This window comes from Bufo bufo, chromosome 4, assembly GCF_905171765.1.
Source record: "Bufo bufo chromosome 4, aBufBuf1.1, whole genome shotgun sequence".
In the NCBI taxonomy this organism is placed as follows: domain Eukaryota; kingdom Metazoa; phylum Chordata; class Amphibia; order Anura; family Bufonidae; genus Bufo; species Bufo bufo.
In genome coordinates this window covers 581,429,144-581,490,091 of record NC_053392.1, presented here as the reverse complement: position 1 = coordinate 581,490,091, position 60,948 = coordinate 581,429,144, and the positions used below count along the sequence as shown (strand labels likewise).

General features: G+C 45.7%; 1 protein-coding gene across 3 annotated transcripts; it reads right to left on the bottom strand.

Annotated features, from left to right (window-relative positions):
• Positions 1 to 2,974: 2,974 nt before the first annotated feature.
• On the bottom strand, positions 2,975 to 46,712 carry TRAF5 (TNF receptor associated factor 5). Of its 3 annotated transcripts, none has more exons than XM_040430383.1 (11): positions 46,444 to 46,712; positions 26,274 to 26,495; positions 25,109 to 25,166; positions 18,367 to 18,468; positions 17,435 to 17,599; positions 12,996 to 13,073; positions 12,723 to 12,797; positions 11,192 to 11,284; positions 10,173 to 10,310; positions 7,777 to 7,945; positions 2,975 to 3,714 (listed from the first exon to the last, which is right to left on the bottom strand). In XM_040430383.1, exons 2-11 carry the CDS (start codon positions 26,486 to 26,488, stop codon positions 3,134 to 3,136), a joined length of 1,674 nt encoding a protein of 557 aa, XP_040286317.1. In that variant the 5' UTR covers positions 26,489 to 26,495; positions 46,444 to 46,712; the 3' UTR covers positions 2,975 to 3,133. The 3 variants fall into 3 exon arrangements, with proteins under 3 accessions (XP_040286317.1, XP_040286318.1, XP_040286319.1); XM_040430384.1 differs by lacking the exon at positions 46,444 to 46,712 and adding an exon at positions 46,343 to 46,442; XM_040430385.1 differs by lacking the exons at positions 17,435 to 17,599; positions 18,367 to 18,468.
• Positions 46,713 to 60,948: the final 14,236 nt, after the last annotated feature.

The window sequence follows — 60,948 nt, the reverse complement described above, 5'->3', positions numbered from 1 at the left end:
AAAATAATGAACTTTATCACAATATGCTAATTTTTTGAGAAGGACCTGTATTGTAGAAAGGTACACACCTGGTGAAAATGCCTCCAAGTACTTTATGTGCACCTTCATGCAATTTTACTTCAAAATGTAACAAAACAAAAAAAAAAAAGTACATGAAACTTCATTTTGGAGGATAAGGCGAGAAATAATTGCTAAAAGGCGACAAACTGCTCTGCGATCTTCTCACTCCTTGAGTAGGACCTTTCCTCTAAGGGCTCATGCACACAAACATGTGCCAGCCATGCCCGTATTGTGGCCCACAATATAAGGGCACCGGCCATGTATGCACTTGAATGGGTCTGCAATCCGGGAGGCACGGAGCGAAAGGCCACAGAAGCAATACGGAGTGTGGCAATTTGGTCCGTGCCTCCGCACTGCAAAAAAAAATAGAACATGCTCTATTTATTTGCGGTGCGGACGGATCGCGGACCCATTTAAAGTGAATGGGTCTGTATCAGTCAGCACCGGCCACATGCATTTGGACCGCAATCTGCGATCCCCTTTGCGCGGCACACATTGACCCTAAATGTGACAGTCAGAGCGTACATATAGTTTCTGATTGATAAAGGAGGTGATAACATGAAGATAAGTTTCTCCCACTCCTCCTTGGAAGGTTGTACAGTGGTGACAGAGTGGGGGGTAATTTATTATGGACCACTATGCCTAAAACTTTGCACAGCCACAGTTTGACTTTTCAAATGCCCATGCTCGTAAATTTAGGTGCACACAGCGTCTGTACGCCGCCCTAGTCACTGGGGAGTGGTGGAGGTGTACCCATTAGCCCTGGCAAATTCTCAAGCACTTTCTGCAGGACCGCAGTGGGTAGCAAAGACAGATAAATGACCCCCAATATATTCACATGAACGAAAATACACGTCTGAAAAATTTGCCATGCATTTACCCATGATTCCACGGGAGAGATCTGAGTGTGACCCTTTTATTTCTGCTGTGGATCTACAGCTGGAACTGGAAACAATGAGATGCATATCTGATGCAGTTTTCGCCACAATACGTGCTGAAATTTCAGTGAAATTTAGGCCCTGTGAACATGCCCCAACAGCTGTGATCTTTCTTTCCCTCCCCTATATAAACACAGAACCAGGAAGTAAAACTTTTCATCTTGTTCCTCGACTTGAAAAAAGCACCGCACCTGATATTTTCAGCTTCAAAGGGGTTCTTAAGGATTTTACAATTGATGACCTATCCCTACGAATTGGTGTTGGTCCAACATTTCGCTAATCAGCTGTTGGGAAGAGGCTCTGGTGCTGGAACTACATCACTCCGTCCATTGTGTAGTGGACAGAGCTGGTTACTTCTCATTGAAGTGAATGCTGCAGTAAGGCTACTTTCACACTAGCGTTGTTTTAATCCGGCGTTCAATTCCGACACCGGAACTGCCCGCCGGATCCGGAAAAACGTGTGAAAACGGATTACATTTGAATCCTGATCAGGATTTTGATCACAATGAAAAAATGCATTGGAAAAAACGGATCCGCCATATATGGACTTTAACTTTTTTTTCACATTTTTCGGGTTTAACATGCAAAAGCCGGATCCAGTTTGACTGAACACACGGCGCCGGATCCGGCGATAATGCAAGTCAATGGGAAAAAGGCCTGATCCGGCGTTCAGTCAAAGTGTTCAGGATTTTTGGCCGGAGGTAAAAATACTGCATGCTACGTTTTTCTGAAAAGCCTGATCAGTCAAAAAGACTGAACTGAAGACATCCTGAAGGACGGACTCTCCATTCAGAATGCATGGGGATAAAACTGATCAGTTCTTTTCCGGATTTGAGCCCCTAGGACGGAACTCAGCGCCGGAAAAGAAAAACGCTAGTGTGAAAGTACCCTAACCAGAACCATCCACCACACAATGGATGGAGCTGTTTAGTTCCAGTGTCTGAGCTATTCCCGAATAGCTGATCAGTGTTGGACTTGTGCTTGATCCTGAGAATAGGTCATCAGTTGTTAAATTCTGGAGATCCCCTTTAAGTCTAGCTTCTTACCTGCGGCGGAGGTTCCATTAAGGCCCCTTTCACACGGGCAAGATTTCCGCGCGGGTGCAATGCGTGAGGTGAACGCATTGCACCCGCACTGAATCTGGACCCATTTATTTCTATGGGGCTGTGCACATGAGCGGTGATTTTCACGCATAACTTGTGCGTTGCGTGAAAATCGCAGCATGCTCCTCTTTGTGCGTTTTTCACGTAACGCATGCCCCATAGAAATGAATGGGGCTGCGTGAAAATCGCAAGCATCCGCAAGCAAGTGCGGATGCAGTGCAATTTTCACGCACGGTTGCTAGGTGACGATTGGGATGAGGACCCGATCATTATTAATTTCCCTTCTAACATGGTTAAGGGAAAATAATAGCATTCTTAATACAGAATGCATAGTACAATAAGGCTGGAGGGGTTAAAAAAAATAATAGTTTAACTCGCCTTAATCCACTTGTTCGCGCAGCCGGCATCCCTTCTGTCTTCCTCTGTGAGGAAAAGGACCTATGATGACGTCACTACGCTCATCACATGATCCATCACCGACTGCAATTGGGTACCTACTTGCGCGGGTTTGCCGCAATGCACCGGGACGCATGCGGACACGCTCGTGTGAAAGAGGCCTAAGAGCTTTAGTTACAGATTCTGGCAATGGACCCTATTATAGTGAATAAGGTCCACTGAGCGCCATTGGGGTTTGTCATATGCCGGATCTGGCACTTTTCATTTTTCTTTCCGCTCAGCAGGTGTGAACCTAGCCTTATTCTGGCATCGTTTGACAGCTAATATTCTGGGCCTCAAAACGATACCAGAATCCAAGCTTGGCTACCTATGTCATTGGCAATGAAAAGGTTAAACAAATGTCCGTAAGGAACCCCCGACCAGCTTCTATGGACCCCCAGCAGGGCACTGATTTCGAGACAAGTATATCCATAGAAGCTTAGTAAAATAATTTATTTAAAAAGAAAAAAAACTATTACACTTGCTCCATATAAGACATTTACAAGCTCTTCTCGGAGATAATTTACATCACAAAAAAGGGGAAAAAAAACCTATAAAACAACAAAACAAAAAAAGAACCCAAAAGTTCAGGATTCTTCAAAGCTCCTCAAGGTCTGTAAGGTCGACCGCTACTTTAATAAATATTGTGTCGTCTTTAATGTAGCAGGCATTCCTTGGGTTCTCCAGCTGTGTGTGCGAGACAAAGCGTGGACACCCGGAGGCGATATTCATCTCCCCTTCGGGTCTCTTAAAGCTGCTACTGTGAGGGTCGGCCTTGAAGACGTCTATGATATGGTTCTTTTTTCCGCTTTGGTCAATCAACATTAAGGTGACCTTTTGCTTGAACGGCCAAGACAGTAGTGAGTCAAACTCTCCTCTCATGACCACGAAATACAAGGATAAAAAGGACCCCTTCCCCGAGCCGTCACCGTTCAGGTAGGCCCGAGCGCAGAGGCGGTAACCACAGCGGCTGGTGTAGAAGTGTTGGCTGTAGATGGAGACCACACGACCTTCCACTGCCTCCTTCTTCTTTCGTTCATAGTCTGTGATTTTCCAGATGAGTTTTCCATTGTAACAGGTACCTTCCAGGAGCCTAAAGCGTTCCTCATTGCTGCTCAGCTGTGCCTTGTGGATATTTATCTGGACGTCATGTTTGCTGAATTGTCCTTCAAGGATATCTGAAGAAAAGGTAAGGATGTAAGAGGCAGAGGATTGTGAGGACCTTCTGTAAGTAGAAAATTGACTTCAAAATACCCAATAGAAAAGCTTTCCAACCAAACCAATATATACTATACGTATTATGGTCTCAACACCCGGACCTCTTGTGGTTATGTGGGATCAAACGTGGATTCACAAAGGGTGTAGTGGGCATAATGCAGATGCAAAATTCGGCCACATTTGGGCTCATGCACACGAGCGTGTGTGCCCCATGCCGTATTGCAGACCGCACACATGGGTCCGCAATATATGGGCTCCGGCCCCGTGCACTTTGTATCATGGATGTGGACCCACTGACTTGAATAGGTCCACAATCCGCAAGATACGGAGCGGTGGCTCGGTTCTGAAGCCCACGGAAGGACTCCGAAGTGTTCTGTGGGATTTCAGTCCATGCCTCAGCACCGCAAGAAAATAGAACATATCCTATATTTATTTTTGGACCACCTGCAAACAGCATGCACGCGGACTGTGCCCGCGCATTGCGGACCACTATTTGCAGGCATGGGGCACACGCTTGTGTGCATGAGCCCTAGAATGAACATTAGGCCTCATTGTGATGGCTGTAATGCAGCTGCCTTTTAGCATCTGTGCTTCAGATATAAGAGCCGGACTTTGTACACCACAGATGAACTGAATTTAGAATATCATAGAAGTCCCAGACCTTGATGGTCCAAGTGAGTCAAACTTAGAATATCATAGAAGAACAGAGCCCCATGGTCCAAGTGAACTGAACTTAGAATATCACAGAAGACCCAGACCCCCCCCCCCCCCATTTATTAGATCACTATAGAACCCTGCAGTGATCTATAGTCCGTTTATTGGAACCACGGGTGGTCCGGGGCTTGTGGCTGTAATTTGGATGCTAAAATGAGCCATCTGAATAATGCCCTGAAGTTAGGCCAGAAGCCAAAGTTTAATTGAAGTGGCATTCCGGTTAGAGAAAGTTGTCCCCTATCCACAGAATAGAGGAGAACTATTTAATCGGTGGGGGTCATACTGCTGGCAATGGCTCGGCTATGTCCGGCAGCCCCATAGAAGTGAATGGAGCAGTGGCCGTGCTTGCGAAACGTTTTTGGCTGCCATTTTGAAATCCAATGAATTCAGCTCAGATTTTTCTAATGGGAAAGGGGTCACGTGATATATATCAGTCTTGGCTATAATTTACTCGGAAACACACCTGAGGTGTCAGTTTTTGACGCGAGGTCAAAGTTTTCTAAAGTGCTTTACATGATGTGTTTGAGGTGTGCACCATTCTGCCGGATGGACATGGTTAAACAATTACTCCAGTCTAGGATTCGCCATTTCAGGTGAGCCATACGCTGGTGGACACATTGAACGCGTCATGTAAAGGAAATGACACCAGATAAAAGGGTGTGTCCAGACTTTCTCCTCACTCTGTATATGGGAAGCTTAAAATGCGTATGTTGAAGAAGTGGAAACACGGGGAGAATGTCTCTTCACAGCTTCCCCTCTAACATATCTGTATATGGAACCCATAAGGCTACCTGCACATGTTGTATATTACGCATTGAGGGTCATTTACTAACGGATATACGCCCCTTTTTGGAGTATATCTGTTGCAGATTGCGGCACAAAAGTTATTTGCGCTGCAATCTGCGACTTTTCTCCACCTAGGCCAGGTCTAAAAATGGAGGTGTGGGTAAGGGCGGGCCGGCAGGCCTGTCTCATTTATCATTTTCTATGCCGGTTTTAGAATGGAAAACTGAGATCTGCGGCAAAAAGGCATCAAAACCGCTGATAAATAGTGTGGATTTCTTGCAGATTTTCTGCACACAAATCTGCTCTGTGTGCAGGCACCCTAAGGCTAGAGTCGACGTGCAGAAATTCCACATGTGTTACTGGCAGTTTAGGTGCGGATTTGATGCGGTTTTGCTGCAGATCTCACCCTTGCATTGAAAAAGGTGAAATCACCACAAATCACATAAACAGTTGACATGCTGTGGATTTCAAAACCTGCACAGAAGAAAAAAGCAAAGTGTAGATGAGCCATGTCTAATCTCATTCACTTTGCTGATACTTTATTACGCTCAGAAAAAACATGTGTAATGCGCAACAGGTGCAGGTAGCCTTAGGGCTGTTTCACACGAGGGAGTCCATTGCGGGAATCGTGCACCGTGTGTGAGCATTATCCGTTCTGGACTTGCAGGAGCGCATTATCATGATTAAGGCTCCATTCACACGTCAGTATTTTTACCTTTCCAGATAAACGTTCCTTTTTTTTGCGGATCCGTTTTTCAGTACAACCGTTTTTTCACTAAAGTGCTTCCGAATCCGTTCCGTGTTTCCATAATCCGTTTTTTTTTCCATCCATTTTCCTGTCAACGGATGACATTCGGATGGTTTTGTGCATGTCATCCGCATTTATGCGGATCCATTGACTTGAATGGACAACGGACCCGAAAAACGGACAGAAAGTAGGACAAGCTTAATTATTTTTTAGGATCCGCATACTCTAAAATAGGAAAACGCAACGGATTCTGTGATTCGGACAGCAGTATGATTGGTGTCCACATTTTTGCAGAGGCTATTGAAATTAATGGATCCGAAAAAACGTTCCGATTTAAATCGGAACGGAAAGTTATAACGGACCCTTATAATGCTGTGTGCCTCTGCTTTACCTTACACTTAGCCCTCCTTCACACGGGCGAGTTTTCCGCGCAGGTGCAATGCATGAGGTGAACGCATTGCACCCGCACTGAATCCGGACCCATTCACTTCTATGGGGCTGTGCACATGAGCATTGATTTTCACGCATCACTTGTGCGTTGCATGAAAATCGCAGCATGCTCTATTTTGTGCGTTTTTCACGCAAAGCATTCCCCATAGAAATGAATCGGGCTGCGTGAAAATCGCAAGCATCCGCAAGCAAGTGCGGATGCGGTGCAATTTTCACGCACGGTTGCTAGGTGACGATTGGGATGAGGACCCGATCATTATTATTTTCCCTTATAACATGGTTCTAAGGGAAAATAATAGCATTCTTAATACAGAATGCTTAGTACAATAGGGCTGGAGGGATTTAAAAAAAATAATATATATCATTTTTTTAACTCACCTTAATCCACTTGTTCGCGCAGCCCGTCTTCTCTTCTTTCTTCAGGACCTGGGTAAAGGACATGTGGTAACGTCACTGCGCTCATCACATGGTCCATCACCATGGTGATGGACCATGTGATGAGCGCAGTGACGTCATCAAAGGTCCTTTTCTCCCAGGTCATCAAAGAAGAAGAGAAGCCGGGCAGTGCGAACAAGTGGCGAGGTGAGTTTAATTTTAATTTTATTTTTTTAACCCCTCTATACCTTATTTACTTAGCATTCTGTATTAAGAATGCTATTATTTTCCCTTATAACCATGTTATAAGGGAAAATAATAAAATCTACAGAACACCTAACCCAAACACGAACTTCAGTGAAGAAGTCTGGGTTGGGTCTGGGTACCACATGACGATTTTTCCCGCAACGCACCCGCATCTTTTTCTGCACGTCACCCGCAACGCCCGTGTAAAAGGAGCCTTACAGAATTATACTGACAACTTTACGTCACTATGATTCTGTAGCAGTAAGGTCAAGCAGAGACGCACAGCATTATAAATCATGCGCTCCTGCAAGTCCAAACCAGAAGATCACGCTCACACACGGAGCGTAACTCCTGCCATGGACTCGCTTGTGTGAAACAGCCCTTAGAGTATATTCACACAATGGATTTAGAAACCAGGCTGAAAATAATCAGTGCAGAATCTGCGCAGTTTTAGTGCATTTTTTTCAGCTTACCATTCATTTAAATGGGAGAATCTGTGCGGATGCAGCCCAAGATGGAGCACGCTGCTTCTTTTTGCAGTTTTTTTTCAGTGGGGAAAAAAAGAAGCAAGTTTCTGTCTCCCATTGAAATGAATGGGAGGCTTTTTAGAGGCATTTTTTGGTGTGGAAAAGCGTGAAAAACGACTCCAATTTTTTTTTGGTGTGAACGGGCCCTAACAGTGTAGATACCACATGGAACATACCTAATTGGTCTTTAAAGCATTCCATAGAGGACACCTTTTGCTTGATGCCCTCAATAACCTCCATAAGTGGCCTAAGGTCCTGTCGGCTCTGTTCTTCACTGATCAATTGCACCAGCTGCATGACCTGCTCCTCCAGCCAGGACACCTTCTCCATATAACTGGCCAAAGACTAAGGAAGGATACGATTAGTCATGCACAATATAAAAATGTATGATTTTTGTCTTACCTGTAAAATCCTTTTCTCGCTGAGTTCATTGGGGGACACAGAAGACCATTGGTATATCTGCTGCCACTAGGAGGCGACACTAGGCAAAAAAGATGGGTCCGAACCAAGAACCGGAGGGACCCATCAAGGAGAGTCAGCAATGTACTTACGGGGTGGGAGCTGTGTCCCCCAATGAACTCAGGTAAGCACAAAAAATCCTATTTTCTCGCTCGTATCACTAGGGGACACAGAAGACCATGGGACGTTAAAGAGCAGTACCATGGGGAGGGAACAAGACCAGAACGAATCCAAGGCAGGTCATAAGGCCCCGCACAGAAATGCAGGGGAAGGACACCCCAAGAACCCTGAAAAGGGACAGGAACAACCATGCCCAGGAAGGCCAGCCAGAGAGCGGCTGAATACGCAGAGGCTACGGCTGGGCAGAAGTAACAGCCCAGGGAAGATAAGTCACGGCTTAGGAGACTTCAGAAGAAGTGGAGAGCACACAGCATATCCACAAGAATGAAAACAAGTCAGTCACCAGAACAAACAGAGTGACTGCGGAAGGTACCGGAGAGAGAAACATAGCCCGGATCCAGAAGACTTCTGAGGAGGTGATACCCAAGGATCAGAACCCCAGGGGAAAAAAAATCATCCTAGAGTCATCAACAGTCACAACATGGCCTGAGAAGAAAAAATGGGCGACTTTTACGAAAGCTGGTAATAGGCAGCGTGCGAAGGAGCGGTGTAAAAAAAGAACCCACTCAGAGGAATACTGATTGGAAGAAGACAAACTGAAAATAACGTCTGGATATCAAGGGCCAGAGAACTACAGATGTGACAAAGCTTGCCCCCCTCCATGGAGGAAGAATTAGGGGTGCTAGAAGGCAAACAAAAAAAAATACTATACCAGGCTGCCAGAAGAGAAGAAAACTCCAGCGGGACCATGACAATGGCCCACAAGAAAAGAATTATTGAGGGAGTAAAGAAACGCAATGGGAGCAAGGCAGCGGAACTGACCCAACCCCCCCCCAAAAAAAAGGAGTGTAACTACTCCACCTATTAAAGGAGGGTAATGCTACAGGACGTATGCATCCAGCTGTAATGGCAAAGAAACTCTGCCTACAGAATGGCGGTGGGAACTAGGCCCAAAATAGGACTAGATAGAGCCGAAGGATAATAATATATAGATTTTTCACGCTCTGAAAGAACAGTTCCTGCCCCCCAATCCTCTGGAAGATGCGGCCCAATAGGCCGCAGACCCGGGGCATTGAGTACAGGCAGGGCCGACCAGGACTTCCGGTTGGGACGGCAATGCAGGGAGGGAGCCGGAGTGCCATTGGGAAACAAAGGAGGCCGGGAACAAGCGTACTGATGCGCAGAGGAAAAAAGCTGCGGCAGCCCAAGGAGACATGCGACCGCCAGGAATGCTCGCAGGGCAGACGGTGACGGGGCTGGGCACCGAAGGTGGGACCGAGGGCCGGAGAGTCACCAGGGACAGGGAAAAGGCCATGGTATGGAAGCAGAAACTGATATTCCTGTGTTCACTTAGAGAACACAGGAGAAGGGGGGCCAGCAGGGAGAGGTAGGTAATATACTTACCTAGACCGTTTCTACCAACCCCGATTCCAGCAGTGTCACCTTCCTCAGTGTGCTGCTCCTTGGGGAGGGCGGCTACACCGGTAACAGGGGGAACTTCTAGAAGAAGTAGATAAGGCGACACTGTAGCTGGCGGGTAACAGTGGATTTGAGATCCGCTGTTCCTCCTTGTCTTCCAGAGGTGGGGAACGAGCAGCAGGCTTGAGGACCCGCTGGTCTCCCCCCTCAAGTGTGGGGAAAACAGGTGGTTAGAGCCCACCTGTAGCCCAAACCTGAAAAATAAAAAGATCTTTGGCAGACCTGCAGAAAAAAATGTCTGCCTCCTACGGACACTAAGCTAAAACTGATTAGCTCAGTGTCTGCAGGAGGGGTATAGCTGAGAGGAGGAGCTAACACTTTTTTGCTTAGTGTCGCCTCCTATTGGCAGCAGCTATACCCATGGTCTTCTGTGTCCCCCAATGATACGAGCGAGAAATGACAGATTAGATAGACAGACAGACTATGATAGGTAGGTGATAGATAGATAGATAGATAGATAGATAGATAGATAGATAGATAGATACTAGGGCAAATGCTAATCTCAGTCTCTCACCTGGGCACTGGTAAGAGGACTCCCATTGCCAGCAAGTTGCACAAACTGGCGACATTCCTTTTCACACCATTTCACAGTGTTTGTCAGCTGCTGAATTTTGTTTTCTTTTTGTTCCAAATTTTGCTTTAAATCTAACATCTAAAAAATACAGAGCAGTTAGGGCTAATGCACTGAAACGTATTTTTTGTCCACATCCGATCTGCATTTATTTACGGGTCGGATGCGGACCCATTCACTGCAATGGGGCTGCAAATTATGTGGACGGCACACCGTGCAACATTCGTTGTTCCGTGGCACCCGCAAAAATATAGAACATGTCCTAGTCTTGTCCATATCCTTTTGTTCTCAGGGAAGATAAGCCACGGCCAGAGGAGTCTAGCAGTAGCTGACCACCCACTCCCTACTGAAAACATACACACACTCGGCTGAGTTGAGTGTGCGTGTGTATGGGAGGTGGGGAAGAACAGATATTGGACAAATGAACATTTGGCTGAAGGCGTATGGCCAGCTTAGTCTTCTTTCACACTCACGTTTTGACTTTCCGTTTCTGAGATCCGTCATGGGCTCTCACAAGCGGTCCAAAACAGATCAGTTTGCATTCTAAATGGAAAAGGATCCGCTCAGTTTGCATCAGTTCAGTCTCCATTCCGATTTGGAGACGGACACCAAAATGCTGCTTGCAGCGTTTTGGTGTCTGTCTGATAAAACTGAGCCAAACGGATCCGTCCTGGCACACAATGTGAGTCAATGGGGACGGATCAGTTTTCTCTGGCACAATAGAAAACTGATCCGTCCTCTATTGACTTTCAATGGTGTTCAAGACGGATCTGTTTTGGCTATGTTAAAAGATAATACAAACGGATCCGTTCTGAATGGATGCAGATGGCCGTATTATCTGAACGGATCCGTCCATGACGGATCCGCACAAAACGCAAGTGTGAAAGTAGCCTTAGGATGTTTCATGGGGGTGAGGTGAGAATAATTTCTCTGGATGGGGTGCACAAACATATGACCTTTACCTGTTTCTCGAGCTTTGTATTCCGGTTCAGTACATAAAGCATATGGTCTCTCAGAAAGGTCTCTTCATGCACTTTGAGTTTCCCTCTTTTCACCTGAAAATAATAAGACCAGGATGAGACTGGTAAGGTGGACGCACCATGGAGGACATAGGGGAAAACTATAAATCCTGGCAGGGCAGGGATGGAGAAAAAGTCAGCTGATCTCTGCATTGGTCGACGACCCCATCTTTATGGGCACTTTAGGGTGCCTTCACACGTGGCAGATAATAATCTGGTACAACACTTTTAAAGGGGTTCTCTGGGCTACAGATATGATGACCTGTCCTCAGGATAGGTCATCTATATCAGATCGGTGGCGGTCTGACACCGACAACAGACTATGCATGTTGCAATGTCTATGTCCCCGCAGGTAGGTATCTATGCTACAAACTAAGGTTTCTGGAGGTGTAGCTGAGCACAGGGGTTAAAAGGAATGATGTACATGGTGGTGCCCACCATCTATAATGCCCTCATTATGAGGTCTGTAGATTTGCTGACATTCTTGGTAGACTAAAAATCCCCACCAGTGGTCCCATCGCTCCGTCTAAACGTAACTTCAGCAGCTAAAACCCTTGGGATAAATGCACACGATCAGGATTGCGTGTGGATTTTCCGCGCAAAAATCCGCACCGTAGGTCAGGTATATTGTATTCTATGAGAATTTGAAATTCTCATGCACACAATGTGGATTTTTTCCGCTCGGATTTTGACCTACGGTGTGGCTTTTAAAATCCGCAGCATGTCAATTTATTTTATTTTTCCTGACCGGATTTTCTCCATTCTCTTCAAGGGGGGGGGGGGGGGGGGAGGGAACCACATGCGGAAAATCTGCATCAGATCCCTATGCAAATCCACACCAATTTATGTGGATTGACCTGCGGATTGTCCACACAAAAATCCAGAATTACTGGAGAAATGTCGAATTACATGACGCTCATCCAAATTAATGGGTAATCACGTAATAGATGGTTACTTCTGAGCGAGAGTCACTTTTTGCAACAGCCCGATTCCAGGGGCCTCAGGGCATACAAACCAGTGGCCCTAAAGGGACAACCCATTTTCTACAACTGTCAGGCCTCCTGCACACGTGTGCGCACTGTGGTCGTGCTGTGGCCCGCAAATTGCGGTCCGCAATGCACGAACACCGACCGTGGGGCAGCCGCAGCGGATCGCGGACCCATTCACTTCCATAAAAAGATAGGACATGTTCTATCTTTTTGCGGAACGGAAGTACGGGACGAAACCCCACGAAAGCACTCCGTAGTGCTCCCGTAGGGTTCCGTTCCATGCTTCCGTCCCACACCATTCCGCATCTCCGGATTTGCGGACCCAATGAAGTGAATGGGTCCGCATCTGTGATGTGGAATGCCCACGGAACGGCACCCGTGTATTGTGGATCCGCAAATGCGGTCCGCAATACGGCAACGGGGTGCACACGTTCGTGTGCAGGAGGCCTCAAGGGATGTAGTGGATGACTGACTGGCAGGATTACCTTCACGTAGCAGCCATAACTTGTATACGGACATTCCACTTCAGCTTCTGGACATACAGCCAGGTGGTCATCTGCCTGGAAAATGATATACGTATCATTATATTATTATTATTATTTATACATTATTTTCCTTTGTGGCTAAAAGCATAAATGGTGAGTCCCAAAGCACCATACTAATACCCCCCACACATCATTTTATGGAGGCCTGTGTACACATGAGGTCACTGGAGGCCTCGCCATGATGTCCCTGTGGACAGTATGGCCAGTGCTTACCTCCTCCCTTGGACAGGTATTGCCGCAGTTGTTGAGACATGACACTGGATATAATGGACAATACTTCAGTGTGTGAATCTGAAAGAGTTTAATGGGGTTATCCCATGATCAGACATCATTCAGTACATGACAATCTCTTTCTAACAAAGCTATAACCAGCCCTGTACCTCACATGGCTCCAGAGATCTCCCCAATCATTGCTCCAATTAGGGCTCAGTCACACAAATGTATTTTCTTTCTGTGTCCATTCCTGTTTTTTTACAGAACCATTCACTTCAATGGGTCCGCAAAAAAAACTGAAGTGCATCCCGTTTCCGTATGTCCCTTCTGCAAAAAAATAGAGCATGTCCTATTATTGTCCGCGTTACGGACAAGGATAGAACTGTTCTATTAGGGGTCGGCTGTTCCGTTCCACAAAATACAGAACGCACACAGACATCAGCCGTATTTTTTGCGGACTGCAAAATACATACGGTCGTGTGCATGAGCCAGGTGCTAGCTTGAAAAATGTAGACTTTTTTACGTGGGACAACCCCTTTAATACTGACTTATAATGCACACATTTTTTTTTATTTTAATGAAAGCTCAAGGTGCTTTCATGTTTTCTACATCCGTGCATACATATAATGTGCTAATCTTACATATGGTCAGCATGTGATGCGCAATATCGCAATACTTCATATACTGTTCTGAGGTTTACTGGTTCCCATTGAGGAGAGCCAGCTGATGTAAGGAGTCTCGTAGGAAATGGGAAACAGAATGCAAATTAGCTGTTACCTTGTAGGACAGGGATCAGCAACCTCCGGCACTCGAGATGTTCTGAAACTACAACTCCCACAATGCTCTATTCACTTCTATGCGAGTTTTGAGAACAGCCGAGCATGTTTGCATGCTGGGAGTTGTAGTTTCACAGCAGCTGGAGTGCCGAAGGTTGCTGATCCCTGTTGTAGGAGCTGGTTACTGCAGCCCATTGAAGTGAATACTGCAGTAACCAGTTCCATCCACTATACAATGGATGGCGCTGTGTAGTTCCAGCACTGACTTTTGGTGCCGGAGCTACAAGTTAACCAGCTAATCGGCGGGGGAGCGGGGTGTTGGACCCCTTTAATCTCTGCCCCAACCCGATGCACGATGGGAGTGCTATTTCAATATCAGCAAATCCTATGCTATAAAATCATGCCAATAAAAAATTCATGCGTTGCATCAGCCACTCTGATAAATAATGCAGGGCAGCAATAGGCTTACAAAGGCTCATGGGCGCTGTAATATAATGGACGTGATAATGCAGCGGGAGGGCTTGTCACAGTCGTTTCGTGCAGCAAGGATTTTTAAGGATCATACAGTACATGACAATCTCTTTCTAACAAAGCTAGAACCAGCCCTGGACCTCACAATGGATGCAGAGATCTCCCCATTCATTGTTTCCACTGCAAATGGCAGCAGTTGAAGGATGCAACTGAGCGTGTGCGTCCACCTCAGTGAGGCGGACAGAGAAATAAAATAAAGAGTAAACAGCAGGTGACGCTATACAGATAATCTCAGTGGCTAGTTTTTTTTTTAACCCAATAAAGCTTTGCTATAATTTAGATATAACTATCAGACTAGCAGGTAGAGCATCTGCTATGGTGTCCAGAAACTATGGGGGCCCCTAGCCCACTGCATATAGAATAGCACAGTGTCACGGCCTCGGTGTTGTGCGCCATGACATATAAGCCGTGCATGCTGGTTGCCATGGGCAACGCATTGTTGTCTCAGCATGTATGTGCTGTAACTTCCTGGCTGGGTGTGGCCACTTGGTTACAACTAGGCCTGAAGCCGGGATAAGGGAGCGGGCCTAGTTGTATTCTTGTATACCCACCCTATCGTACGGTGGGGAGTTTCCCCCACTCCCCATCCTGACAGTATGTCCCACTAGGTGGCCCTCAAGGACTGGGCAGATAAAACACCCAGGACAGGAGCAAGCTCCAGCACCAACAAAGGCTGGAGTACAACAGACTCCAGCCTGGCAGCCACAGGTGAATAAAACCAAGTGGCCACACCCAGCCAGGAAGTTAACCCCTCCAGCACCAGACAGGGGGGGAACCAGGAGAAGGGGAGCAAAGCACATTCATGCTGAGATAACAAACGCGTTGCCCATGGCAACCAGCATGCACGGCTAATCTGTCATGGCGCACAACACCGAGGCCGTGACACACAGGGATCAGCAACCTTCAGCATTGCAGCTGCTGCGAAACAACAACTCCCAGCATGCACACTTACTCAGCTGTTTTTGTAACTCCCAGAGAAGTGAAAGTAGGTTTGTGGGAGTTGTAGTTTCAGAGCAACAGGAGTGTCCCGGAGGTTGTTGATCCCTGAAATAACAGATTTGTGGTCGTCACCCAATGCATTCTTGGACTGGTTCTATGCATCGATCTCGGCACATTCAGTCTAGGGCTGGGCGATAGGGCCTAAAATCTATATCGCGATATAATTTGAAGCATGTGCGATATAACGATATATTGCGATATATTATTTTCTTCTCTATGTATACAAATTACATGGCCATCATCATCCATGTCCCCCAGCCAGCGCCATCAGCCCCATGCCACTGCCACCATCATCATCCATGTCCCCCAGCCAGCGCCATCAGCCCCATGCCACTGCCACCATCATCATCCATGTCCCCCAGCCAGCGCCATCAGCCCCATGCCACTGCCACCATCATCATCCATGTCCCCCAGCCAGCGCCATCAGCCCCATGCCACTGCCACCATCATCATCCATGTCCCCCAGACAGCGCCATCAGCCCCATGCCATTGCCACCATTATCCATTTCCCCCAGCCAGCGCCATCAGCCCCATGCCACTGCCACCATCATCATCCATGTCCCCCAGACAGCGCCATCAGCCCCATGCCATTGCCACCATTATCCATTTCCCCCAGCCAGCGCCATCAGCCCCATGCCATTGCCACCATCATCCATGTCCCCCAGCCAGCGCCATCAGCCCCATGCCATTGCAATTTGCAATCATCCATGTCCCCCAGCCAGCGCAATCAGCCCCATGCCATTGCCACCATCATCCATTTCCCCCAGTCAGCAGCGTCAGCCCCATGCCATTGCAATCATCCATTTCTCCCAGGCAGCAGCATCAGCCCCATGCCATTGCCACCATCATCATGTCCTCCAGCCAGCACCATCAGCCCAATGCCATTGCCAACATCATTCATTTTCCCCAGCCAGCAGCATCAGCCCCATGCCATTGCCATTTTGCCACCATCCTCATGTCCCCCAGCCAGCGCTATCAGCCCCACGCCATAGCCATCCACCTCCCCCGCCCGCCGGTAGATTCGGGCCCCTGCTAATATACTTACCTTTCCTGCAGGGTGCGCGGCTGGCTGATGGAGTCCGCAGGAGACGGACCTCGTCTTCTTCCTAGCATGTACTGGGAAGGACCTGACGTCACACACAGCGTCAGCCAGCGCGCTGACGATGTGTGTACGCAAGGCCCTGGCCAGTACAGCGCGGTGCAGAGTAGGGAGGCCACGGAGCGGTGAGTGAGAAGTTTCTTCAATTCACTACCGCTCCGTGGTTATCTATCGCGATCTGGTGATATAGAGAAAAATCTATATCGTTGCCCAAATTTATATCGTTCATATCGCCCACCCCTAATTCAGCCTGGTATTTTATTGCTCAGAACAATACAAGAAATGTGCAGTGGCATCAATCATGAGTGCCATGTGGATTCAAACCCATAGTTTATGCTTTTCACTGGAGCTTCTCTATAATAAGCATGCAGAGATCTGTCTACAGTTTGCTCCCCCTAGTGGTGGCCTTGTTCTGCGGAAATTCAGCAAATGCGCATCTCAGAGCTGAAAACCCTAGTACAATATAATGTATTATAATCAGTGAAAACTGGGACGATGGTTTGTATCCTACAGAGATACAGTAACAACACTTTATATATGCAGTTTCACAGTGGCTTTTCCTTAAAGGGGTTGTCTTGCTAAGATATGCCACCAATGTCAGATATAACGAGCCTGAAAATGAAGGAGTGCATCCCGCGCAAGCGTGGCCATCCTCCATTTACTTTGATGGGAGTTCCAAAAGTAGCCAAGCACTGGCTCAGCTATTTCCGGCAGTCCAATAAAAGTGAATGAAGAGGTGGTCATGCATGTGCGGTGCACTCTCTATTCACTTCTATGGAACGGCTATATTCAGAACTACCATAGAAGTGAGCGGAGAGCATGTTGTGTCGGTGTGCTCTCCTTCGCTTCGGGGCGCCATTCTGGAGATAGATGTGGGTCCCACCTTTAAGACCAGCACCTATCTGACACTGGTGCCAGATGTCACACCCCCTTTGAAGGAGAAGTTCTAGATCAAATTTATACATCACAATTTTTACGAAAAAGCAGTGGAGTGCGGTGGAACCTATACGGGACTGTGTCCGGTGTCATCGTACCTGCAGATCGATAGAGGTCATGCTTTTCTTGCAGTAGGTGCAGGTCTCGTCTCTCAGCTCACACTGTGTCGTCAGGTGACTCTCCAAGTCTTTGCGGATCACCTTGTCGTGGCAGCCGGGGTTGCTGCACATGATCTCTTCATACAGACACTGCCCGAGATGATCCTGTCAGGGAAGGAGCATTCATTTATAACTCTTATGTGGACAGATGACCTGAACTTTCATATAACCCTGAGAGGCAAAGAGAGCAGCGCCCAATCAGATAGGATTTGTGTGCCCAATACCCCTAGTGATGGCGCATTTAAAGAAGACCCTTCACCTCTCCGGATGTGTCCGTTTTAGTAATTACTGGCTTCCCCCATGTCATAAGAATCTATTATTAGAACTATGTTGTGCCAACCCTCCAGCAGTCTGCAATAATGGTCCAACTGGGTGTTACCAGTTGGGCATATTTTCCTGCACATTCTGACACTATCTAATCAGTGCTGCCAGTGTCAGACTGTGCAGGGACACCCCCCCTAACTGGTAACATTGGTGAGTGCTCCAGAACAGGCACAGCTCAGTACACGGTACATCCATTCACTTAAAGGAGTTGTATCATCTCAAGTATTGGTGGCATATCTCTAGGATACGCCACCAATGTCTGAGAGGTGGCACCTGCAGCTACCTCTAAAATGGGGTCTGGCAAAGTGAAGGAGAGCGGACTACGCATGCGTGGCTGCCCTCCATTCATTTCCAGAGGTGGGATCTGCACCTATGAGACATTGGTGGCATGTCCTAGCGATATGCCCCCAGTGCTTGAGATGACACAACCCCTTTAAAAATAGGCATTCTCAGCCACTAGCCAGTGCGCAGCACCCCATCCAAACAGCGGATCGTTGAGTAGGCCTGGATATTACAGTCCTGGAAATACCCTTTAAGTAACCATGTACCTGGAACCTCCCCAGGGCTACCTTCACGTCACAGTCGGGGGCATTTCGGCAATATACTAGTAGATTCAGGACTTCCCTTTTACAGCAATTGTCTTTAAAGATCTAGAAAAGAAGATAAACAATGTACAGTGACGTCGAGGTCCAGAGAAAAATCACTCAACAGCGTAATGGACAATGGAAACAAGGAGAATGGAAAATGCACACAGATTATTATCTCAGCTATAGAGATTTTATCATTGCTGTCTGCATTAAAGGGGTTGTCTCATAAGAAAAATCTTCAGCAAGCTACAATACACGAGAACACAGCATGGAAATGTAGCAGAAAAGGGCTGCTCGGAAAATGGGCATGCTTCCGACTTTCAAATGCTCATTATCCACAGTGAAAAAAATGTGGATAAAGACTAAAAAGGCTCCTTAAAAGTATATCAAGCCCCCCCCCCCTTCCGACAATGATATGTACTGTATTTTTCAACTCATAAGACACACTTTCCCCTGCGTCTTATGGGGTGAATACTAATAAGCGCTCATTAGTACAGGATAACCGGGAAGCGGTGAATGCAGTGCTCCCCTGGGCTCTGTACTCACTGCTTTCTGGTCCTCTGCCGTCGGCTGTGCTGGCTCTGTGACCTCATGCTGTGCGCGTTGGGTTACAGCACAGCCGACGGCAGAAAGAAGAGAGAGCGCTGGAGGGGAGGAGCGGCGGTGTCCGGAGCAAGAGACGTAAGGGGATTTTTTATTTTATGTGATCTGGGGCTGGGGGCTGATGAAATGAGGCTGGGGGTTGATGAAATAAGGCTGGGGGCCGATATGAGGTCTGAATGTGGGGTCTTTTTTACATTGGGGCTCTTATCTGAGGTCTGATTGGGGGTCATTCACATTGGGGTCTGAGCTGAGGTATGATTAAAGGGGTTGTCCTTATTTTTTGTTCTTTGTATGTTTCTAACTAGGAAAATGTAAGGACTTTACAATTCACTTACTTTATCTCCAGTGGCTGGTTTCTCAGATCTCACTGAGGGTCACATGACCTGTGATGTCAGCCTCTCTCCCTGCTCTGATGATGTTTTGTGCACAAGCCTGAGAGAGCAGAGATGTGTCTGTACACCAGACTACCGTGCTGGCCATGCCCCCCTGCACTGCCGCTGCTGCTGTCTGCTCTCTCCCTGGATTCTTGAGGAAAAACATTAACCCCTTCAGCTGCACAGATTCAGGGCTGAAGGCTTTACTGAGTAGCTGCAGGCAGTGAGGAGACAAATGGTGGGCACAGGAGCTGACAGAGAAGTTCTGCAGAGCATTGCACAAGAACAGGTAGGGGGAAGATCCTGTGTGTATCAGCAGTGTCATTGTACAGCTGGGACTTGTAGTCCTACACATACAACATGCTGCTGAGTATCCCAGAAGGCAGACATGTCACTCAGGGCAGACTTATTCAGTCCCTTAGCAGAGCAGGGGGAGGGGCAGAGATTGTTGTTATTGCAGGTAAACAAAGGGACAGAAGAGAACTAGGGAAATGAGGAAATATATAGTTTTTTGCCTAAAACTTGCTTAGTTTAGTTATATATTGCTGCCCATCAGATTTACAGTGCTATATATTTTTTTTCATAACTCGGACAACCCCTTTAAGGGTCTTATTAACATTGGGAGTCTCATTGGGGCTGTGAGCGGAGGTCTAATGAATTTTTTTTTTATTATCCTCCTGCGCCGCGGCCGTACCTATCTTCAATCGGCGCAGGCGCACTGAGAGGCGGCCAGTCACTCGGCCGCTTCATCCTCAATGCGCCTGCGCCGGGTGTAGATGTGACGTCATCGGCGCAGGCGCATTGAGGATGAAGCGGCCGAGTGAGTGGCCGCCTCTCAGTGCGCCTGCGCCGATTGAAGATAGGTACGGCCGCGGCGCAGGCGCCAGATATTGAATCAAAACAGGCAGGGCCAGCGGAGAAAGATCCCGTCCGCTGGCCCTGTCAATCAACAAGCAGAGGGGGCGTCATTACCATCGGAGGATGCGGCTGCTACCAGCAAGTAGCCGCCCTACTTGCTGGTAGCAAGGTAATTTACATATTATAAAAATAGGGTTTTAGCAAATTCTACTGAACCAAAATTCTTATTTTACTTATGTATGGATAAATCGCAGTGTAGGGGTTATTATTAAGCAAAAAAAATGGTTTAGTGGGCTGACAGAAGCCCTTTAATTCTAGTAGAAGGAATGAACGGGGAGATCTCTGGACCATGTGAGGTACAGGGCAGGTTCTAGCTTTGTTAGAAAGAGATTGTCACGTGCTACATGATGACTGATTTTCATTTTTTAGATCAATCATGGAAAAAACCCCTTTAGGCAATTTTGTAAATACCCACTTCTTGCCTTACCAACTGTTAGAGCCTATATGACACTCCAGAGTAGCATTCCCAATTCTGCAAGTCATTGGAAACAGTCAACAATATTGTTGACAGACACACCGGCCAACATTTAACTCAGGATCAGTACAGGATAAGTAATGTTATGTATGTACACAGTGACTGCACCAGCAGAATAGTGAGTGCAGCTCTGGTGTATAATACAGGATGTAACTCAGGATCAGTACAGGATAAGTAATGTAATGTATGTACACAGTGACTCCACCATCAGAATAGTGAGTGCAGCTCTGAAGTATAATACAGGATGTAATTAAGGATCAGTAGAGGATAAGTAATGTAATGTATGTACACAGTGACTGCACCAGCAGAATAGTGAGTGCAGCTCTGAAGTATAATACAGGATGTAACTTAGGATCAGTACAGGATAAGTAATGTAATGTATATACACAGTGACTGCACCAGCAGAATAGTGAGTGCAGCTCTGGAGGAGAATACAGGAGGTAACTCGGGATCAGTACAGGATAAGTAATGTAATGTATGTACACAGTGACTGCACCAGCAGAATAGTGAGTGCAGCTCTGGAGTATAATGCAGGATGTAACTCAGGATCAGTACAGGATAAGTAATGTATGTACACAGTGGCTCCACCAGCAGAATAGTGAGTGCAGCTCTGGAGGAGAATACAGGAGGTAACTCGGGATCAGTACAGGATAAGTAATGTAATGTATGTACATAGTGACTCCACCAGCAGAATAGTGAGTGCAGCTCTGGTGTATAATACAGGATTTAACTCAGGATCAGTACAGGATAAGTAATGTATGTACACAGTGACTTCACCAGCAGAGTCAACTCCTGAGGGTTAGACGTATTGTAGCAGATGAAGAGAAATTGCAAATTAGAGTTGAGGAGATGTGTGCCAGATTTTTGCAGCGAGGATTTCCGGATGGCCTCCTGCGTAGACTTGGCACACAAATATTGTCAAGTAAGAAGGAAAGTAGAGAAAAAGAAAAAAAAAAGAAGAAAGATAAAGGCATGCGCATATCTTTTGTTTCCACATTTGGTGGATTGAGCCCCAAGTTAACACAAATTTTGAGACAGGATTGGGTTATGTTGGAGAAGGGTTGTCTGGAGTCAAGGAGTTTAAAGAGAAGCCCCTAATGTCCTATAGGATGAATAGAAACTTGAAAGATAGACTAATAAAATCAGATATTGGGCCTCTAAGGAAAGATGGACAGACATTCCTTAGGACACCTAAAAAAGGAAATTTTCCATTGTGTGGGATGTTGTAACTGGAAATATGTTGAAAGCCGACACATTCGCCCATCCGTACAATGGGGAGATCTATAAAATTAAAGAAAGATATACTTGCAGATCAGACTGTGTGGTGTATAGGATACCATGTCCTTGTAGTTTGTTCTATGTAGGAGAGATAACTATGGAGATTAGAGAGAGAATTAACACAAGAGTACGATTAAGAAGGAGGTGATGGAGCTACCAATTCCGAAACATTTTAAAGAAAAGGGACATTCTATTAACCAGTTTAGATTTAGGATCATTGATTCTGTGCCTCCACTTCAGAGAGGTGGAGACAGAGAAGGTCTTTTGCGGAAAAAAGAGTTGAGATGGATACATACTTTGGAAACATTACAGCCGAGGCCGGGGGTGTAATATAGATTTTAAAGGGAACCTGTCACCGGGATTTTGGATATAGAGCTGAGGACATAGGCTGCTAGATGGCCACTAGCACATCCGCAATACCCAGTCCCCATAGCCCTGTGTGCTTTTATTATGTCAAAAAAACTATTTTATATATATGTAAATAAGGCTGCTAACGTTTCCGGAGCCCAGCCACGCCCACTGTGAAGGAGCCCAGCACCGCCCCGCATCCTCCGAATCTCCTCCTTGCTCCCCAACGTCACAAAGCTAGAGCGACGTAATCTCGCGATGCACGAGCTAGCGCATGCGCAGTGTCGGTACAGTGTTCATTCCCTGTGCTGGCATCAGCCTCAGAGAACAAACTGCGCATTGCGACATTATGGCGCTCTAGCTTTGTGACGTCGGGGAGCAAGGAGGAGATTCGGAGGACGCGGGGCGGTGCTGGGCTCCTTCACAGTGGCCGTGGATGGGCTCAGAGTGTGAGAGTGCGCTGGACTCATCTCTCAAGCATGGAGGAGACAGGACTCATCTCTGGTAATTTACATATCGATAAAATCTTTTTTTGACACAATAAAAGCACACAGAGCTATGGGGACTGGACATTGCGGATGTGCTAGCGGCGATCTAGCAGCCCATGTCTTCAGCTCTATACCCAAAATCCAGGTGACAGGTCCCCTTTAATATAAGTCACCTTTAGGGCCCTATGAGTTCTTGTCTTACCCTTAGTATATGTGGTTTTATGGGGGGGGGGTCTTTCTATATATATAGTAATGAATATGTTTTAATCACTATAGGTGTTATAATGTGAACATTCACTAATTATCGGTTTTCTTTTCTTTTCTTCTTTTTTCCCTGATTACAGTGAGTTGCAGATTGGCGATACTCGGCGCACGTCTCCACAGCGAGGAAAAGTCGGATGTAATGGAGATAATAGATGATATCCACGGTCCCCTAGGGATTTGCTAAAACAGCACACGAATTGAGGGCCATGTTATGGACACGATTCAGTGGTGCTGTGGTGTGTTATGGGACATTTATGAAGAGAAGAATATATATTGTGATGGATACATGGAGTAAGAACGGAGGATAAAGTATCCTGTTGTCCCTGTCAACAAAGTTGCGTGCGGAGGGACGCGACGTGACATGTGCAGTCCGATAAGTATAACGTAAGAACGTACGATAATGACATGCGCAGTAGATTATTGAACGCGCGGAGGAGACATGCGGCGGCCATACTGCAGCTCACGCATATGTGTATGACGTTGGGAGAAGATGTAAGAAGGGGTTCCGTGTATGGGGAGGACAAAATGCTAATTTATATAAACACAGATGATTGGTTTTAATATGTTGTAATTTATGTACAAGTAATTTATTGGTGGAAAATTGGTGCCACCCCTTATGTAGGAGGTATATAGGTTCACACTGTGGGATATTTATTATGGCTTGAGAAAGGCTTGTGTTAAGCCGAAACGTTGCCAGTTTGCTGTGTTGATCAGGAATAAACTTGCACAAGAGAAGACGCCGGTCATAATCTCGTTTTTGTTTCTATTAATTCCAGCGGGAAAGAGTCTAAGCGCTGGTGACCGTGACACTTCCAGAAGGTGGGATATTGGTGCTGTCCTTGAAAACAGAATTTTCCTTTACCAGCAGAATAGTGAGTGCAGCTCTGGAGTATAATACAGGATGTAACTCAGGATCAGTACAGGATAAGTAATGTAATGTATGTACACAGTGACTGCACCAGCAGAATAGTGAGTGCAGCTCTGGAGTATAATGCAGGATGTAACTCAGGATCAGTACAGGATAAGTAATGTATGTACACAGTGACTGCACCAGCAGAATAGTGAGTGCAGCTCTGGAGTATAATGCAGGATGTAACTCAGGATCAGTACAGGATAAGTAATGTATGTACATAGTGACTCCACCAGCAGAATAGTGAGTGCAGCTCTGGAGTATAATACAGGATGCAACTCGGAATCAGTACAGGATACATAATGTGATGTAGTTACAAAGTTATTAGACTGTAGCCTTATAGTGTAACAAGTTCAAAGGTGAAGCCATGCTCTGATAATTATATTTATCATGGTCTGTATGTCAATGTAAAGAGAGGACGTATCGGTTACATCAAAGCCTGTCCATTGTGTTGAAAATTTCCCATTTCTCTAGCTGGACTCCTCCTTTCTTCCCCCGCCCTTTACTGGATGATACACACGTGTTATATCTAATATACATTTATCATAAAACAAATTTCTAGATATACATTAGTAAACCCACGAACACAGATTACTCTGAAAGGCAAAAACCACAGGCCAAAGTATCGGCCTACATCCAGGAAGCTGATGCTCACTGCTGAGAAATGCGACGACTCTAACACTTTTTTTTTTATAGTAAGTTCGGTAATATACGTCCCAACTTGTAAGAAGCCCAAGGAATGACAATATCAGCGGTAAGATTTTACTTTAAGCCGCACCTCTCACCCCACCCAATGGCTTTCTATACACGTCCAATCCCGCTCAATCCCCTTGGTGCCCCCACACCGTGTAATAGTGCCACCTTGGTGTGCCAGCACTGTATGAATGTCCCCTTAGTGCCAGTGATGGGGGAGAAAAGCACGCCCAAGTGCGATAACTTTTAATGGCATTGCCATTGTTGAATTCTGGACAGTTGGGTGGCGGATTAATGGACAGTTATGGCAGCAATATCCTGGTGTTCAGCGCACTATAGACTGATTTCTTACCTCTTGTTGTTTAATATTTTCTTTGTCTATTGGACATTGAGGGATTTCATACAATTCTCTGCAAAGAAAATATATAAGTCACATTCGTATTAAATTTGATGATATTGAGAGATATAAGACAACAGACCTCAAGCTAAAACCTGTCCCAACCATTCAGATCAGGGACGATCAGGCACCGGTCAGATCAGGGACGATCAGGCACCGGTCAGATCAGGCACCGGTCAGATCAGGGACGATCAGGCACCGGTCAGATCAGGGACGATCAGGCACCGGTCAGATCAGGGACGATCAGGCACCGGTCAGATCAGGGACGATCAGATATTTAGGTCAATGCAACCTACAGTATATACACTACTGGTAATATACTAATAATGTACATGTGTGTCATTATGAAGATAATTACAACTTTGAAATGTTTGTATTTTCTACTTCCATGTGTGAATTATTTGCATTTTTTGTAGACTTTAGAGTAATCGGGCCTAATAAACAGGAGCAGTTATTTAGTATATACTAAGAGTACGGCGACACGTGGCTACAACCATAGTGACAAGAGGGCTGAAACTACAGGGGAAAGTGAGTATGAAGCAGGCAGGACTATAGGGTGTAGTTATCATTAGTGGCCCTGAACCATTGGGTGCAGTGGTCATGGGTCGGCCTGAATCATAGGGTGCAGTAATGAGGAGTGGGATTGAACCATAGTGTGAAGTGATCATAAGTCAGACTGAACCATAGGGTGCAGGGCTCATGGGTGGTACTGAACCATAGGGTGCAGTGATCATAAGTGGGCCTAAGCCATGGGATGCATAGATCAGGAGTGGTCCTGAACCATAAGGTGCAGTGATCATGAGTGGGCCTGAACTACAGGGTGCAGTGATCATGAGTGGGCCTAAAAGAATCTAATCTATAAGGCCCACTCGATGATAACCCTCTTCATCTTGAGCTTCCTGGTTCTTTTTCTGAAGTAATGTAACACAGAGCAGAGCCGTAAGACAGAATTATCATTGGGAGGATGGGGGCGATAGTGTACCTAAGAATAACAGTATAAAGCTATATACTAGTCAGTCTGGGGAAAGCTGGTCGTCACTCAGGTCAGTGCCTGGGTCTCCAGAGAGCTATGACTATTGTGCATACTGTACTCAGACATGTCAGTGACACAGACACTCACTTCAGGCGCAGAACGCATTTCTCACAGAACCGGTGACCACATCCTGTCTGATGAGGATTGTGAAGAACCAGATGGCAGCTTGCACACTTGTAACGCTCCTGCAATGTTTCCACAAACACGTACTCCTGCTTCGGCTCAAAGTCAAGGGACGTTCCAGTGCTGGAGTTCTGTCTGCAGAATTTGTCAGGATGCAGATTGTTGTCAGGACAGTCCATGGTGCAGCTGGAAGACAGACATGACAGAATGAGACATAACTAGGAGCCCTGATGTGTTATCGCTCCATATAGGCGTTACCCGTCAGTGTAATCCTGCTTGTGATGATAATGAGATGACTGCTGAAAAGTGATGTCTACAGAACAGTACGTGTCAGCCTACTACGAGGCTCAGTGGCTGGTGTAAAAAGTGCAGGATTCAGTTCAACTGAACTATAAAAAAGCATCCTTAGGACCTACGATGTTGGAAATTGGCGTGATCCGACCCGGGGTGGGAAAGAGTTTGCATAAAAATACACTTATTTACATTTGGTAGTGTTTTTGTAGCAAAATACCTCTTTATGAGGGAGGGGGATCAGGAAACCCCATTCGCGACATAGATGCGGGTCCCAGAGGTGGGACGCCCCTTATCCAAGGGGACTGAGAATATGCTGTAGATGTTTGTGATAGAATACCCCTTTACAGCAGATGTCCCCAGTGTGATTATGTAAAGGCTTTGTGTAGTTCTGCAGCTAATTTCATTGTTAAGTAGGGTTGTGTATACAATTGTGTGTGTCTCCATGGTAACAGACTACAAAGAAACCCTGTGTGTAGTCTGATACCACATTCCCTTTGCTTTTTGTTCTTGATAATCTACTGATATCAGAAGTAGGGATATTAGTGATAAATACAAGGCGACAGGATCACAATACTCAGGGTTTGTTGTCGTCTGTATCCATGGAGACACATAGGTCTGCACAGGAGCTGTTTACACAAAATGGTTTCATCTACTATTTGCAAAGTTGCTTCATTTTTTTTTTTTTATATATATCTCATCTTTATTTAGTTTAATCTATATCAGCTCACAGCACACATCTCAGAGTGTAAAGTGTTATGAAGGTTCGATAAGATCTGTGGTTTATCTTCTTATCTCCTCAGGTTTAGGAAGATCAAATGCTAACTACCGTATATGTCAGCTGTGGTTCATGAGGTGGAGGTGCAAGACGAGTTTAAAAGTGGCACTGTCCCCCACCAATCGCTCACCTAGGGGACACTCTATCCCCCTCAATACCTGCAAGACCGTAGCACTGAGCATGTGCACTGCCACTCCATACTAATCTATGGGAAGCACCGCCAGAGATAATGGAGCAGCAGTGTGCAATCGACTCATGCTGGTGGGGTGGGGCCGTATCGGGCGACTGGGGTCTCCTGTTCTAGTAATTAAAACCCTCTCTCTCTCTATCCGGAGTTCCACTCCTGACCTTTTCTGCATTACACAAATGGCACTGTGTAATGCTTGGAATCTCCTGTGGTGGCGCTGCAGGGAAATAAACACTTACTGCCGGATTCCCCAAAGTTTACAGCTGATTGCTCGGGGTCCGCAGGCCATTTCAGAGCAGCTCCAGCATCGGAAGCTCCGTCCATCATGTAGCGGACAGAGCTCGTCACCGCAGCGCTGCAATGCTCCGTCCATTGTACAGTGTGTCATTCTGGCGCTGACGAGACTCTGAAATAGCGGATTACCGGGGGTTCAAGTTGTCGGACACCTGCTGATCAGATAGTGATGGCCTACACTGAGGATATGCCATCAAAAATCTGGAAATCCAGTTAATGTCTAATGAACCTTCTAACAAGTAGGGATTATCTAAACAGGTAAACCTAATTAAAGGGATTTTTACACAAAAAATATTCTACAATTTTCAAACAAGCATCTGGATCTGAATACTTTTGTAATTGCACATAATAAAAAATTTAATAGAGCCACTGAGTTATTCAATCAAATCTATATGTATAGCACCATCTGCTGTTTGTTCTTTTCCTTATGTCTCTGTCCACCTCAGTGAGGTGGTCGCACATGCTCAGAACCATCCTTTAACTGCCACCAGCCATATCTGCTGTTAGAAGCTGTAAAGTTAGGGCTTATGCACACGACCGTTGGATGGTTTGGAGTTTGTAAATTGAGGATCCGCAAAACACGGATACCGGCCATGTGCATTCCTCACTTTGCGGAATGGAATGGTACGGCCGGCCCCTGATAGAACAGTCCTATCTTTGTCTGTAATTTTCTATTCTATTTTTTTGCGGAACAGCTATGCGGACACGGAATGCACACAGAGTCATTTCCGTGTTTTTGCACCCCCATTGAAGTGAATGGTTCCGCATATGGGCCAGAAAAAAACAGAACGGACACGGAAAAAATAAATAAAAAAGTTTGTGTGCATGAACCCTTACAAGGAGAGAGCTGCAGCAGAAAGGACATGCCCACTGATAAAGGGTGCATCTCCTGAGCTGTGATAGGGAGATAGCTGCAGCCTAAAGGACACACCCTATAAACTGTCAGCCTAAAATAAATTGAGCAGATCAATGGCAGCAAGGATTCAGGAGAGCTCTGGATCCATGTGAGTTACAGGCAGTGGTGTAACTTCAATGTAGGAAGACCACGCAACTGCTAAGGGACCCAGGGGAGGGAGGTCCAACATTGAACTCCTTTCTCTTCTCCAGGCAAGAAAACAATGCTTTTTTTCATGGAGTGGCCACTAGGTAGAGCTCAGTGCAAAGAGATCAATGGTAAGTATATAAATTCCAATGTACTGAGCTCCCCCTAGTGGTGGCTACAGGCAAACAGCTTTATAATGGAGGAGAAGCAGATTTATACAATGTGTATACTGAGAAATATGGTGCTCAGAATGAGCGACACAGTTGTGAATCACCAGTTCCACTTTTTTTTCATCACAGAAGTTGGATTAGGCCCCTTTCACACGAACGATACAGATTAGGTCCGGATGCATTCAGGGTGCATTTAGTGAAACTCGCACCATTTTGCAAGTAAGTTCAATCAGTTTTGTCTGTGATTGCGTTCAGTTGTTCAGTTTTTTCCGTGCGAGTACAATGCGTTTTGATGCGCTTTTCACGAGCGTGATTAAAAAACGGAAGGTTTACAAACAACATCTCTTAGCAACTATCAGTGAAAAACGCATTGCATCCGCACCTGCTTCCGGATACAATGCGTTTTTTTTATTGAACCCCCATTCACTTCTATGGGGCCAGGGCTGCGTGAAAAACGCAGAATATAGAACATGCTGCGTTTTTCACTGATGCGTTAAAAAAAACCTCTCATGTAGACAGACCCATTGAAATGAATGGGTCAGGATTTAGTGCGCATGCTATGCGTTCACGTCACGGATTGCACCCGCGTGGAAAACTCGCTTGTGTGAAAGGGGCCTAAGTGGGTGAGGTGGAGGGCGATGTTTTTTTTTTAATAACTATTTCATAATTAAAATTTCTACAACTGCAGCAGAAAGGATATGCCCCCTGAGAAAGTGCATGCCCTCTGAGGTGTCAGCTTGATATAAATCTAGCAGAGCAATGAATGGGGAGATCTCTGGATCCATGTGAGGTACAGGGCTGGTTCTAGCTTTGTTAGAAAGAGATTCTCATGTACTATACGATGTCCGATTTTCTTTTTTAACCCTCAGCCCTGCAGAGTCTGGTAAGGTCACCAGAAAGCTGTCAAAAAGGATGTGAACTGAGCATACTTAAAGGTCACCCCTGTTAACCCCTGGGACGTAGGATCCAGGCTCTTAGTAGATCACACCCACAATGTACCAAGCTATATGCCAATGTAAGGTATGAAACCGACTGGGGAATGCGGCCTCCTCCACATCAGCACCTACAGCCCATGGATAGGAAACTATTATAAAATGACTATTATAAGGCACTGAATCAGCTTCCTGTTGACATATTAGGCTGCCTTACTGATGGGCTTTGTGGCCGAAAATTTGAAAAGTGTAAAAAGAAGCCGCAGAAAGAGAAAAGCGCTAACGAATAACATACAAGGTATACCGAATCCGATAAACTATACCTCAATCTGCTCAGCTCCTCCTGCTCTGTAACCCGCTGCATGCAGAGCAGGCGCCATCAGGACAGGCTCCCTTTAACCCCTTCCCGACTGCCCGGCGTAAATTTACGCTATTTAAATGTGGCACCTGCTCGCGAGTACAGCAGGCGCCGTAGCCGCTGGGTGCCTGCCTATTAAACATCAGACACCTGGGGGGCTAATGTATGTGATCAACAATAACGTCGGTCGCACACGTGTAACCCCTCAGCTCAAAAACTGGAAGCGAGCATTGGAGTCTATGAGAGAAGAGATCTTGTCTAAGCTCCCTATAGGAACTATTAAAAAGTGTAACATAAACAAAAAAAAAAGTTTAGAAGAAGAATAACAAAAAATTCATTATTAATTTCACAAAATTAAAACAATAAAAATTTTTTAGACATCGCTGTGTGCGAAAACGCAAAAACTATTAAAATATAAAACTATTTATCCCATACAGCGAAAGACGTAAATGGGAAAAAACATCAAAATCGTCACTTCAATTGAATAAAAAATGATGAAAAAGTCATACGCACTCCATGGTATCAATAAAAACCTACAGATTGCCCCACACGTCTGCACACAATAATAAAAAAAATTAAAAATTAAAAAAATATGGAAAACGGTCTGGTCCTGAAGGGGTTAAAGATGTTTCAAGATCAGGAAGTTGCAGGTGTTTTTTTTATTTTTCTTTCTTCTGGTTATCGATGCGATCTCTCGGTTTTGAAGTTACTGCCTTGTTTTCTCTGTTGTGTACAGTAAGTGACCCGCGTTCATGACTCACCTCATACAAAAAAACATATCAGTCAGCAACATGTAATTACTGTGAGATGGGTAGACCATGATGATGGTGCTGATGGGGGCGGGTGCCGAAATCATTTTCGGCACAGTGTAGTGATCAGTCCCAACTGTATCTGGGACTGCTGGTCCCTTTTCCTAGGGGCGTAGCTTATAGGGGGTGCAGAGGTAGCAGTCGGGCGGTCCCCGGCTCTGGTGTCTGGGGTGCCCTAAGACCCCTCTGCCACATAAGAAGACACCAGTATTATATATGGCACATGGTAGGTAGAGGGCGAACGGTTACAGATTTTGCATTGTGACCCATTAGCTTCAAGTTACGCCTCTGCCCCCTTTTTGGAACCCTAAGAGTCCATTCATACGTCCGCAAGTGTTTTGCGGTCCGCAAATTGCGGATCCGCAAAAAACTGAAACCGGCCATGTGCATTTCGCATTTTGCGGATCGCACATGGCCGGCACTTAATAGAAAATGCCTATTGCGGACAAGAATAGGACATGTTCTATTTTTTTCGGGAACGGAATTGCGGACCCGGAAGTGCGGATCCGGGCAGCACGTCGTGCTGCCCCACAGAAATGAATGGGTCCGCAATTCCGTTCCGCAAAATGCGGAACGAAATTGTGGACGTGTGAATGGACCCTAAGACTATCTGTAATTGCTGTGATTGGTCAACTGTGGCCAGATGATGTCATCAGTATGGAGGAGAAGTAGACGGCGTGGACGGCAGAGGGGAGGCAGCAGAAGACGCAAAATCCGATCTACAGACTCGGGGGCAGGAACCAAACATCACTTATAGAGGATAAGCAGATACGACTACTCAGCTGAAATCTGAATTTCCTCCTCTGCAATTAGACTAGACTAGACAACTTTAAAGGGGTTGTCAGGACTAGAAAAACATGGCTTCCCCTAAAAACAGAACCTGGTTATGTCTGGTATTACAGCTCTATTGACATAAAGCGGCTGAGCTGCGGTAACACGCACAACCTGATGACAGGGGAGGCACTGTTTTTGGAAGAAAGCAGCCATGTTTTTCCAGTCCTGACAGCGCCTTTGAGCAGCATGAGAGGATGAATTATTGACCTTCAAAATAAATATCTGGCTGCTTTCCCTGCTTAGTCACTGGGCTGGGGCCAAGTTCTTTTGCAGACTTGACCACCATCACATGGTCATCCTGGTCTCTCTTGACCTCATAGCACTACTCATACAAAGTCATTCTCATATGGAGCATAGAGTATGACATGACCTTTGTCCAGACCCAATGTGAAAATATGTAGATTTAAAGGGGTTTTCCAGAACCTTCATACTGTAGTGCCCTGGAAAGGCCATCAGATCGGTGGGGTCTGACTCTGGCATTAAAGATCACCAATATCAGATCGGTGAGGTCTGACCCTGGTATCCCAATCAGCTGACATAAAGGGGTCCTCTCACTTCAGCAAATGGCATTTATCAGGTAGAGAAAGTGAACACAAGGCACTTACTAATGTATTGCGATTGTCCATATTGCCTCCTTTGCTGGCTTCGTTCATTTTTCCATCGCATTATACACTGCTTGAATCCATGGTTACGACCACCATGCAATCCAGCAGCGGTGGTCGTGCTTGCACACTATAGAAAAAAGATCTAGCCTATGTGCGGCCCTGATCACCAGAGAGGCCTGTGCTTTTTTCTATACTGTGCAACCCTAACCACTGCTGCTGCATCATGCTGTGGGGGCGTTTTTCAGCGGCTGGGACAAAGAGCCTTGTCAGGGTTCAGGGCAACCTGATCCAGAGGGCTCTGGACCTCAGACTGGGCTGAAGGTTCACCTTCCAACAAGACAATGACCCTAAGCACACAGCCAAGACAATACAGGAGTGACCCAGGGACAACTCTGTGAATGTCCTTCAGTGGCCCAGCCAGAACCCTGACATGAACCCAATCCAACATCTGTGGAGAGACTTGGAAATGGCTGTCCACCGATGGACCCCATCCAACCTGACAGGGGATCTGCAGAGAAGAATGGCAGAAAATCCCCCAATCCAGGTGTGCAAACCTTCATCATCCCCAAGACTGGAGGCTGTAATCACTGCCAAAGGGGCTTCGACTACGTCCTGAGTAAAGGGTCTGAATACTGATGGCAATGTGAGATTTTAGTTTTTCCTTTTCAATAAATTAGCTTAGATTCTGGACATTTCAACAGCTTGAATTTGTTATTTTATCACAAGCCCATCGTATGACAAACTGTCAAGAAAGTGAAAAGGCCTAAAGACTTTCTTTTCTCTAGGTTTAATAAGTGCTGAGATATATACATTTTTATATTCATGTAAATGACCTATTTGGAGCACCAATGGGCTAGCCATAGTGCTAGGAGCACCGCTAGTGCATCTCCCCGTGCTCTTTGTATTCCCCTCTCCCCTTTGAGTGACGGGGCAGATACCTTGTCTAGCGCTGTATTCTCACCGCAGCGCTAAAGCTCAGTGACCTCATCAGATCCACGTAGGCCAACCCCCTAGTGCTCAAAATAGCTAATTTAAATAAATATAAATACTGGTATATCTCTGCACTTATTAAAGGGGTTGTCCGGACAAACCTCTATTTTCACCCAGGCAGCCCCCCCCCCCCAGTTTAAGCTCCGATCCTCTCCTTTGCGCTGCGCTAAATCGCGTAGGGAAAAGGCTCTTTTGTTTACAATAACACACTGCCGGGCGGAGGCTTCCGCCCGGCAGTGTGGTTGGCGACGTCACCGGCTCTGATGGGCGGGCTTTAGCGCTGCCCTAGCCGTTTTACTGGCTAGAGCAGCGCTAAAGCCCGCCCATCAGTGCCGGTGACGTCACCGGGCTCCCTGAGCAGCCGGAATAAGAGGCTTCAGCGCTCCTGCAAGGGACCCAGTACATCACCGAGTCTAAGAAAACTTAGGTGAAGAATTTCCTATAAGAAAAAAGGGCTTCAGAAACATGTGGAAAAGGTAGGACATGGATGTATGTTATATGTATGTCTGTCTTGTACTAATGTAACAAAGTCCTCAATCCTGGACAACCCCTTTAACCCTATAGAGAAAAGAAATGTATTGTTTTATTCAGCGCGATAAACCCTACTAGGTAATATGCCTGGTTTAATAGGGTTGATCAAGCTGATAGATGCTGATTTAAAGGGGTTATCCCATAAATAATGTGAAAAATGAAAATCAGACATCATAGAGCACACGACAATCTCTTTTTAACAAAGCTAGAACCAGTCCTGTACCTCACATGGATCCAGAGATCTCCCCATTCATCGCTCTGGTAGATTTATATCAAGCTGACAGCTCAGGGGGCAGTTGAAGATGGAACTGAGCATGTGCGACCATCTCAGTGAGCCGGACAAAGAAATAGGCAAAAGAACAAACAGCAGGTGGCGCTATACAGATACATTTTATTGGATAGCTCAGTGGCTATGCTAAAATTTTAATTACAAAAGTATTCAGATCCAGGTGCTGATTTGAAAACTGTAGAATATTTTTTACAGGACAACCCCATTAAGTGTTGCAAATGTAATTACAAAACTTCCAACTCTTATACGTGAGTGTACCTGACCTGACGTGTTGTTATGCGTCACTCACTGTTAGGGCTGGTTCAGCAGCCCGTATGTACAGGTCCGCATCTGTTCTGCAATTCTGCGGAACGGGTGCAGACCCATTCATTTCAATGGGGGCCGCAAAAGATGCGGACAGCACACCGTGTGCCTGCCTTATCGCTCCGCACCACAGCTGGCGTATATCATAGCAGTAGACGCCAATCGACCATTTATTTCTACTAAACCGTGGCTCTAGAACAGGTGGTGCTGCCACTGACGATCCAGGCTCAAAAGCTATCAGGTCTAGGGTAAGGTCAGGTGCTTGTGGTGGGTCTGTGAGGGTATCTCCCATGTGGGAATTTTTCTCCACCGTGCCAGCCAAAAAAAAAACATTGCTGTGTGCAAGCTCTGCAGAGACGTGGCCGTTCAAGTACAAATGTAGGAACTAGGGCTGGCAAGCAATGTGAGCAAGACGTCCCACTGCCTTGTAGGCTTCAGGCTTCGTGGCCTATGAGGGTGTAATGCAAGAGGCCCAGGAAGGGGGGGGGGGGGGGGGGTACCGCAGAGGACAGGAGAGTGGTTGTTGTAGTAGTGGCAATTATGAGGGTGGCAGTCCTCACCCTGGAGCTCCCAGGGCTGTGCAGTGAGTGAATGGGAACACCACCCTTTATTCCCTGGGGGCACAACCCAGACCCTTGGGGTCTATTGCCTGGTGGTGGCTGGGGTGCCTTTGATAGTGGATGATTGGCAGGGTGCGAGGGAGGAGAGCAAGATGTATATGGAGGGCCGGCGGATGATGGTGAAGTGACCAGGCCTATTTGGTTACAGTAAATAAAGTCTCCATTTACAGAGCAGATGATAGGAGTTGCAGTACATATAGCAGCAATAGGCACTTTTTTTTGTGTCGCATTGGCAAGTTGCAATATCTTGTACGCATTTCATTTCCCTCTGGGTACATGGCGTATGGATGTCATAGAGGACAGCCCACTGCTCATCACAGAATGGAGAACTACACAATTAGAAAAAAGCGTCTGCCCCCCCAGAAACAGCGCCACCCTTGCCTGTGGGCAGTGTCTGGTACTGCAGCTCAGCCCCACTAAAGTAAATGGAGCTGGGCTACAGAGATATGTGGTAGCATGAATCTCCACCAGAAGGGGGCGCCATTCTAATGTTTTCTCTATTGACACTAGTAAGGCATACAAGTCTCATGAGGGTCTCCTGGTGTAAGAAGGAAACTGGAAAGAAGGGGCCACCCCTATACTTAATATTTACAAAAATGAGACTGCACAAAACACAGGTTTTAGGAGTAAGTGTTCTGACGAGGGACTTTCCCTGTCAAAAGGGACATTTTTCAGATGTCGCCATTAGTCATTGTCTTGTCCCCTGTGACCACCATAACCTAATGGCATCTAAAAGGAATATCCAAAAATCACTTTCAACAAGCTGCATTAAAACCGCACTGCAGACAGGGGAGTACCCAAATCTCATAGGGCCCCGCAGCAAAGCTTATTATGGGCGCCCGCCACACCCAGTTTCCCAGTGAGCATGCGCCAATCACTCCCAGACAATGCAGAATGCAAAGCGCAGAGCCCCAAATTGATAAATATACTTTTTTTTTTTTATTATGTGGAATGAACAAAATTGTATATAAAAAAAAAGTCAACCTCAGCCTCACCCACTTTATCTACCTTGTATGTCAGTAAAGTGGAACAGGTGCTTCATAAATACGGCGCTCAGTCTGAACATCAAATTTCTCAATAAATCTCCTGCTTCCCTTCTATTTAAAAAGCTGGCTGCCTGCAGCCACCACTAGGGGGAGCTCAATGCCTAGGACTGAAATGGAATCTGTAATCATCTCTTTGCACTGCGCTCCCCCTAGTGGTGGCTGCATGAAAATGCAGTGTTATTTACATTGGAAGAAGGGAAATCAGCGCCAGGTTCCATCTCCATTGAAGGTACGCCATTGATTTCAGGTATAGAAGCTGAAATCTAAACATGTCACTGCTGCTGATCTCTAAAATGGAGAGCGACAGGAGAGGAAATGACCTGGGAGCGGCTGCCTGTCATATCTCGTTTTCTGAACATAAATGGCTGTATTTACTGTGTATAGGGGGAGCTCTCTGGCTGGCAGCAGGGACTGTTATAGCGGCAGGCCCGGCCTTCGAGCTTGCTCTGTTCCTCTGCGCAGGCTACAGCCTGTTTGCCAGAAAAGGCCACCTCCTCTGCCAGTGCATGCACCCTAATCTTCACTCGCCAATGGCAGGCGACCTTGGCTTACTTAAAGCCTGGTCAATAGGTTCCTAGCTTGCTAGTTTAAGGAAAGATGTGCTGTATTAGTTTATCTTCCCTTGTACTGACTTCTGTCTGTTTCCTGGATTCAGACACTCTGCTGCCTGACCTGTTCCTTGACCTCCATATAGACCCTTCGCTGCCTGCCCTGACCTCGTACTATTTTTCAGATTGCTCGTACTAAGCCTGCCCTGACCATGGTTTTGCCTGATTCCTTGGTGCTCTGCACTGGTGTCTCTGATCCCCGTGGATCAGCTGTCAACCACATAGAGATTACTTCAAGAAGTAGCGGCCTGGTGACTCCCCTGCAGCGAAGTTCAGATCCATGTCCAGGGGTTAAAGAGTGAAAACCAGGGAACGCCATTAGTAGTAGCCTAAAGTTAATCTGTTGGTTGACACTGGTTCCACAGCTACTACTGAAACAGGGACACAGTCTTCCTACATTGTTTTATGGGGCAATATCTGGATAGTACAGTGCAATATTTTATGCGGCACCTTCAGGTAGTTGTGTTTTATAGGGACGCTCATTAGAATGGCTGGCATTTAAAGCGACCCTGCAGTCCAAACATAAAATCTGACAACAGTCAACATACCTGGTGCCCTCCATTCCTCTGCTGCCCTCATAAGGACACAGCACCTACTTCATCAGCCCTGGTACATATGTGGGCAGCTGACTGGGGGGGCATACCTTAGACTTTTCTATAGTGCTGCGTAGGGAAGTCTGGGATCACGGCAGCCATCCTGAAAATAATCCAATGGGAGACCAGAGCAGAGGCCGCACAGGAGGAACAGAGAGCACCAGGGATGTGGACTATAGACAAATTTTAGGTTTGGACTGACTCTAGACTAGAGGGTCGCTTTAATGTTGCCTGCAGCAGCCTTCTTATTGTACATTTATCGAGGCACTCTCTGGTTGGGGGACATTTTAGGGTGGTTGCATTTTAAAAGGAACACTCTCTGTCAGACACTGTTTATAGGGGCGCTCTCTATATGAGGCTGTTTATGGGGGCGCTCTCTATATGAGGCTGTTTATGGGGGCGCTCTCTATATGAGGCTGTTTATGGGGGCGCTCTCTATATGAGGCTGTTTATGGGGGCGCTCTCTATATGAGGCTGTTTATGGGGGCACTCTGTATATGAGGCTGTTTATGGGGGCACTCTGTATATGAGGCTGTTTATGGGGGCACTCTGTATATGAGGCTGTTTATGGGGGCACTCTGTATATGAGGCTGTTTATGGGGGCACTCTGTATATGAGGCTGTTTATGGGGGCACTCTGTATATGAGGCTGTTTATGGGGGCACTCTGTATATGAGGCTGTTTATGGGGGCACTCTGTATATGAGGCTGTTTATGGGGGCACTCTGTATATGAGGCTGTTTATGGGGGCACTCTGTATATGAGGCTGTTTATGGGGGCACTCTGTATATGAGGCTGTTTATGGGGGCACTCTGTATATGAGGCTGTTTATGGGGGCACTCTGTATATGAGGCTGTTTATGGGGGCACTCTGTATATGACGCTGTTTATGGGGGCACTCTGTATATGACGCTGTTTATGGGGGCACTCTGTATATGACATTGTTTATGGGGGCACTCTGTATATGACGCTGTTTATGGGGGCACTCTGTATATGACGCTGTTTATGGGGGCACTCTGTATATGACGCTGTTTATGGGGGCACTCTGTATATGACGCTGTTTATGGGGGCACTCTGTATATGACGCTGTTTATGGGGGCACTCTGTATATGACGCTGTTTATGGGGGCACTCTGTATATGACGCTGTTTATGGGGGCACTCTGTATATGACGCTGTTTATGGGGGCACTCTGTATATGACACTGTTTATGGGGGCACTCTGTATATGACACTGTTTATGGGGGCACTCTGTATATGACGCTGTTTATGGGGGCACTCTGTATATGACGCTGTTTATGGGGGCACTCTGTATATGACGCTGTTTATGGGGGCACTCTGTATATGACACTGTTTATGGGGGCACTCTGTATATGATACTGTTTATGGGGGCACTCTGTATATGATACTGTTTATGGGGGCGCTCTGTATATGATACTGTTTATGGGGGCACTCTGTATATGATACTGTTTATGGGGGCGCTCTGTATATGATACTGTTTATGGGGGCGCTCTGTATATGATACTGTTTATGGGGGCGCTCTGTATATGATACTGTTTATGGGGGCACTCTGTATATGATACTGTTTATGGGGGCACTCTGTATATGATACTGTTTATGGGGGCGCTCTGTATATGATACTGTTTATGGGGGCGCTCTCTCCTGCCTTTTTCTCTGATCCCCACTTTACTGCTGTGCATAGATGAAAACTGATAGAAGAACCTTAATTACAATCCGCTAATTACAGCTTCTAAGAAATGATCTTGGAGTCTTCTCCTGAGAGGGATAAACAGGAATAGATGGAAATAGCAGTCCGGACGCTGCGCTGGGCACTTACAGAAAGCAGGTCAGTGATTAGTCTGCACGGTGACTAATGTATGGAAACCAGATTGTCACTATCGGATTTAAACAGGAAAGAGATGGATATTTTGAAGCTGTGGGACAATGAATTAGTAGACACAATAAGGTTATGACCTGAATGAAAGCTGATCAACAAATGGGATAAAATAAATGCAAATAAAAAGCTTGTTATAAACAAAAGGTAAAAGGCCGACTCACTATACTGAGGAGGAGGAGGACAATGGGATAAAGCTCAAGGCACCCATAGACTCAGCCTGCGCCGCCAGGATCGCTTGTAGTATCTCAGGAAAGACACCAAAGGTGTTACTTCTGGTGGTTTCCTTTTATCGATATCACAGGTGGGCTCAACGCATCTCGGGGGTTCTCCTATCCCCTTTTTTAGGAGCAGTCAAGATAAGTACATAGACAGCAATAGCATCATAAACATATATACCTTGCCAAAAGGCTATATATATATATATATATATATATATACACATACATACATACACACACTTAATGTTTAAAATCCACGAGGTGGAGGAAGTGTGCGTTCCAAGGTGGAAGGCATATTAAGATCTCTTTGTATTGTGATAATAATAGCTGGTATGATCATATCCCATTATTATCCTAATCCAGGGGGTAGATCTATTTGCCTAAAATGATAGTAAGTGGTCCCCAGGCTGAGGGGAAAGAATATTGCCTCTGGAGGAATCGAGCGGGACGGGAAGAGAAGTACTTACGGTCTCGCTCTCAGTGGAACGCAAAAGATCAACAACTTCCGGCTTACAAATGGAGTTTATGAATGGAGCTCACGGGAGCGGCAATCAAAGCCGCTCACATGATCGACACCTGGGCTACTTATCGATATAAATATTGTAGGGGGCTAGAGAAAGAAAGGTGCCCCAATACACATATATAGTGTGCATAGTAATATATATATATCTCGAGGTCCTATGGTATATTGATATATTGCACATTGGTGAATAAATAAAATACATGAAAGATTACAATAAATAAAAATGGATACATAAATACATAAATATGTAAGAATGTGCAATATATCAATATACCATAGAACCTCGATATATATATATTACTATGCACACTATATATGTGTATTGGGGCACCTTTCTTTCTCTAGCCCCCTACAATATTTATATCGATAAGTAGCCCAGGTGTCGATCATGTGAGCGGCTTTGATTGCCGCTCCCGTGAGCTCCATTCATATACTCCATTTGTAAACCGGAAGTTGTCGATCTGTTGCGTTCCACCTATGAGTTCCACTGAGAACGAGACCGGAAGTACTTCTCGCTCGATTCCTCCCGAGGCAATATTCTTTCCCCTCAGCCTGGGGACTGTCAGAACTACTGGATGAAAAGGAATCAATATTATAAAAGCCTTTCATACAGATTACATTTAAAGATGGGTCTATGGACATTCTGGTAGCCATCTTGTCTGTTTTCTGAAAGGGCAGTGTGAGTTTAAGCTTTCTCAAGACAGAGAATCTCTAACTAAAAAGTTAGGAATGCTTGCATAAACAATTCCCAGGTAGTAAATTGAATGGGGGAGATAGAGACGTACCATAAAACATGCAGGCCAGTCTTTGCAAACAATGGACTGAATGTGCTAAGGTTTTTTTTTCTCCATTCCCAATAAATAGAAGGAGATAACTTTTATATTTATTATAAGGATTATAATTGTTACCAATTGATTGTATTGTGATATTATATGTATTATCTTAGATGATAGTATAATCTTGTAATCAAAATATATTCTTTGAGTGTAGAGAATTAGGTAAGATTTCCAATATCGGCACTGAGTGGGTTGCATCAAAAGGGGCATAGATGCCCGTGATGAGAACATAGTCCTATCACTTTACAAATCACTAGTCAGACCACACATGGAGTACTGTGTACAGTTCTGCGCTCCTGTGAACAAGGCAGACATAGCAGAGCTGGAGAGGGTTCAGAGGAGGGCGACTAAAGTAATAACTGGAATGGGGCAACTACAGTACCCTGAAATATTATCAACACAATATGGTGCAGTTGAAAACGGATCCGTCCCCCATTAACTTTTTTTCCCCTTAAGTAGGGAAAATTGGCTTGTACCTCACAGTTTTTTTTTTTTGCCTTCCTCTGGATCAACCTGCAGGATAACAGGCCGAACTGGATGGACCAATGTCTTTTTTTTCGGCCTTATATACTATGTTACTATGTTACTAGGAGTGTGCGAAAACATTGAGAGTTAATTACCTTAGGTGTAAAGAATGTGGATATAAGGGAGTTAAGTGTTTGTATAGAGTTTGTCTCAGTTCGTATATTTTGAAGTAGACTAATTGTCTGATGGTTAGTATATCTAAGTGTCTTCCTCATCTTATTTATAACATGGTCTTAGATTTAGGTCAGAGGTTATCTTTTACAAAATTAAATGAAAATAGAAAAGTTGATTTGTAATTACACCAACTCTTACATAGAACCCTAGTGCCCCCTTGTGGTAGAGTGGAGGTAAGAAAAAGGGGATGATATAATACAAAATGATGTCATAGTCACGTGGATGACCAAGTCAAGCCCCTTTTCAGGAGGGAGATAAAAGATAGTATGAGGGGACACAGGGGAAGCCACTACAACCGGAAGGAAAGAAAGAAAGCCATTACAAGACCCAAGAAAAAGACACACAAGATAAAGGAAAGATCAGAGGAAAAAGAAGACTTGACCTGACTTCATTGCTGAACCTTGACGCTGATTTCTTCCAGACAAATTAATCCTGAATAGCTGGTATAGTATACATTTTCATCTGTATATTAGGCAACTGATTGCCATATACACATATATATATAATTATTTAAATAGACCATATTGTTTTGTGTAGGATCTAGATTGATTTGGGTTAATTGTACCTGCAGCATCAATTGTGCCTTTTTCCATCTAGGGAGATAAATCTATACCATTTATATATCCACAATTGTATAATATCCAAAGAACTGATTTTAGATCTAGTCAGATAGTCTAATTGAATTAATATACATTACATAACATGGTGGAGGCCTAATTTTATTTTGGATTATAATCTAGTGTTATAACAAAACTCATGCATGAGGAGATGATGTTATAATGCACGGTTAAATTTTGAATCAGGAAAATCTGCTGGGAAAAATCAAGTGTCAATTCTGTTTTCGGTTATTACTAAAATACCAGTTTATTATTGATTATATCTATATCCTATAGATTATTTTGTCTTATTGATTGCAGATAATTGATTATTATTCTTGAATAGTCACCAATTTCATATTGTCTTATATTGCCATATATGTCTTATATATGTCTTATTTTGTTTATTGCACTGAAATATTATTAATAAATAGATATATATTTTGTACACAACTGTCTTCCTTTTGTCTTCAATTTAGCGAAGATCACGAGCTCTCGTTAGCTCTTGTTTTATTTGTGGAAATAAGTCGGAATCTCCTCTATTAGGCCTCTTTCACACGGGCGTTGCGGGAAAAGGTGCAGGTGCGTTGCGGGAACATGCACGATTTTTCCGCGCGAGTGCAAAACATTGTAATGCGTTTTGCACTCGCGTGAGAAAAATCGCGCATGTTTGGTACCCAAACCCGAACTTCTTCACAGAAGTTCGGGCTTGGGATCGGTGTTCTGTAGATTGTATTATTTTCCCTTATAACATGGTTATAAGGGAAAATAATAGCATTGGAGGGGTTAAAAAAAATAATAAAAATTTAACTCACCTTAATCCACTTTCTCGCGCAGCCGGCATCTCTTCTGTCTTCATCTGTGAGCAATAGGACCTTTGATGACATCACTGCGTTCATCACATGGTCCATCACATGATCCATCACCATGGTGAAGGATCATGTGATGAGCGTAGTGACGTCATCAAAGGTCCTATTGCTCACAGCACAGATGAAGACAGAAGAGATGCCGGCTGCGCGAACAAGTTGATTAAGGTGAGTTAAATTATTTTTATTTTTTTTTAACCCCTCCAGCGCTATTGTACTATGCATTCTGTATTCAGAATGCTATTATTTTCCCTTATAACCATGTTATAAGGGGAAATAATAATGAGCGGGTCCCCATCCCGATCGTCACCTAGCAACCGTGCGTGAAAATTGCACCGCATCCGCACTGGGGCGTCGTGCTGGAGAGGGGGGGATACTATAGGTAAGGATTGGTTACGTTTTCATCAGATTTCCTACTGTTAGGCAAAAAAAATTCAGCTCCTGTAAAACCCAGAATCCAGGGGGAATAAAAATCTGCGGACTGGTTTGCAACTGATTAGGAAAAACAGCTTTAGGCCCCATACACACGATGGTATTTTTCGTCAGTGTCCGATCAGCACATGGATGTCCTCTGTATGCTGTCTGTTTTAGGGTCCATTCACACGTCCGCACTTTGGGTCTGGATCCGTTCCGCAATTATGTAGAATGGGTGCAGACCCATTAATTTTCAATGGGGACGGAAAAAATGCGGACAGCACACAGTGTGCTGTCCGCATCTGCATTTCCGGTCCGTGCCCCCGAACTTCCGGTCCACGGCTCCGCAAAAAAATAAAAATTCCTGTGTGGTGAACGCTGTAACAGAAAAAACAAAAACAAGCGATTTGCCATTTTTTTGTCACCTTGTCCCTGCGGCAGTGAATGGAGCAGCAGGTTTAGCATGTGCAGATCCGTCGTGGATTTTCTGCTGCAGACCCACCACATACGATTAGGGGACGTTCACTCGACGGATTTTACAGCGGAATTTCTAAGCCGTCGCTGCGCCATCCTCAGCGCTACTTCCCATTGAAATTAAAGTGGAGGCAGAAAGGACACGCCCATTGAAATTTTGTGGCGGCTGTCCGTCGTGGGCATCACTCAAGGACTCAGTCTAGATTCTCCTCATTCCTCCTGAGCATCCTTAGTGTATGGCGGCACTATCTGAAGAGGATGAATGACGTGACGCTACAGAAATATGGCCTCCAGAGAAGATGTAATGTGGACTAAACAGGTAGAATTATAGGGGTCCCCCATTCTGAATCCTCCTCTATTACCCAGAGTGACCACACAGCGCGCCCCTTGCCCTGGAGGACCTGGCACCAGCATGCATTCTACAGACGGCCAATTCATTTCAAAAGGCACTGTGTAATGCTTCATTTCTCCCGTGGAGGCGCTGCAGGGAACTGAACCCTTACTGTTGGATTCCCCTATAGATTACTGCTGATCGTTGGGGATCTCAGCAACTGTTAGAAGACCCCTTTAAGTGGAAACGACGAATATACTGTATTCACCATCAATTAAAAAATATTAATTTATGTCTATCCTACTTGACGGTCAGTAAACAATCACTTTAAGGACAGGTTCACACAGCGCAGTTAGGCCTCATGCATGTGGCCTTGTCCGTATTTTGGCCTGCAAAATACGAATCCGCAAATTATGTATTTATAAGGCCTCCTGCTCACGAACGCGTGCGCCCCGTGGCCGTGCTGCGGCCCGCAAATGCACGAACACCAACTGTGGGGCAGCCGCAACGGATCGCGGACCCATTCACTTTAATGGGTCCACGATCCGCCCGTTCCGCAAAAAGATAGGACATGTTCTATCTTTTTGCGGAACGGAAGTACGGGACGAAACCCCCCGGAAGCACTCCGTAGTGCTTCCGTAGGGTTCCGTCCCGTGCTTCCGTTCCGCACCATTCTGCATCTCCGGATTTGCGGACCCATTGAAGTGAATGGCTCCGCATCCGTGATGCGGAATGCCCACGGAACGGCGCCCGTGTATTGCGGATCCGCAAATGTGGTCCGCAATACGGCAACGGGCAGCACACGTTCGTGTGCAGGACCAGGAGGCCTTAATCCTGCTAGAAGTTACTGTATGAATGAATTACCTGCAGTTTGCAATAAAGGTCCAGCTGGGTGTGACCTGTCCAATCAGTCTGACACTATCCAAGCAGTGCAGCCAGTGTCAGACTTGTGTGGGACCCCCACCCCCACTGGTAACACCCAGATGGACCTTTAATACAGGCTGCTGGCCATTCATTCATAAATTCTAGTAGGAATAATAGAGGAAACACACAAGTCATATTGAGTAGATGCTCCAGAATTGTTATTACATCCAGAACCTAAGCAGACATGTCGGGAGGGGGGTCGTGACAGTGACAGGATACAGGCTGCCATAACCTGCCGCCACACATTGTATATGGGGATGGCCCCTACAGGGAGGCGGCGCGGAGGGTTACGTCATCGCTCACACATCAGAGGACCACCTGGACTATACATGGAGGACACATGGTACCCGGGTCTATAAGTGACAAGGGGCCACCGCAGGGGAGCCGTACCACAGAGGATTCTATTGCCCCGGGCCCTTCAGGCATTAGGGCCCAGGGGAGATTGAATTAATATTGGAAATGCAAAAAAAAGCAGCCGTGCTGACTGGTTCACTAGATTTTATGGAACCACAAGTCACAGCATAAGCTGACATATGCCTGAAGGACTACAAGTCACAGCATTACCTGAGATATAACCGAGGGACTACAAGTCACAGCATACCCTGAGATATACCTGAGGGACTACAAGTCACAGCATACCCTGAGATATACCTGAGGGACTACAAGTCACAGCATACCCTGAGATATAACCGAGGGACTACAAGTCACAGCATTACCGGAGATATAACCGAGGGACTACAAGTCACAGCATTACCGGAGATATAACCGAGGGACTAAAAGTCACAGCATACCCTGAGATATAACCGAGGGACTAAAAGTCACAGCATACCCTGAGATATAACCGAGGGACTACAAGTCACAGCATACCCTGAGATATAACCGAGGGACTACAAGTCACAGCATAGTCTCAGACATACATGAGGGACTACAAGTCACAGCATATTCTGAGACATACATGAGGAACTACAAGTCACAGCATACCGTCTGTGCTATAGCTGAGGGACTACAAGTCGCAGCACACCACTTAGCCTGTAACGCCCCATCCATACGTCCACCATATGCTCTCAGCAGAGCCGTCTTACCCCGGAGGTGTGAGGCACCGCGCGGCTCCTGGCTCTCCTCCCTAGCGGTCGCTGTCTCAGTGCAGTTCCCGGGGCCGGCGCTGTGCGGCGCTGTTCTACCGCAGGGTCACCTGACCGCTCCGGGGCTCGAGTGGACTGAACGGAGAATCTGCGACATCCTCCTTATTTTCGCTTTCATCCGGTGCAGGGAGGGCAGAGTGTGAGCACGTGACGTCACTGCTGGAGGCGGCCATGAGCGAATAGGAAACTCTCAGGGTTGTCCCGTCCATGTCCTCACCCTGCATGTGCCGCCTGCTGGGACTTGTAGTTCTCCAGCACAGCTGTTAAGCTTGCAGCAATGTCACTAGTTTAGCTGTCCCTAGTAACCAATCAGATTCCACCTTTCATTTTCAAAAGGAGCTCTGAAAAATAAAAGGTGGGATCTGATTGGTTGTTAAGCCAATTTTCCTTACGAGGCTGAAGTTGGTTTCTTATTCGTCCAGTTTCTTATTCACTGAAGTTGGTTTCTTATTCGGCAGTTTCTTATACATTACTATGACAAATAAACCTTTTTTTCTCTTATTCCTCTGCAGTAAATCTGTTTTTTTCTACATAAATGTTAAATATTATTTGTGAACAATCAGAGTAATAAAAAAAAATCTAGATTATTTGTGTTTTTACAAAAAAAAACGATAGTGAAAAATGGATGAAAAAATATGCATTTTGAATAAGTAACTGAGGAATATAAGGGGTTAAACGCTGTTGGGCCACTGATCTAAGGGTGGAAATATATAGAGTAAGGACCCCTCTATAATACCCAACTGTATCCAGCCTGGCCCAAACTGTGGATTGGCAGGAAAACAGGTGCCAACCTTGCCAACTATATACCATTTCAGCATTTTGAATAAGTAACTGGGGAATTTACTCTTGGAAAGTATTGTTTCCACACAGTGCATTTCTCTGGAAAAAAAAATAACATGTTGGGGGAGATTTATTAACACCTGTCCATAGAAAAGTTGCTGAGTTGTCCATAGCAACCAATCAGATCGCTTCGTTCATTATTAACAAGGACTCTACAAAATGAAAGAAGCGATCTGATTGGTTTATGTTCAACTCATCAACTTTTCCTTTGGACAGATTTTGATAAATCTCCCCCGTTATCTGTAGGTCCATATATTTACAACAATACAATATAGGTCTTGTTTTAATCCACAGTTTGGGCCAGGCTGGATACAGTTGGGTATTATGGAGGGGCCCTTACTCTTTATATTTCCACCCTTAGATTAGTGGCCCAACCGCGTTTAACCCCTTAAAATCACCAGTTACTTATTCAAAATGCTGAAAATGTATATAGTTGGCAAGGTTGGCACCTGTTTTCCTGCCAATCCACAGTTTGGGCCAGGCTAGATACAGTTGGGTATTATAGAGGGGTCCTTACTCTTTGTATTTTTACCCTTAGATCAGTGGCCCAACAGCGTTTAACCCCTTAAAATTACCAGTTACTTATTCAAAATGCTGAAAATGTATATAGTTGGCAAGGTTGGCACCTGTTTTGCTGCCAATCCATAGTTTGAACCAGGCTGGATACAGTTGGGTATTATAGAGGGGTCCTTACTCTGTATATTTCCACCCTTAGATTAGTGGCCCAACAGCGTTTAACCCCTTAAAATCACCAGTTACTTATTCAAAATGCTGAAAATGTATATAGTTGGCAAGGTTGGCACCTGTTTTAATGCCAATCCACAGTTTGGGCCAGGCTGGATACAGTTGGGTATTATAGAGGGGTCCTTACTCTTTATATTTCCACCCTTAGATTAGTGGCCCAACGGCATTTAACCCCTTAAATTCCTCAGTTACTTATTCAAAATGTAGAAAATGTATATTAGCAAGGTTGGCACCTGTTTTCCTGCCAATCCACAGTTTGGGCCAGGCTGGATACTGTTGGGTATTATAGAGGGGTCCTTACTCTTTCTATTTCCACCCTTAGATCAGTGGCATAACAGCGTTTAACCCCTTAAATTCCTCAGTTACTTATTCAAAATGCTGAAAATGTATATAGTTGGCAAGGTTGGCACCTGTTTTCTTGCCAATCCACAGTTTGGGCCAGGCTGGGTACAGTTGGGTGTTATGGAGGGGTCCTTACTCTTTATATTTCCACCCTTAGATTAGTGGCCCAACGGCGTTTAACCCCTTAAATTCCTCAGTTACTTATTCAAAATGCTGAAAATGTATATAGTTGGCAAGGTTGGCACCTGTTTTCCTGCCAATCCACTGTTTGGGCCAGGCTGGATACAGTTGGGTATTATAGAGGGGTCCTTACCCTTTATATTTCCACCCTTAGATTAGTGGCCCAATGGCGTTTAACCCCTTAAATTTCTCAGTTACTTATTCAAAATGCTGAAAATGTATATAGTTGGCAAGGTTGGCACCTGTTTTAATGCCAATCCACAGTTTGGGCCAGGCTGGATACAGTTGGGTATTATAGAGGGGTCCTTACTCTTTATATTCCCTCCCTTAGATTAGTGGCCCAACGGCGTTTAACCCCTTAAATTCCTCAGTTACTTATTCAAAATGCTGAAAATGTATATAGTTGGCAAGGTTGGCACCTGTTTTAATGCCAATCCACAGTTTGGGCCAGGCTGGATACAGTTGGGTATTATAGAGGGGTCCTTACTCTTTATATTTCCACCCTTAGATTAGTGGCCCAACGGCGTTTAACCCCTTAAATTCCTCAGTTACTTATTCAAAATGCTGAAAATGTATATAGTTGGCAAGGTTGGCACCTGTTTTAATGCAAATCCACAGTTTAGGCCAGGCTGGATACAGTTGGGTATTATGGAGAGGCCCTTACTCTTTATATTTCCACCCTTAGATCAGTGGCCCAACGGCGTTTAACCCCTTAAATTCCTCAGTTACTTATTCAAAATGCTGAAAATGTATATAGTTGGCAAGGTTGGCACCTGTTTTAATGCCAATCCACAGTTTGGGCCAGGCTGGGTACAGTTGGGTGTTATGGAGGGGTCCTTACTCTTTATATTTCCACCCTTAGATTAGTGGCCCAACGGCGTTTAACCCCTTAAATTCCTCAGTTACTTATTCAAAATGCTGAAAATGTATATAGTTGGCAAGGTTGGCACCTGTTTTCCTGCCAATCCACTGTTTGGGCCAGGCTGGATACAGTTGGGTATTATAGAGGGGTCCTTACCCTTTATATTTCCACCCTTAGATTAGTGGCCCAATGGCGTTTAACCCCTTAAATTTCTCAGTTACTTATTCAAAATGCTGAAAATGTATATAGTTGGCAAGGTTGGCACCTGTTTTAATGCCAATCCACAGTTTGGGCCAGGCTGGATACAGTTGGGTATTATAGAGGGGTCCTTACTCTTTATATTCCCTCCCTTAGATTAGTGGCCCAACGGCGTTTAACCCCTTAAATTCCTCAGTTACTTATTCAAAATGCTGAAAATGTATATAGTTGGCAAGGTTGGCACCTGTTTTAATGCCAATCCACAGTTTGGGCCAGGCTGGATACAGTTGGGTATTATAGAGGGGTCCTTACTCTTTATATTTCCACCCTTAGATTAGTGGCCCAACGGCGTTTAACCCCTTAAATTCCTCAGTTACTTATTCAAAATGCTGAAAATGTATATAGTTGGCAAGGTTGGCACCTGTTTTAATGCAAATCCACAGTTTAGGCCAGGCTGGATACAGTTGGGTATTATGGAGAGGCCCTTACTCTTTATATTTCCACCCTTAGATCAGTGGCCCAACGGCGTTTAACCCCTTAAATTCCTCAGTTACTTATTCAAAATGCTGAAAATGTATATAGTTGGCAAGGTTGGCACCTGTTTTAATGCCAATCCACAGTTTGGGCCAGGCTGGGTACAGTTGGGTATTATAGAGGGGTCCTTACTCTTTATATTTCCACCCTTAGATCAGTGGCCCAACGGCGTTTAACCCCTTAAATTCCTCAGTTACTTATTCAAAATGCTGAAAATGTATATAGTTGGCAAGGTTGGCACCTGTTTTAATGCCAATCCACAGTTTGGGCCAGGCTGGGTACAGTTGGGTATTATAGAGGGGTCCTTACTCTTTATATTTCCACCCTTAGATTAGTGGCCCAACGGCGTTTAACCCCTTAAATTCCTCAGTTACTTATTCAAAATGCTGAAAATGTATATTGTTGGCAAGGTTGGCACCTGTTTTAATGCAAATCCACAGTTTAGGCCAGGCTGGATACAGTTGGGTATTATGGAGGGGCCCTTACTCTGTATATTTCCACCCTTAGATTAGTGGCCCAACAGCGTTTAACCCCTTAAAATCACCAGTTACTTATTCAAAATGCATATTTTTTCATCCATTTTTCACTATCGTTTTTTTCAGTAAAAACACCAATAATGTAGATTTTTTTTTTATTAATCTGATTGTTCACAAATAATATTTAACATTTATGTAGAAAAAAACAGATTTACTGCAGAGGAATAAGAGGAAAAAAGGTTTATTTGTCATAGTAATGTATAAGAAACTGGACGAATAAGAAACCAACTTCAGCCTCGTGTTTTCCTTTACATCAGTTGCGTCTCACAACTGAGGGTTTGCTGCAATTGCATCTGGTACAAAATACCAATAGATTTTACCATCAAGTTGATCGGTGCTTGTTAAAGGGAAATTCCCATCTGAGACAATGGGGGCATACCGCTTAGGATGGTTAGTCTACTTTCACACTGGCGTTTCGGCTTTCCGTTTGTGAGATCCGTTCAGGGCTCTCACAAGCGGTCCAAAATGGATCAGTTTGGTCCCAATGCATTCTGAATGGAAAAGGATCCGTTCAGAATGCATCAGTTTGCCTCCGTTCCGTCTCCATTCCGCTCTGGAGGCGGACACCAAAACACTCCTTGCAGCGGTTTGGTGTCCATCTGACGAAACTGAGCCAAACGGCTCCGTCCTGGCACACAATGTAAGTCAATGGGGACGGATCCGTTTTCTATGACACAATAGAAAACGGATCAGTCCTCCATTGACTTTCAATGGTGTTCAAGACAGATCCGTCTTGGCCATGTTACAGATAATACAAACGGATCCGTTCTGGACGGATGCAAACAGTTGTACAATCTGATCCGCACAAAACGCGAGTGTGAAAGTAGCCTTACCCACACCGAGAACAGAGCAGGGAAGGGGGACCCCGGCCACCACCAAGCGCTCTCCCCATAGTAGTGAATGGGAGTGCACAGCGCTTGCGCGGCCACCGTTCGCCTCCATACTGTCTTTATTTGCCACCAGCACATTCCCTATGTACAGGGGGCGCAGGAGGATCTTTAGCACCGCAGAAAAGATGATCAGTGTCGTGATCCTGATCATCAGCATGTAAAAAGGGTCCTTAGATATCAAAGGGATATTCCCATATGGATATTTATGGCATACCCACAGAATAAGGCCTCATGAACACGGCCGTTGTGCTTCCGTTCCGCGCATTAATGCACGGGCAATGTCCGTGCGGCGGCCGGGACGGATCGAGACCCTTTCAACTTGAATGGGTCCGCATCCGTGATGCGGGGAGCACACGTCTGGTGCCCGCATATTGCGGGCCGCTATACGGCCACGGCCGGGCAAGTGTGCATGAGGCCTAAGACATAAATGTCTGATAGGAGCGGGTCCCAGAGGTAGTATCAGCATCTATCTCTCATGCCGCAGGGAATAGAGAGGTGGTTGCGCATGCGCAGCTCTGTCCATTCGCTTCCATGGGAGTCATGTCTGCTGTTTCTGTGAATTCCATAGAAGTGAATGGAGAGAGCTGGCCACCACTCCATCCACTCTCTGCCTGGATGCGAGACAGGGATCGGAGGACCCCTGCTCCGGGGGCAGGAGCCACATCTATTATGTTAAAGCTTGAGATCACTTCTGAGTTTAAGGGGTTTTCTCACCTCAGACAATGGGGGCATATTGTTCGGACATGCCCCCATTGTCTTATAGGTGCCGGTTCCACCGCTAGGATCTGCACCTATCTCCTAAAAGGAGCCCCGCAAAGTGGTGGCTGGAGGACCCCGGTTCGGCCACCACCAATCACTCTCCCCATAGAATCGAATGGGAGAGCACCGCTCATGACCGGCCACTGTTCCCATTCACTTCTATGGACCCGATGGAAATTGTGGCCGCCCCATAGAAAATGAATGGAGGTGGCTGTGAATCTGTGACCTGGATGTAATCGTAGCGTAAGATGGGAATTACTCAGGGCACAACTGTTTTACAAAATACTTTTATTCTCTATTGAAAGATAGAAACATTCTTTGGAGTATCCTCTGGTTAGTGTTGTTATTCTGTTATTCCTCCTCAAAAATCCGTAAACTGACAACCAGGCATTACTCCTGGCATTGTCTAGGACAAGCCCTGGTGACAAGGGAAAAGGTGACGTCCCCTTGTCAATTGACTTGAGGAATAACAGAGGAACGACACAATGTAGCTTTCTAAGGCCTCTTTCACACGAGTGTGTCCGGATAGGGTCCGGATGCGTCCCGGTGCATTGCGGCAAACCCGCGCGAGTAGGTACCCAATTGCAGTCAGTTTTGACTGCGATTGCGTTCCGTTGTTCAGTTTTTATTGCGCGGGTGCAATGTGTTTTGCACGTGCGTGATAAAAAACTGAATGTGGCACCCAGACCCGAACTTCTTCACAGAAGTTCAGGTTTGGGATCGGTGTTGTGTAGATTGTATTATTTTCCCTTATAACATGGTTATAAGGGAAAATAATAGCATTCTGGATACAGAATGCATAGTACAATAGCGCTGGAGGGGTTAAAAAAATAAATAAATAATTTAACTCCCCTTAATCCACTTGTTTGCTCAGCCGGCATCTCTTCTGTTTTGTTCTGTGAGGAAAAGGACCTTTGATGACGTCACTGCGCTCATCACATGGTCCATCACATGATCTTTTACCATGGTGATGGATCATGTGATGGACCATGTGATGAACGTAGTGACGTCATCAAAGGTCCTATTCCTCACAGAACAAAACAGAAGAGATGCCGGCTGAGCAAACAAGTGGATTAAGGGGAGTTAAATTATTTTTTATTAACCCCTCCAGCCCTATTGTACTATGCACTCTGTATTCAGAATGCTATTATTTTCCCTTATAACCATGTTATAAGGGAAAATAATAAAGATCGGGTCCCCATCCCGATCGTCTCCTAGCAACCGTGCGTGAAAATCGCACCGCATCCGCACTTGCTTGCGATTTTCACGCAGCCCTATTCACTTCTATGGGGCCTGAGTTGCGTGAAAAACGCACAATATAGAGCATGCTGCGATTTTCACGCAACGCACAAGTGATGCGTGAAAATCACCGCTCATGTGAACAGCCCCATAGAAATGAATGGGTCCAGATTCAGTGCGGGTGCAATGCGTTCACCTCACGCATTGCACCCACGTGGAAATCTCGCCCGTGTGAAAGGGGCCTAAGACTAAATTGTCATTTAATGGGAATTTCAAGTATTTATGGACAAGTCAGGAGGCAGACAGGTATTTGGGGGTGTTCTCAGAAACCATACTGCTAGGGGCCCCACAGCTGGGATCTAGTACTAGTATGGAGGTTCCTTGGTCTTTTCTGGCCTCAGTAAGCAGGAGCTTGTATGGAGTGGACATGCTGGAGAGGACGACTGGGTACACTGGACCCTTGTAACTCAGATACAACTTGTGTGTCTTGAGTTGTAGTACCAGAATAGCATTAGCAGACTACACTATAGAACATAGTTTACATGTGTCACATGCATCTTTTCTGCACTTTTTTCAGTAGACTGCCCTCTGCTGGTGAGCAGCCTTACTACTGCACTGTGTGGTAATACAGGTTTAAAAGGGAAATCCCAGCAAAAAATAGAATTTTCCCAGTAATCATTGTGAAGTCACTGAGCAGGAACAGATCAGTCTGAGACAAAAAAAAAAAGATCATTGGACTATAACTCTCAAATATATAATAATCTTTATTTAATCAAAATACATAAATAAAATACATTGAAGCGAACTGCTGCACCCAGCTTTTCCATAGTCTGATATTGTCCACACCCTCATCTTTCCTTCTCATCCCCGGTATGTCTACATTGAACTTTAATGTCTCTTTCCCTGCTGGATTTATTGAGTATTTGTTTACATTGACTATTTCACCCCTGTATTTGGTCCTCCCTCGATTAGGCCGTATGTAGCCCCCTCCCCTCTTGGTCACAACTGAGTTGGTATAAACCTAAGCTCCTAGGTCTTCCCAAATGCAACATCTTTCAAGTGCACATATTAAATTATACCAGAATTGAACCAGAAGGGGACCACAGGTAATTACAGAAATAGTTAATGCAAACAATGTTTCTATCTTTCATCTTACTCTTCCCACTTTTCCAAAACCTCCTGAAATACCCCCACATCCATTCACCCAGCAAGGAACTATGCATCTCTCCCTCCATCTTACCTTCTCACCTGACCGGCCGCTTGCTCAAACCAGTTTGGCAACATAAAACACCTTCTTCCCAACACACACAGATACCTCCTGCCCTCTCTTATTCTCACCTACTAACACTTTCTCTGCTTCTCCTTATTGCTGGTGATATCTCTCCAAATCCAGGCCCCCTTCAGCAAATCCCCACTATCACCTCTACCTCCTACTACAAATCTCCTTCTACTAATTTCTGCAACCCCTTAAACCTAATAACCATTCCTCTGTCCCCTGCTCCTTTGGTTCCTCTTGCAGGAGAATTATGGAATGCACACTCTGTCTGTAACAAACTGTCCTACACTCATGACCTCTTCATCTCTCAAACTTTTCTTTCTGGTTCTCACAGAAACATGGCTGACACCCTCAGACACCTCCTCCCCATCTGCACTCTCTTATAGCGGTTTTCATTTCACTCACATCCCCTGCCCCGGTAGCAAACATGGTGGAGGAGTTGGTCTTCTCCTATCAGACACCTGCTCCTACAGCCCAACTCCACTGCCACCCTCCATTACGCTCACTTCATTTGAAGTACACTCTGTTCGCATCTACTCTCCCTCCAACCTTCAAGTAGCTGTCATTTACCGCCCCCCAGGCCCAGCCACCATCTTTCTTGACCACTTTAACACCTGGCTCCTACACTTTATTTCTTCCGACATCCCAACTATCATCATGGGTGACTTCAACATCCCTATGGACACCTCCCACTCAGCCGCCTCTAAACTCCTATCACTCTCTTCCTCCTTCGGCCTCTCACAGTGGTCTTCCGCTCCCACTCACAGAGATGGTCACACTCTGGATCTTATCTTTACCCGCCTCTGCTCCCTACTCTACCTACTCACCTTCTCTTCATTGGTTTCTTCTGCTGCTCCCCCGGTCCACACACTAGCACACCCTCGCAGGAACCTTAAAAATCTCAACTTTTGCTTGCTTTCTGACTCTCTTCTGCCACTCTCTACTATTTGTTCTCTCAAAGACCCAGATGCTGCCACCACCCTATATAACACCACAATACATACAGCTCTGGACACTGTTGTCCCTCTCACACACAACAAAACCCCAAAAATCAACAGACAACCCTGGCACACCACCCTGACCAAAAAACTCAGACAAGCTTCCAGGGCTGCTGAGCGGCGATGGAAGAAATCCCATTCTAAAGATCACTTCACCGCATACAAGCAATCCCTCCTCATATTCAAATCCTCACTTGCTGATGCAAAACAGGCCTACTTCTCATCTCTCTCCCTCCAACCCTCCAACCTCCCTCCAACCATATCTTCCCTGGCCCACAACCTTAAACAACTTTTTAACACTTTTAACTCCCTTCTCCGTCCCCCAGCGCCCCCACCCTCTCCTCTCATCTCAGCCGAGGACTTTGCCGTATACGTCAAACAAAAGATAGTCAACATCAGAGAAAGCTTCAGTGCACAGTCCTCACAGACACACTATACAACTGCTCGGTCCTCTTCTCCCAAAACTTGATTCTCCACCATTACACAAGGAAAACTCTCCACTCTACTCTCCATATCATATCTCACCACCTGTGCACTTGACCCAATCCCATCCCACCTCATCCCTAACCTTACCACAGTGTTTATCCCAGCCCTAACTCATCTCTTCAACCTATCACTAACCTCTGGTGTCTTCCCCTCTGCTTTTAAACATGCTACCATTAAACCCCTCCTCAAAAAGCCTTCACTTGACCCATCTTCTTTGTCCAGTTATCACCCCATATCACTTCTTCCGTATGCCTCAAAGCTACTTGAACATGTCCATTCTGAACTGTCCTCTCACCTCTCCTCCTGCTCCCTCTTTGACCGCCTACAATCTGGCTTCCGACCCCACCACTCGACTGAGACTGTCCTTACCAAAGTCACCAATGACCTACTAACAGCCAAAACCAAAAAACATTACTCTGTCCTCCTTCTCCTTGACCTGTCCTCTGCCTTTGACACTGTCGACCACTCCCTTCTGTTGCAAACTCTCTCCTATCTTGGCATCACTGACCTGGCCCTCTCCTGGACCACATCATACCTCGCAGACCGGACGTTTAGCGTCTCCCACTGTCACACTACCTCCTCGTCACATTCCCTCTCTGTTGGTGTCCCTCAAGGCTCTGTCCTAGGACCCCTACTCTTCTATATTTACACTTTTGGCCTGGGATATCTCAGAGTTCCATGGCTTTCAGTATCACTCTTATGCTGAGCACACATAAATCTACCTCTCTGGTCCAGACATCACCACCTTATTAACCTGAATCCCAAAATGTCTATCTGCTATATTATCCTTCTTCCCTTTTCACTTTCTAAAACTTAACATGGATAAAACAGAATTTGTCATCTTTCCCACATCTTGCTCAACCCCCCCAACAGACCTATCTATCACGATCAAAGGCTGCACACTCTCCCCGGTCAACCAAGTCCGCTGCCTTGGAGTGACCTTGGATTCTGCCCTCTCCTTCCGTCCACACATCCAAGCCTTTTCCACCACTTGCTGCCTCCAACTCAAAAACATCTCTCGCATCTGCGCTTTCCTCAACTTTGAATCAGCGAAAATGCTTGTACATGCTCTCATCATCTCCCGCCTAGACTACTGCAACATTCTCCTCTGTGGTCTTCCATCTAGCACTCTCGCACCCCTCCAATCTATCCTCAACTCTGCTGCATGACTGATCCACCTCTCACCCTGTTACTCCTCTGCCTCTCCCCTCTGCCAATCCCTTCACTGGCTCCCCATTGCCCAGCAAATTCAGTTCAAAATACTAACAAATACATACAAGGCTGTCCACAACCTGTCCCCTACCTACATCTCTGAGCTACTTTCCCGATACATCCCCACACGCAATCTCCGATCCTCACAAGACCTCCTTCTCTCCTCTCCTCTTATCACCTCTTCCCACAATCGCCTCCAAGATTTCTCCCGTGCATCCCCCATACTCTGGAACTCGCTACCCCAACATATCTGTCACGGCCTATGGTGTGCGCTGTGACACTGTTGCTACACTTGCAGTTGCCCGCAGCAACGTGTTGCTGTGTGTGCATGCAGTGGCAGTGTCTCGGCCTTCTGGGTGATTGCTGTGACATGGTTGCCACGCATGTTGTTGCCTGCGGCAACGTGTAGCTTTCCATGCTTGTGTGTGCACTTCCCCTTTTAGTGGCTTCCTTCCCTTGTCTGGTGTTGGAAGGGTTAACTCCCTTCCTAGTGTTTTAACACTGGGTTTATGTGTGTGTGCGTGTGTGTGGCTGCTTGGGCTATTTAGCCTCTGCTGGATGCCTGAAGCTGGGGGGTACTCCAGCCATGGTGTATGCTGGAGCTATCTTCCTGGCATATTCCATCTGTCCAGTGAGGGCCACCCTTGTGGTCATAGAAGATGTTCTTATGGTGTCTCACGTTTATTGCAGCTATGGCTATCCTGGGTTCCTGTGTGGTTGTGGTGTGTGCTGTGTCCTTTTAATGTTGGTGTGGACAGCAGCACTTGTGCACGGGTTCTAGTCAATGTGTCTGTGGCAGGTAAGTGTGTTACTAGTTTCACTTACCTGTCATCTCCTTATAGCTGTATGTGTTCTCCTCTCCTTGCAGCCTGGCCTCAGATAGAGACTCCTGTTCCTCCATGACTGGGATGAACAGGTTGTCTCTCCCCTGCTCCTAAGTGAGGGATTACCAGGGTGACTTAGGGTTTCTAGGAATCCTGAGTATGAGTCGTCCTACCATCGGGGTCCGCTCATACAGTGAGGAGTCAGGGAGAGGATTAGGGACGCGGTAGGAGGTGACCTGCTCCCTTATTACTCCTTTTGGCCAGGCTGATCCCCTTTACCCTTTGACAGAGCACGGTGGGGGGTTTCCCCCACTCCCCGTCGTGACAATATCAGACTCTCACCTACAGTGGTATCCTTCAAAAGAAACCTAAAAACCCACCTCTTCAGACAAGCCTACACCCAGTCACCCTGCTGCCTCTATACCGCTATGACCAGCTTCACCCGCACCTACTGTGTCCTTCTCCTATACCATGTAGATTGTAAGCCCTCACGGGCAGGGCCCTCTCTCCTTCTGTACCAGTTTGTAACTCGTCTTGTTTATGCTTAGTGCAATTGTCTGTATTATGTATGTTTACCCCTTTTCATATGTACAGCGCTATGGAATGAATGGCGCTTTAATAATAATTATTATTATTATTAATAATAATAATAATAATAATATATGACTCTATTACAATAAATAGGAAAGAAAGGCACGGTGGAAATTAATACAGAAAAAATTACATGAGGCACATTAATCAGATAAAGCACTTCATGTCATAATATTAGTGATGAGCGGCAGGGGCAATATTCGAATTAGCAATATTTTGCAAATATTTTGTAGAATATTCGTCACATATTCGAGAATTCGAGATTATATTCTTGATTGCGAAAATCGGCAATGTAATATTCGCATAATGCGTGCGAAATACCGGCGTGGGTCACTCATGCTAGATTTTTCAAGCTGGTATAACTTTCCTGAGACTGGAGAAAATGGTTGGCATGGCAGAACATTAGAATAGCTTTATATGCAGATAGAGTGCTCCAATATGTTCGAGCTTGCAAATTTTTGGCAATATCAGCTACACTATAGATCAGTGATGCCCAACCAAATCCGTCCATGAGGCTGTGTCATGCGGCCCGTGCGACTCCCTGGAAAAAGTCTAAAGCGTACCAATATACCTTAGACTTTTCCACCACATTCATGAGCGCACTGAGCGCTATAAACGGCCTAGGCAGCGCAGCGATGCCGCCTGTACCTGAAATAACCAATAACAAAGCTCCTTACAGCAAGGCTGTAAGGACAGTGAGGCGTGCTGCCCAAGGACCCCAGGAACCATGACAGGGCCGCTGGAGAGCTAAGGAGCCGCGGACTGCGTGACTGATCTAAGAGAAGAGCTGCCCCGGGCCCCCTGGCCATGTTGTGGCAGTGAAAAGCCCGGCCTGTCAGGCTTCAAGTAAGTGATTTCCCCCTCCCCAATCATGGTTCCGTCCAGTCTCCTAGTTCTCTGCTCCCCCCCGCCTCCTGTCACCCCATTAGTAACCCTGCTCCCCCCTCCTCCTGTCACCCCACTAGTGACCCTGCTCCCCCCTCCTCCTGTCACCCCACTAGTGACCCTGCTCCCCCCTCCTCCTATCACCCCACTAGTGACCCTGCTCCCCCCTCCTCCTGTCACCCCACTAGTGACCCTGCTCCCCCCTCCTCCTGTCACCCCACTAGTGACCCTGCTCCCCCCTCCTCCTGTCACCCCACAGGGAAGAAGCTGAACAGACTCCACCGACAATGATAGGATCCGTTCAGTTTCCGTTCGGGATCCTGTCTTTTTACCGGACACAAAAGTGCTGCATACAAGGCTTTTTTGTCTGGTCTTTTGACAGAATCTAAAACAGAGGCTCCAAATGCAGCCTCCAACGATTTGAAGGCCAACGTATTATATAATTTAGTAATGCTCACACGTGCCCCCTCACAGTGTTTGCATTTCTTTCTGCAAAAGCTACCTGGTTCTGGCCCGCAAAATTTATACCATGTCTAGTGCGGCCCTCAGACGAAAAATGGTTGGGCACCACTGCTCTAGATCAATCTAACCGACACTGACTATCTCCCCCTAACTATCTGAATTATATATATAAGTTAACTGTCTAATGTAATAACACAAAGCACAGAGCACAGCAATGACACTGCTGTCTCTTTCATAACTGCAATAAACTTTAGAAAATAGCTGCTGGGGAGGTTCTTATATAGAAAGGGGTAGGCAACTTTTCTATTGGTTGCTAGGGATGTTGCTAAGCTGTGGCAAAGCCTTCTCATTGGCCCACAAGCTAGAAAAAGGGAGGGATGGTCACCTGATGTGTACTGTGTTAAAAAACAAACAAAAAAAACCCACAAATATTCATCATTATGAATATATAGCACTAAATTCGAAATATTCGTGAATTGTCGAAGTGCCAATATTCGCAAAAAAAAATTGTTTTTTGAATATTCACGCTAAACACTAAATATTATGTCTCGGGGACAACAATTGTCTCGGGGATTGGTGGAATGTGT

Bases quoted from the DNA above. Each gene is read 5' to 3' on its own strand.
- TRAF5 (XM_040430383.1), bottom strand. From the start codon at position 26,488: ATGGACTGTCCTGACAACAATCTGCATCCTGACAAATTCTGCAGACAG. The intron at 25,167-26,273 runs GTGAGTGTCTGT...TTTTCTTTGCAG, and splicing joins AAATGCGTTCTGCGCCTGAA to AGAATTGTATGAAATCCCTC. The intron at 18,469-25,108 runs GTAAGAAATCAG...CTTCTTTTCTAG, and splicing joins AAAATATTAAACAACAAGAG to ATCTTTAAAGACAATTGCTG.